Genomic DNA, 72,089 nt, shown 5'->3' on the forward strand with positions numbered 1-72,089 from the left:
AAATCATTCTTTAGGACAAACAATGCAATAAAACGTCTTAAGAACCAACTTCACATTCAGGAGAAGATCAACAACTACATTTGGTTCAGAAACCATCTGTCTCCCCACCCACAATGGGCCTCATTTTATCTGACCAGATTCCAGCATTCCATGGAGTATGAACAACGGCAACACCTATGTATCTAGAAAAGTGAGGCCAGTGTTCAGGCTACTTCATCATTAGTTACACAGTAAAATGACTCTTCTCTCAATGACTAGCAGAGAAGAAGGGGGCAGCACTAGGGGCTGTAGTTAAATACCCTAGCAGCCGACACATGCTAATGACATGGCTGTTTGGGGTCACCGCTATGACCATTGGGTTAGAGGAGGGTCATCACAGGCATCTACACTCCTTGGGGAATGCAGACTGCAGCTGTAACTGCAATGTACACATAAATACTAGAGCTCACCAGAAACCATCACCGAGATTTGAGGAATGGTTACTCAAATGTTTTTTTTTCCCCCCTCTGCGGCAAATTAGAGAGGCTTCAGATGGGTTTTTTTTGCCTTCCTCTGGATCAACTAGCAGTTAGGCAGGTTATATATAGGCATTATGGTTGAACATGATGGACGGACGTCTTTTTTCAACCTAACTTCCTATGTATGATACTATGTAGTGCAGAGCTAATATTTCTAAAGAAATCTATTCAATCTAAGAGATTCCCAAGTCTAACAGTTTCCCACCTCAGTGCCATATTGTTGGCCTAGGTTGGGGGTTATAGGCATAGGCATGCCATAGAAAGCTGTTGGAAAGAATAATGAGCTATATTAGAAAAACCAGGGGTGTCCAGACTTCCATCTTCTTCTTATATGTGTAAATAATGTAGGGCTGGTAGTAGTGCAATATACACCTTGATGAAAGACATTTTATTGCTTGGGTTCACATGAATTGCCCTGCATCAGGGATTCTTTATGTTGATACAGCACAATTTAGAGGAGGGATTTGGATATTTCCACTATAATGTAATGAAATCTCTGATGGGAATGGAGTTGGTCGTGTTGCATGCAAAGTGCCTCACCTTTTCCCTGTCACTGTTAATAATAACCAGGTCGCTGTTCATTGATTTACAATTGCTCTGGGCATCTATCCAGTTCTTCTGAGTGGTAACAATATAGTAACAGCTTCCATCAAATGGTTTCCAGCCAGAATCACACTGGGGTCTCTCTGAAATAGAGGACAAAGGATGTAAAAGTGACCATACAGTAGATGTTCCAGCCGATACCTGTGTCACACTGTGATGTTCCACCATAGTCATTTACAATCCCCTGTACAATTCCATTTGTTTATTGCTGAATAAAAAGATTAAAGCTCATGGTCCACAAGGAGACTAGTCGCTCGCAGTAAATCTCTGCTACCGCAGGCGGCTAATCTCCCTGAAATGCCTTTCCATCGGCAACAAAGTGAATCTCCAGTGGAAAGGTAAATGCAGTGCTTCATTTTCCAAAGTCATGCAAAGTTTCCTCCTGCAGGTATATGAAGTGACATGTAAACAGACTACAGCTCTTCAGTAGGCTGTACCTGCAATTTAAACATAAATATTAGGGCTCACCAGAAACCATCACAGAGATTTGAGGAATGGTTACTCTAACGTTTAGTGCAGAGTTAATATTTCTAAAGAAATCTATTCAATCTAGGAGATTCCTAAGGCTAACAGGTTCCCACTTCAGTGCCATATTGCTGGCCTAGGTTGGGGTCTTCTTCAAAAACTATCAGAGATCATAGGCATGCCATAGAAAGTGGGTATTGAATCTTTGAATTCACAGAATAGTCTGGATGTTGAAAAGAATAATGAGCTATATTAGATAAACCAGGGGTGCCCAGACTTCCATATTGTTCTTATATTTGTAAATAATATAGGGCTGGTAGTAGTGCAATATACACCTTGATGCAATACATTTTATTGTATGGGTTCAAATGTGATTTGTGCATAAATGATAAACTGTATTTACCAAAAAATATGATTGCTCTGTGATGTACCCTGCAAAATTTTTTAATAAACAAAGTAGAAAAATCTTTATAGTGGTCTAAACATAAAATGTTTTACCCAGGAGACAAGCCTAACCAATTACTAGCTAAAAAACTGAAAAAAGAACAGAAATATAGGCAAATCAACACAATCAACACATCCAAAGGCAAAAAATTGACCAATCCAGATCATATAATACAGGAAATTCACAATTTTTATTCTTCCCTTTATACTTCTTCACCTCCAGGTTCCCGTAATAGTAGAGACCGACTTTCAGATACAACATCTGAAATGATCTCAAAATGAAAAAGCTACAAGCTTTATTTTTTTTTTTTTTAAATCTTAGATGCACTCTAGGTAAATGATCAAATCACCCCTACAGAACTCTTTCACTATAATCAAATTTGACATTTATATTCTTCACAAAGTTTAAAAGGACCAACATTAGAAACCTCCACATTCGAATCCTGCTGTAAGTCTCTCACACACCTACATTTTTAAGCAAATGCACCAGTTTTCTTATCCTGCCGACTTCGCCAAAATGTGTTGTTAGTAATACCCTCCTTATTACATCACCCACACTAAGAAATGCAGGGGTGCAGGGAGTTGCAACACAGAATGTTTATTCCAACTTTGTGCATGCATGCAGAACAGGCAAGGCACTTTCTTTACACACAAGCAACAGATGGTAATTCCACCAAGCAGGTTAACCCATCTCCGTACACAGTTAGTCCCAATTAGTCACACACACTGCTCTTCCCTCTGTTTGTTCACACCTCCTACCTTCAGCCTCCAGTATCTTTCCTCAGGGGGACTTCACACCCCCTATCACAGGGCTTAGCCCAATGGTACCAGACTTGACAGGTGTTTTTGGGTCCCTCCAAACAACCTCTTGGGCATCAGCTTGAAGCACATAAGGGTCCTCACTATACCCTGAACTAAACACTTGGGCCCTAACTTATGGGGTACCCGCCAAGCTGCTAACCTCTCCTTTCTCCTTGGTGGGGCATGTGCTGCCTGTACTAGCTGTTCTTGCCTGCCTCACATTCTGTAGGATCAATCCTTTCTAAATAGTTTTGTTCTGGTCTTGTATCAGTAATGGCAGCAGTATTGGTAATAGCAGTGGTATAAGTGCTATCATTATAAAAAGTTCCTTAACACTAAACCCTGAGGTTTAACTCAAACAATAATTGGGGTGTTAAAAGGACATTTATGTTTCATTTTTAGCTCATGGTGCCTTGCCGAACAGATAATTCCAGACTAGGTCAAAACCCACAAAATATCCTAAACTTAGCTATGCTTGTTATCTCCTGTAAAATGTACCACAGCACTGAGGTGCCACTACTTTTTGTCACACAGTTAGTTACCTTTTTGTATTGTCTGTAAGATGTCCTGCTTCATACGGTTTATAGCTTCCGATATACGGGAATCTGAAAAGAGATGTGATTGCTAAAATGATCCATACCTACAGATCTTCATAGTCATCCCCTCACATTTTTTGTACCTTAATATAATATGGCTAATTTATTATAAAATGGTTTGTATCCTTCTGCTCTGTAAATCTCTATGGGAGACAATGACCCTATATAAATAACAGTAATAATGGAGATACATTGCATTGTTTAGAACACCATGCACTAAGCTCTTGATCCCACCTCTACAGAATGCAGCAGTCACATTGACAAAGGAACCCTCTACTTAGTGCCTGCCTTAATCAAACAGAATAGAAGGCAGTTGCTTACCAAGTGTCTGCTTTATGGTTGAGACTTGTGTTAGAAGGTTGGCTTTCTGCTCATCTGCAAATAATAAACAGATATTAGTAGAACTGCCCAAGTCATAACATGTGCATATGTGTGGTTATACGAGTTGTCTTATCTGCTGATCCTTGACTTTTTAGGTGCCCTAGTGGATGGCTTGATTGATAGAGATGTAGCGAACCTCACAAAAAAAGTTTGCGAACCCGTTTGCGAACTTCCGCCAAAAAGTGCGAACTTTTGCGAACTTTGCGAACCCCATAGACTTCAATGGGAAGGCGAACTTTAAAACCTAGAAAAGCCATTTCTGGCCAGAAAACTGATTTTAAAGTTGTTTAAAGGGTGCCATGACCTGGACAGTGGCATGCAGGAGGGGGATCAAGGGCAAAAATTTATCTGAAAATACATTGTTGACACAGCGTTGTGTTTTGTGCTGTAAAGGGCAGAAATCACACTACATTTCTAAACTTGTGTAATAAACTGCTTTAAAACGTCCGGCGTCTACATGCCAATCAAGTCATGTAAAGGTTACAGCCGGTTCACACGCAAAGACAAAACGCCGCAGTAGTGGATACGGAATATATTATTGCTGGTGGAAAAACATCGCTCAGGTGATTTTATTGCAATGCAATGTCACTACTATGTGTAACGTGTTTGGTGCATTACTATGAATAACAGCAAACAGCACTGGACACATTAAAGAACAGTAAGTTAAATAAAAATAAAAAAAAATTAATAAAAAAAAAGTGATCTCTGGTTGGTGCTGGGGGTGAACTACTAGGAGCAGCACACCAGTCCCCAACACAGCTAGACTAATAGCACTCGGCTCTATAAATTACAGTAGCAAAGTAAAAAAACACAAATAAAAAAAATGATGTGAATGTGTGGTTGGTGCTTAGTGCACTACTATGAGCAGCACACCTGTCTCCAACACACACAGACGGAGCTGCAGTACACAATGAAAAGTAACAGTAATCAGAAAATAAAAGCAGTCCTTACAAGTACTATTGGGTTACAGCAGATGAGATCAGCAGGACAGCTGCCCACAGCAGCTACATACAGAGCAGTAGTCAGCAAAGCTACCTAAACTGTCCCTCAAACCCCTGCACAGCTCTCTCCCTATGCTAACTCATCAAGCACACACAGGCAGAATGTAAAATGGCTGCTGGGCTTCGGTTTATATATGGAAGGGAGTGGTCCGGGGGTGGTCCAGGAGGGAGAGCTGCCTGATTGGCTGCCATGTATCTGCTGGCTCTGGGGTGAGAGGTCAAAATTTGGCTCCAGCTAAGGCGAACCCAAAATTGCGAACATCGCTAAAAGTTCGCGAACTTGCGAACACCCGATTTTCGTGCGAATTAGTTCTCCGGTGAACAGTTCGCTACATCTCTATTGATTGACCTGGTGAAGGATATTTTGCATCAGAATGCCATATATTCCTAAAGCAAGTGGGTTTCCTTCATAGTTTGCTCAAAGACTAATGTGTCTTGATATAACTAAGGTAACCCCTTTCTAGCTTAACATAGTTTACATTTACAGAATGTAAATGAATCACCCAGCCTAGGGCATTACAGAAAGGTTTTTGAGATTCGGTGGCATTTTGAGTTAGTGTCTATTTTTCTGATTATGTATCTTTCAGTTCTGAAATGCATTATTCTTAGTTGATTGACTCAGTAGCAGATTGTAGGACCATACCAGACAGTAGGGGGTGTAAGAATGATTGGATAGAACTGCACTAAGCTCTTTGCAAGGGACCCATGGGTGTATTCTATCAGACCCATTACATATTTTGTGAGCAACTTTTGTTGCTCCACTTTATTTTTGTTCTGGTTTTTTGTTTTAATATACTGTACCTTCTTGGTGTGATGCCTATTCTGCGTTTGACAAATAATTAGCTAAGCTGGCTTCTGCTTTACAATAACTCTTATCTATTTCAACTTTATTTAGAGTTTGTAAACATTATTTTCTTCCTTTTTGCTTAATTTCTTGCACTTTTTTTTGTAAAGAAATCTGCTATGCACTGTAATGAATTATAATATAATTATCCAGTAAAATACCTACACTTTGCTAAATGAAGAGATAAAAGGCAATTGCTTACCCAGTGTGTGTTTTATGGTTGTGATTTGTGTTAGAAGGTTGTTTTTCTGCTTATCTGCAAACAATAAACAAAATTAGTAAAACTGTCCAAGAAAGCCAGAAAATGAGTATATGTATGGTTACACACATTGTCTAATCTTTACTGCAGATCATTGACTTTGGGTGCCCTAACTGGATGTCTCAATTGACCTGTGGGTAATGCATGCCATGTATTGTTAAAGCAAGTGGGTTTCCTCCATAGTTCATTCATCACAAGATCAATGTGTCTTGACTACTCTGTGGTACATAGAGCAGCTTTTCTCTGATAGGGGACTGGTGTTTTAATTCGACCATTAAGCCCTAGGGTCAACCGATTAATTTAGCCCAATGTCCCCCACCTTAGGTGGGCATATCGGAAGAAGATCCATTTGTTTGGCAACCTTGCCAAATGAACAGATTGCAACGTGTGATAACTTTTTAGATCTTTTCCTCCCTGATAGGCTCTACATTGGGTCATTCAGTTTCCTGTGTGGCCATATCTTTGATGTTCTGCAATAAATGTATTATATTATTTCTCTTTCAAGTCTGGACCTTTCCTAACTGAAATGGATGCCTTAGTTGCTGGGATCTTTGTTAAGTTATCTGGGCCATGCCATTCAATAGAGGGGGCAAGAAGAAAAAAATAAATTGTTGTGCTCTGTTCTCTGAAGGACTCATGGATGTATTCTGTAAGGCAAGCAGCAGGAACCATGCACACTGACATATGCGGAAAAAGGGTTTTAGACAATCTTTAGGGATATTATGCTTGTTTAAGAACTCATCCAGGCCCCTCTTATAGGCATTAACAGAATTTGCCATCACAACATCACTAGGAAGGGCATTCCCCAACCCCCTACGCTGCTTCAAATGAAAGTTCTATTACTCCAAACTAAAGGGGGGGCCTCCGGTGTGTTGATTGTTTTTATGGGAAAAAAGGACACCCCCTATCTACCTATAATCCCCTCTAATGTACTTGTACAGAGTAATAAGTTCCCCTCGCAAGCACCTTTTTTCCAGAGAGAACAACAAGTTCTAGGGTCACAGGGTCTGTTATTCTGCCCATGGAACTGTTTTAATAAAATACACTAAAAGAAGAGAAATAAGTCAACTGCTTACCAAGCGTTTCTTTCATGGTTGTGATTTGTGCTAGCAGATTGGATTTATCCCCATCTGCAAAGAAAATTTTCATTATTGTGTAGTCATTGCTGGTTTATAGTCTAATAAACATTTAATTTATGTCATTACTTAGTATAGAGTGCCATCAACTGAAACATTTCTATGCTATAATTTGTTTACATGTTAGCTGACACATTGGTTTGTAGTCATGTGATACTTGTGTCGGATGCAAAAATTATTTTTAAAGGCAAACTAAGTGCTGGCAATCTTTCTTTCTCTTTGTGTATAAACAATGGCTTTTTATCGTTTGTAGCAGCTGGGTTAGACCGAGCGCTGGCACAATAGCGCTGGCGATTTCTTTCTGTGTTTTGTATACTTGTGTAGTATGTTTTAGGTTTGCAATTCATTGTCCTCCTTCATTTTAGAACATTTTAAGATGGGTGGGAATTCTGTTCATACTGTCTGGACAGTATGTTTTGGATTGCAATTTCTATGGATTATTTTTGAAATATAATATCTAGAAATTCAGCCCTAAAGTCTCAAGACTGCAGGTACAGGTCAAGTTCTTTTGATGGTAAGAGGTCACTGTATTATTTTACAGACTGCTAAGTAGTAACCTAATCTTGCATAGCAAGGCCAGAGGAGCTGTTGGGCTGCCCATGGAACTGCTCTAGTACACCATCAGAACACAAAAGAAAGAGAAAAATGGAATGGCTTACCAAGTGTTTGGTTTATGGCTGTGATTTGGGTTAGAAGTTTGGCTTTGTCCTCATCTGCAAGAAGTAAAGAGGAATTGCAACTACTAATTGTATTACACTGCCAGAACACTAACGTAAGAGAAAACTGAAATGGCTTACCGAGTATTTTGTTTATGGTTGTGATTTGTGATAGAAGGTTGACTTTCTCCTCATCTGCAAAGAAAAACTTGTACTTATGAGAAATATAATATCTAAAAATTTATCCCTGAAGTCACCAGACTGCAGGTCCAGGTCAGTTTGTTTGGATGGCAAGGGGTCACTGTATTATTTCACAGACTGCTAAGTATTTACCTAACCTTGCATAGCAAGGCCAGGAGAGCTGCTGTGCTGCCCATGGAACTACTCTAATACACCACCAGTACACAAAAGAAAAAGAGAAAGGAAATGGCTTACCAAGTGTTTGGTTTATGGTTTTGATTTGGATTAGAAGGTTGGCTTTCTCCTCATCTGCAAGAGGTAAAGAGGAATTACAATTACTAATAACTTATATAAGTATTTGGGTTATGTGTGTAGATTTATGGAGTGGTTTCCAGTTGATGTTTCTTTATATATAAACAGTAAACAATGACTTTGTTACATTAAAATATGCATTTAGAAATGAATAGAGCACTCCATAATGAATTTATGATCCTTAATGGTGGAGGTGAAGGAGAAGGAGGAGGGCTGATGTGTCCCCTGATGTTGCTCTTCGCACAAAACTCCAGATTGTTGGTCCAGCTCTCGCAGCAGAGAGCTTCAGACCTATGGGCACAAGTGCTTCTAAGATGAGCACTAAGGGGTGCAAATGAGGCCTACAATATCACTAAATTTAATTTTATTACCCTCAGTTGGAGACTGTTAGGTCAGTGAAGGAAGTTGGAGGATTTGTAAGTACAAATATAGCTGTAGCAAGCAATGTCAGTATGTTGAGGACAGGCCACACATGCCAGTGTTTTATAGGTTTTAACCAACATGTTGTGTATGAACTTCAAGGCAGTTTATATAAACTGTATTACAAAATGTTTCTAGTTTCATGCAGGTCCATTACTAAGAGCCTGGGTTACCTACTAGCAGCCCAACTCTCTACTGATCTCTGGGGGCAAATGCTTTTCCGTGAAGCAACAGCAATGGATGCCAACACCCCCAATTATTACAGTATATACAGTATACATTAAAAGCACCATTTGTCAAGGTTAAATAAAGTGAATCTATTTCTTAAGCCTTTCAATTGTAGGTCATTGACATAATTATACTGTCACTTCTTCTTTACTGACTATATTAATAACCCCATATACACTCTTTTCAACACTTTTTACTAATGCAACCATGTGAAATGTGGCACGTTAGGAGATTACAAGCAGCTGCAAAACTGTGAAATACTGAAAGCTGAAGTAGATGAAGCTAACTTTGTGTAGAAAGTAGTTAATAGCGTAATTATAGTTAGGAAATAAATGTTTTATTCAATTAAAGTAACTGCACTGGTTTCTACACAAATTTTCTAGACCAGTTCTAGATTTTTCCCATACTTTTTCCCCATACTCCTCCATGTTCTTCAGAAGATCAGTTAAAATGTATAATGCTGAAAATACAGACACACACTTTATAAATATCACACCAAGCCCTTTACATAAAACTGATGCCATGAGGAGCAAGGTTGGACTGGGCCAGTGGGGCACAAGGATAATTCTGGTGGGCCCTGGCCCTTGTGGGCCCCATAACCCCCGTCAACCCAGGTCAACTCCCTCCACTGGAAACTGTGAGCACTGGGGGTTGACATTAAGTAGGATCTCTCAAATGGGGTGGGGGATCCCAGGAGGCAGCCACAGTGGGCCCTGAACACACCAGTCTGACCCTAATGAGGAGAAGTTCAGAGTTCGTAGAACCACTGCAGCTTTTTAAATGTTATACTAAGGGGTGAGTTTAAGAAATATTGAACTAGGGGAAGTAAGGAATCAAGAAGGGTTCCCAGCAGTTTAACTTCTTTTTTTTGGCAGTGTATCAAAACTTTCCTGACTTATGAATTGATAGATTTACTATGAGAAGTCAAGCCCCATCATCATTATTTTCTGTGGGGGAATGCAAATTGCATTAGCAAATCAGATATTTCTTTTCCAAATTGTTCCAGCATGAAAAAAAATTTAAATCTGATTTTTGAAAAATGACAATGGTTAATAAGAGCAATAAATATCCAGGGATTTGTTTCCTCCTCTCAGAAAAAAATAAAAAAACTATAAATGGGGTTCTCATCTTTTCCTAGATCAGCCAGAAACTAGATTGTAACTATTTTGTCACAATGTTGATAATCGCCTCACTTACTAGCTAACTTGTATTTCTTTGCTTTAGGGTAAACCAAAGCACCAACAAGTGAAATGAGCCCTCCCATTGAATTATATATGTGTGTGTGTTACATATATCCAACCAGCAGTGAGTCTAGTGTATGATTTTTGAAGAATATGTCGTTATATATTAAACAAGTCATTGCCGCTGTGGGTGAAACTCACAGTATATAAACATGAGGCAGGTCAGGATTATCAGGAAAATGAAGACAAGAACCAGCAGGGTCACCAGAACCATCAGGAGTCTCCTCTGTGGCCTTGACAATTCACTTGTGTTCTCAACTGAAAGAGAAATGGACACACAGATACATTACTTATTGCTCTTGCTGGAAGAGGATTAACATTTCTGATGGAAAGTTTTTTGGCCCAAAGTATTAGATATTTGCACAGAGGGAAAAGGATGGAGAACTGTAGGGTAAAAGCCCCACATAAAGGATCCGAGGGATGGAACAAAGGAGGAGGCCAAATACTAAGTACTAAGGGTCTTTGAGCATCTAGTACCAGTGATACTGCATTAATGATGATCTGCAAATCTCCGTGGAATTCAGTGTTTTGGTCCTTTGTTCAAGAAAGATGAGAGCCATACTATAAGGTATTATATTTAGACGCAATGCTGTTTTCTACAGAAATACAAGTGACAGATTACCTTTTGATGAGACTTTTCCTCCTTCAGGTTCTTTATGAATTTCCTTCTTCTTCCTTTTAGACTCAGTTGGTTCCTTCTTGTAAGGGATATTTTCATATACCTCACTATCAAAATGGCTTTGGCATACTCCTGGGTATTAGAAATAAAGAATATATAATGGTCTTAGCAATGTTCAATTGAGAGCATTAATCTTAGTTCTAGATTCAAGACAAGCATAGTTCTGGTTAGATATGAATTTCGGTCCCTCCCCATATCAGAAGCAAGTGTTTTGACAGCGCTAAGGAAAAATTACTCAAAATAATAGAGGATTAATGCTGATATGCTGATTTATTTCTGAGCAAATTACATTATATTAATATTACATGTTGGTTTAAGGCCAAAGGAACTACTTTTTATTTCTAAGGACAGTGCCCCTTTAATAAGGGCTACTGCTCTGATTGTCAGCAGAAGAAGAACATGAGAGTATGTGAACAAAAAAACCAAGTATAACATTCTTTTGCAGGAGGAAGTTGCAAGTCACATGAATGTCAAAAAATGTATTCTGTATTCTGTTCACCAAAAAGCACTTCACTATTTTACAAGTAAGTGTTTTCTTCCACTGTCCGAAGTGGTTGCTAAACATTTCCACTTTCAAAAAAGCTATATTAAATTTGTGCAAAGGCAAATTTGTTTGGACAGGGGCAAACGCTTTCTCATTGTGATTTTTTTTTGCTTTTATTTCATTCTCCTCATTGTGCATTGAGCTACCAAGAAATGCCCCATCCCATTAAACAAACCAGGGACTGGATGTCCATATATTACAATATATATAAGCTGGCCAATTGCGTCAAAGTCAACAGTGGTCTGGCCAGTCCCACACTCACTTTAACCTGCTTCCAGGATTCACTTGGCAGGTTGAGTTAATAGCCATAACAGACCTGTGCCCAACAGTACAAGTGAAAAAGTGAAAACTTAGGTACCACTGACCTAGTAGCAGGGATTGTAGATATACAGTATAAGGGGTCTCACAAGACAAGGCAGGATCTGTATCCTCTGTCTGACAGGCTCAGTAACATTTACTGCACTGCTGCGGGAAAGATATGTGTTTCCTGTATCTGAAATCGGAAACATTAATGTGGCAGACATCACTGAAACAAACAGCCCAGGGCAGGTGTAAGAGGAGAGTGGCCCCCATCACATGGATGTGGCTAATGCAAGGGTATAGGCTCCTCCCTGCTGTGATGTTCTCTCCATAATAATTATACTGTACAGGTTATCCCCATCATTGTTATACCCCTTACCTCTGTCCATCTTGTGCCAATGGATGGGAAAGTCTCTGTGCCCAGCTGAGTGGTTCCTTCTCAGTGTGGTTCTGCTTCCTCCCTGCCAGATACAGTAGGTCCCTGGGTTCCTACTTCTGGTTTATCATCTGTTCTCAAAGGTATAATGACCATAGGAAGTGAATTATCATTAGGGGGGTTGGTTAAAACTAGCTCTCCCTCTTATACAAGCCCAATAAATGGCAGGGAGGGGTTGAACAGGGGTACCCTTTATTTCTGATATGGCCATGTTTTTCTAAACTAGTGATAAGCGGCCATTTAAAGGTGCAGTAAAGCTAAACAAAGAAATACTGTTATACATTATGTATTGAGATTCTGCATTACACTGGGCGCAAAGTGGAGCTAATCCAACTGGAGTTATAATGCTTGTCATTTTGGTTATATACTGTCTTTATTCTTAGTCCAAAATAATACATGATGTGCCATTTTTTTCTCGCAAATTGATTTATTCTGATCACTGCAAACTTTATCATTCCGCTTTTCCTCTTTCCACATGGGGGTCATTTATAAAATTCATGCAGCGCATATTTTTTTCCGCAAATGGTTGGATTACACTTTGCATGAGCCTCCTGTATGAGCAAATATAGCGCCGATTTTCTCTTCTGCAAATTGTGAATTTATATTCGCAATCAGTTTAGTGAATATTTTTTCCATCACCAAAGTTGTGAAGTTATTCGGACGCAGGGTGTGCGCATAAATAAAATTTGCAGTTATGTTTGCACATTAAATGCCCCAGTCTTGTCCAGCTTTATAAATATAAACACGGGCAGGGCAAATACATTCACTGTGCAAATAATTTTGTGCTGCGTTAATTTTATAACTATCCCCCAATCTTCTTTCCCACCTTAATTATTTGGTTCCCTCTTGTACCAAAATCTGAATCTGACTGGATTCTGTTCTCAGGCTAGCCTTGGCTACTACTACCATGGCCTGGAGGGCCGGGATACCTGTTTGGCTGTAAGGGCAGTTCTTTGTTTTTAAGAGATTGTTTTTAAAAGACTCCCATACTGTTCCCATGTAAAAAGGGTATTTAAAAACTCTTTGTTCTGACCCTTGGTTTTCTCAGAATCCACAGAGCCCGTGTCAAATACCTTTGTCTTTCACCTCAATAGGTGAAATTTCCCCAACATATACTGTACAGTAAAGCCCGACATACACACAGAAATAATATTGTATGAAAACTCATTTCCTATGATATTCGGTGCGTGTATGGCAACTCGAAGAGGTGACTGATATTGCAGATATCGGACGACTCTTCGATCGGCCAAGTTAAAGATTTTGGGCGACATTGAAGGCGCCCAAGCAAAATCTACATGCAGGACTGAATCTCCAAGTGGAGGTAGAATTTCTATTGTTTCAACCTCCATATTCGACAATTCAGCCCTGAATGTCAGTGGAGGGTGGGAACGATCTTTCCATTGGTCAAATGAAAGATCGGAATTGCTACGTGTATGGCCACCTTAACTCTCCAGCTTTCAAATATGTCATCAATTGTTTCGGTGCTAGAGGTTTGTGACAAACAGAAATTCTTATTATTGCATACACTGGTATCATGCACCATGATTTGGTTAAAGGGATTTTTAAAAAAAAAGCATCTCCACATCTCCCCAGAATCTGATTTCCTGGGAATGGCAATTGTATTTCTCAAAACAGCAGTTTAGGTGGAACAAATAGAGAATTCACATTGGAATTGCAGGCAGGCACTCCGGATCACCAAAGGAAAAAAAAAATAGCTCAGTTCAGAGTAAGAACATTCTTAGTTTATTATGTCCATACAAAATGCAATAAGCCTTTACGCGTTTCGTACCAAAAGGGGTGCTTAATCATAGGCCCATGTATCTCCACTTCTGCTTTCTTTCATAATTTCTCATTTTTTTATACTTACTCTTGTACAACAAAACCCCTTAAGACAGGGTCAAGTGATTGAGAGCTATCAAACACAATGTTCAGACGTGAGACATGAGATGCTGTGCCTAAATGAGTGATGGAGAGTTTATTTGCATGTTTTCGCATTTTATTTCTAAATGTTGATGCTCCACAATAAATGGCTTTAGTGATGCTCTAGTGAGGGGGGCTCACTATTTCTGCTTTTAATGGGAATCACATTTGGGCTTATACCATTCTAGCAGCAAGTTCAACTTATTATATGGAAAGCCTAGGCAAGGTTTCTTGATTTTTTTATCTTAGGAGTCCAACCTAAACGACTTGTTCAAAAATAATTATTCTTTATTCTAAGTATTACTGTGTTTTGTAGGAATATGTGACACTACATTAAAAGGGATCACGGAGACCCATCCTAAACAAAATAGTGACCTATTTTAGGGTATTGGACTGTAGATTAAAAATCCCTGGTTTATGGCCTACCCACCTGTAGCCTGGAGTAAGTGTATGTATGTATGTATGTATATCTTTATTTATAAAGCGCTACTTATGTACGCAGCGCTGTACAGTAGAATACATTAATACAAACAGGGGGTTATTAAAATAGATAAATACAAAGTATTACAATAAGCACAAATAAATAAAAGATACAATTGTAATAAGATAAGAGTCAAAGACACAAGAGGATGGAGGTCCCTGCCCCGTAGAGCTTACAGTCTAGATGGGAGGGGTAACTAACAGACACAAATAGGCAAATGCAGTATAAGTGCTGTAGGTCACAGTGACATTACAATATAAGTGCTAGTTCCCTGGTCAGGTGCTGGGTGAGTGCTCCAAAAGGGAGTCTTTAAGTTTGGTTTTAAAAAGACTGAGGGAGGATTCTCTCCAGAGGAAATCAGGGAGGGCATTCCCAATGTAAGGGGCAGCAAGGCAGAAAGGTTTAAGGCAGGAAACAAGGGAAGAGATGTAGTGAGGAGCAGAGGAACGGAGGGCTTTGAAAGTTAAGAGAAGGAGTTTGTAAAATATTCTTTGTTTAATAGGAAGCCACGATAAGGCCTTTAGCAGGGGAAGGGCCTGAACTCTCCTGGATGAAAGGAGGAGAATTCTGGCAGCAGTATTTAATATAGACTGTAGTGGGGAGAGATTGGAGTTAGGGAGGCCGGTTAGTAGCAGGTTACAGTAGTCAAGTCGGGATAGGATGAGCGCATGCATGAGCAACCTAGCTGTTACAGTAGAAAGAAAGGGACGGATTTTGGCAATATTGCGCAGGAAAAAGTGACAGGTTTTAAAAAGTGGTGTTAATATGGTCAGAGAAGGAGAGACTGGAGTCAAAGATCACCCCGAACAATGCGCCGAATTGACCGGGTTTATGAGGGTGCCTTCAATAGAGATAGAGAAAGGGGGGGTAGGACCAGGCTTAGGCGGAAAGATCATTAGTTCAGTTTTTGTTAGGTTGAGTTTGAGGTGGCGTTGATTCATCCAATTGGAGATGGCCAGGAGGCAGTTAGAGATTTGAGTCTCAGTTTCAACTGTTAACGAAGGGGTCGAAAAGTAAATTTGGGTATCATCAGCATAAAGGGAGAACAACCATGGCCCAAGTACAGAGCCTTGGGGTACCCCCACACTAAGAGGAACTGGAGATGATGTTTTATTAGCATAGGAGACAGTGAATGAATGGTTAGAGAGGTTAACCGTATCAAATGCAGCTGAAAGATCTAGGAGTATTAGTACGGAAAAGTGACCTTTCGCTTTGGCAACCTGAAGATCATTCGTAATTCTGCACAACGCTGTCTCGGTAGAGTGCGCAGGCCGAAAGCCAGATTGCAGCGGGTCCAATAAATTATGTGCATTAAGAAAGTTAGTTATACGGGAGAAGACAATACGCTCTAAGATTTTGGAGGCACGTGGTAGAAGAGAGACAGGGCGGTAGTTAGAGAGACAGGACGGGTCTAGCGTGGCCTTTTTAAGGATAGGCTTGAAACAGGCAGGCCCGGATTTGTGGCGAGGCCACAAAGGCCCGGGCCTAGGGCGGCATAAACATAGGGGCGGCATGCCGCCCCGCCGCACGCAAATTTTTAAAATTTTGCTCCCATACGGAGCAATGGGGACCTCTCCCCACTGCTCCGTATGGGAGTTTTAACTTTGGCGCATGCGCATGCGCGTTAGCGCGGCGGCAGGGAAGGAGGAGGTGGTTTGCGCATGCGCGCTCGCACGGCGGGTGGGGGCGCCGAATTGGGGCGGCCTCGGGGCGCGTCGTTTAGAAATCCGGCGCTGGAAACAGGCCTGTTTGAAGGAAGAGGGGAAACTTCCAGAAGTCAGAGAAGAGTTGAAGATGTGAGTAAGAGCCGGAGTGAGTTCAGCAGCACAGTGTTTAAGCAGAGAAGAAGGCATAGGGTCAAGAGAGCAAGTGGTGAGCGGAGCAGACAAAATAAGCCGGGAGACTTCTGAGACAGTTACGGGACCAAAAGAGCTAAGACATGCAGAGGGGGGCTGAGGAAGGAGGAGCTGGTTAGTATTAATAGAGGGGGGAATTTGATTGTGGATGGACTCCACTTTGTTCATGAAGAAATCAGCAAAGTCCTGGGGAGAGTGCATAAAGTGAGGTAATGGGGTCTGTGAGGGACGCAGAAGGGTATTGAATATAGAAAACAGGCGTTTCGGGTTGGATTTATTATTGTTTATTAGGGTGTTGTAGTATTCCTGTTTAGCCTTCGACAAGGCAGAGGTAGGAAAAGAGGCGCTGATTACTCTGTACAAGTACATTAGAGGGGATTATAGGCAGATGGGGGATGTTCTTTTTTCCCATAAAAACAATCAGCACACCTGAAGTCACCCCTTTAGATTAGAGGAACAGAGCTTCCATTTGAAGCAGCGTAGGGGGTTCCTCACGGTGAGGGCAGTGAGGTTGGGGAATGCCCTTCCTAGTGATGGGGTAATGGCAGATTCTGTTAATGCCTATAAGAGGGGCCTGGATAAGTTCTTGAACAATCAGAATATCCAAGGCTATTGTGATACTAATATCTACAGTTAGTACTAGTGGTTGTATTTATAGTTTATGTATGTGAGTGTATAGATTGGTAGGTGTGGGTTAGGTGTGCTGGGTTTACTTGGATGGGTTGAACTTGATGGACTCTGGTCTTTTTTCAACCCTACATAACTATGTAACTATGAGTTGAGGCAGGCCAATAGGAATTTGTAATGGATAAAGTCCGCTTGCGTACGGGATTTCCTCCACATACGTTCCGCAGACCTCGCAGACCTCGAGGTCTACAGTGCTACAGACCGACCAGCTAGATAATCAGAAAGCCCCTAAAACCCTGTCTGGTAAGTTCTACAGTGTCTCTGAGTGAGATTAGAGGTCTGTGACCTTAACATACAGAAGTCTATGTGCCTGTACACACCCAGTTGCCCGTTCAGAGGTCTGTCCAATACACAGCACATCAGTTTTTCTCGCAGATCGCTTTATGTTGATGAGTGCAAAAAATATCATTCCACTTTCCATACGACATATGAACGCAGTCTTCTTTCCCATCTGTATTATTTGGCTCCCCTTTTTTCCAAAACCTGCAGATAAATAGCAAACTGACTTAAACTGGAAAATTGTATTTTAGGTGCTTCATTAAGTGCCTGGTTTATAACTGCTCAGGTCTTTGGGCTTGGGCAATGAATAGACCAAGAACAATAAAAAAACATTAAGGGGACATTATATAATATACTATTTAAGTTGTAAATATCTGCAGTTTTTGTTATTTCTTGCAATTAAATAGGTCAAAATGTAAAAATAAAGACACGTTCTATTTCCTGGTCCCAAAGAGTAAAGTCAAAGAAATCAGCAGCCCACTGAGAAGTCTCTATAGAAATTTAAATATATATATTTAGAGAGAGAGAGAACAGAAGGGAGCACACCCGTCACCAAAATATCAGCCCTGGGTGCAGGTGACAAAATACACATACAGAGAAAGAGTATCGTGTACACTCAGGGAAAAAGAAAAAAAGTTTATTGCAGAAACGCCAACATTTCAAGTACAAACAGTACTCTTCTTTAGGGACAACCAACAGACTGAATACCAACACACAATTTAAGTACCCTCCCACAAAAATGGAACCTGTTTCTGCCTGCCAGCTGATAGATATAAATCTGGAATGGGGATCACTCCAAAAGCAGCAGATGATACCTGGGTGCCAGAGCTGAACAATCATACAATATGCAGGAATGATGGCACTCAACGTTTTCGTTCCTTACTGGAACCTTCATCAAGGTCTTTGACGAAGGATCATTTGCATTGTTAAAATGCCTGCTTGTCTCTTCATGAAAACCCTGTGAGTACCGTCATTCCTGTATATTATATATGCATATTATAGTTAGAGTGTTTCTCTTTGCTGTTATGTAGTATTCATTCATTTTAACAAATGTGAAAGGCTGCATTTTTTCATTTTAGACACAGTGATTTCATATACCTGTAGGTATTGCCTCACTTCATGGTTTAGCCCACTGTGCAACTCTTAATTGACTCTCAATAAACCTTTATGGAAACTCGAAGTTTTTAACCAAGGACAGATTCTTCAGCTTACCTCTCTGGTGGATAATAGTATGCTCCATCCACCCATCTCCACTCATTCTTATCCTTATTATCCCTTCTGAGGCCGATCCAAAAATAGGAGTTGTCAGTAAGACCTTCAATGAAGTTCTAGGGAAGCAGAAGACCCATCTCATTACAGGGCAGAGGTAACACACAGATGTGCTACATATTCACATATTCTACAAAGAGCGCATAGACCTACCAGGACACAGTGAGCCAAGTACAATTTCGAGAACATCGACGAGATGCTATAACAATTGCATCTGATTCGCCAAAATGGATTCAACTGCACGTGCATTTCATTGCCAATTGGCTGCAGTTGCACCAAATATTTTTAAAGTGTGCCTGGGCATCATTTCCAGTGTTCAGTGTGCAAGTGATGCGAGTGCCCGATTCTTAACGTATAAATGTGCTGCGCCTATTGATGCAGGGCGTGAAGGGGACCCTTAGCTACAGCATGGTCAGGAGGTGTCAGTAGCTACAAGGTTCCCCTGCGTCAATAGGCGTAGTAGTGCTCCATTCCGAACAGGAAGTGCAAGGAGCGTATTTTGACAAAAGTACTGTGCTCGTGGATATAAATAAGCCCTAAAAACTCCAGCCAATTTGTGCCATTTTGAATGGTAGCAAATAACACAGAACTGGTAATATGATATATTGGTATTAGCTTCATTATTGCCAAGAAATGGTTTTTTTTTTTATTTTGTTGTAGCTGGTTGTAATATTCTTTATTTTGTTTATTCACTTTTGTCTTCACCTGTAGATGGTATTTGAGTACATAAGTCCAGCAAGGAGCACTCCTTTTACCAAATCAAGTATATGGGTGTCGTCCCTACCGAGTGGGCAGTGGTGATATTGCCTTTAACCAGGATCAGGGGAAGTTTGCTTTCAGCCCAGCCTTCCTTTCACAGCCTCTCTAAGTTACTGAACTGCTGCCGCCCACCCAGACTCCCCTTAAGTGCTTCATGTATTAGCCTCAGCCTATCTTGCCCTGGAGATTTAAAGGAGCCAGTGCCTGGGTGCTATATATCTGCCATCAAACAGAAAATTCCCACTGAGACGGCCCTTTTTGTCACAGGTGGAATAAGATACTGAATTAAGTGTTAGGTTTTGGTGGGATCATTCAGATCCAGTTTTTGCACTAAAAAGTAATGTAGTACTTATTAAATGTGTTTCTAAATGCTTAAAGTACCTGTCCAAGCACGTGCCTGGGTACCCTCATGTACACTGCAGGCAGGACAATATCCAGATCTCTTGGGGAATAGGCACAGATCATACAACATATTTATTACTCACTGCACATGGGTAGGACCCAAAAATCTTTTTCCACTTTGTTGCTGATCTTTGGAGGGCTCGTTTGAGGACAGCAATGTGCATATTTTGGACTGAGAAGACAGATGGTTTAAAAGATGCCTGAAGGAGGCCATTTATGCCTCCTGAACAGAGGAGGGGGCCTGCGACACTGCTTGTCAGCAACATACAATGCCATGCCAGTTTCACAACATATTACACTTCCAGTGATGTACAGTGAATGATTAACACTTGGCTCAACTGGAATCATGGTACCATTGTGACTGGGACATACCTTCTTATACCTGTGAGTTTCAGCCAACGCCTAACTGAATAAGTTCAATGGAAACATTGTGATTGGATGCCTGTGACTGTACTACCCTCAGTGGTTTAAATGCCGGGGAATTCCCTACCAGTCATTTGAACTCAAAAAAGCCGCTCGGATGAGTAGTGAAACTTTTCAAGAAAACTCTGAAAGTCCAGTTGCTTTAGAATTAATTCTACTAGATACTGTATATTATGGCCTGGATGAATGAGAATTTTCACTGTAATGTCTATAGTTAATGAAGTTGGTTGTACAGTAAGTAACTCACCTTTTCCCTCTCACTGTTGACAATAACCAGATCACTATTCATTGTTTTACAAATGGCCTGGGCATCCACCCAGTTCTTCTCAGTTGTAACGATATAATAACAGCTTCCATCAAATGCTTTCCAGCCAGAATCACACCGGGGTCTCTCTAAAATGAAGACAAGAGTTGGGTCTGTATAAGTGAACCAGCTGCTCTGTGATGTTCCACCATACTGTATACATTTACAATTCCCTGTTGCAATTATTGTATTACTGAATGACTGAATGTGAAGTTTAAAGGTACGGGCACCTGAAAGAAGGCACCCAAATCAAATTACACAAAATTCTCTCTCTAAACCAGTGCTGTCCAACTTTTGTGGTACCAAGTGCTGGAATTTTTCAGGCCTACATGGTGGAGGGCTGATAATGGAAGCCAGTTTTGACTACTTCCCTTTTTCAAACTGCACCCACTTTAAACCACAACCTCACTGTAGGATATCACACTTCAGTTATAGGTGAAAGAATTATATTATGTCATGTATGGAACACACAGGCAGCATAGGGCAGGCAGAGCATGGCACATACAGGCAGGGTAGGGCTGGCAGAGTATGGCACACACAGGCAGCATAGGACAGGCAGAGCATGGCACACACAGGCAGCATAGGGCAGGCAGAGTATGGCAAAGACAGGCAGCATAGGGCAGGCAGAGTATGGCAAAGACAGGCAGCATAGGTCAGGCAGAGTATGGCACACACAGGCAGCATAGTGGAGGCAGAGCATGGCACACACAGGCAGCATAGGGCAGGCAGAGCATTGCGCACACAGGCAGCATAGGGCAGGCAGAGCATGGCGCACACAGGCAGCATAGGGCAGGCAGAGCATGGCATACACAGGCAGCATAGGGCAGGCAGAGTGTGGCGCACACAGGCAGCATAGGGCAGGCAGAACATGGCACACACAGGCAGCATAAGGCAGAGCATGTTGTTACCTTTTTGTATTGTCTGTAAGAGATCCTGCTTCATACTGTTCTTAGCATCTGATATACGGGAATCTTAAAAGAAGAGATTTGATTGCTAAAACCATCCATTTATAGAATTAAAGATCATCATAGTCATTACCTCACATTTTTTGCACATTTGTAAGGCTCATTCACTATAAAATGGTGGAGGTCCCTCCCACTACTATGCCATATTCAGTTTAATGAGAAAAGCTTATCTGACTGTTTAGCACATGAAAATTCAATCAGCGTTTATGGGAAATTGAATCTCACCATAAATTTTCATGTGATAAACCATAAAATAACTTTTTCAGAATACAGAAAAAGGCAAAAGCAATTGCTTACCCAGTGTCTGTTTCACGGTTGTGATTTGTGTTAGAAGGTTGGCTTTGTCCTCATCTGCAATTACCAGAATTAGTAGAATTCTTCAATAAAGTCATAAAATGTACATATTTACAGTATGGTTAAACATGTTGAGGGTGTAAAAATGGTTGACTAAAATGAAGCTAAGCTCTCTGAATAATAAAACAGTACCTGTACTTGGTCCCAACTAAGATATAATTACCCCTTATTGAGGGCAGAACAGCCCTATTGGGTTTATTTAATGGTTAAATGATTCCCTTTTCTCTGTAATAATAAAACAGTACCTGTACTTGATCCCAACAAAGATATAATTACCCCTTATTGGGGGCAGAACAATCACATTGGGTTTATTTCATGGTTAAATGATTCCCTTTTCTCTGTTATAATAAAACAGTACCTTGTACTTGATCCCAACTAAGATATAATTACCCCTTATTGGAGCAGAACAGCCCTATTGGGTTTATATAATGGTTAAATGATTCCCTTTTCTCTGTAATAATAAAACAGTACCTGTACTTGATCCCAACTAAGATATAATTACCCCTTATTGGAGCAGAACAGCCCTATTGGGTTTATATAATGGTTAAATGATTCCCTTTTCTCTGTAATAATAAAACAGTACCTGTACTTGATCCCAACTAAGATATAATTACCCCTTATTGGGGGCAGAACAATCACATTGGGTTTATTTCATGGTTAAATGATTCCCTTTTCTCTTTAATAATAAAACAGTACCTGTACTTGATCTCAACTAAGATATAATTACCCCTTATTGGGGCAGAACAGCCCTATTGGGTTTATTTAATGGTTAAATGATTCCCTTTTCTCTGTAATAATAAAACAGTACCTGTACTTGATCCCAACAAAGATATAATTACCCCTTATTGGGGGCAGAACAATCACATTGGGTTTATTTCATGGTTAAATGATTCCCTTTTCTCTGTAATAATAAAACAGTACCTGTACTTGATCCCAACTAAGATATAATTACCCCTTATTGGGGGCAGAACAGCCCTATTGGGTTTATTTAATGGTTAAATGATTCCCTTTTCTCTGTAATAATAAAACAGTACCTGTACTTGATCCCAACTAAGATATAATTACCCCTTATTGGGGGCAGAACAGCCCTATTGGGTTTATTTCATGGTTAAATTATTCCCTTTTCTCTGTAATAATAAAACAGTACCTGTACTTGATCCCAACTAAGATATAATTACCCCTTATTGGGGGCAGAACAGCCCTATTGGGTTTATTTAATGGTTAAATGATTCCCTTTTCTCTGTAATAATAAAACAGTACCTGTACTTGATCCCAACTAAGATATAATTACCCCTTATTGGGGGCAGAACAGCCCTATTGGGTTTATTTAATGGTTAAATGATTCCCTTTTCTCTGTAATAATAAAACAGTACCTGTACTTGATCCCAACTAAGATATAATTACCCCTTATTGGGGGCAGAACAGCCCTATTGGGTTTATTTCATGGTTAAATTATTCCCTTTTCTCTGTAATAATAAAACAGTACCTGTACTTGATCCCAACTACAGTATGTACCTTCAAGAACCCAAGGGTTCTATCAGGTCCTCATGCTTTGTCAATAAAATAGTAGAACAAATTCAGTGGCACACGGGGCAAGTGCAGCCGGGAGACCCATTGCAAGTTTATTAGCAGAAAACTGCAATGTTTCAGGGCCATGTCCCTTTGTCAAGCAGAAATGTTGCAGTTTCCTGCTAATAAAACTTGCAAGGGATCTCCCAGCTGCACTTAGTGCTTTGTGCAATTGAATTTGTTCTAGGGGAGAATGCAATACCTCCATCACTGAGCACTAGGCATTCTCAGTTGATGATAAGGTAAGGGTAAGTGACGCCTTTCTTCTGACTCTCAGTAAAATTAAAAAAAAAAAAAGCTAATTTGTTTGTCTACCATATTATTGGTTTGTTTTCTTTTAATACACCTTACCATTTGGATGTGGGTCTATTTTGCTTTAAAAAAATATATCAATTTTCAATGTTAAATAACTATACAGGATCAGAGAACTCTTTCTCCTGTTCTTCCTATGACATCATCCAGGCTGGTTACAGGGAAGGGAACAATCTGATTGGCTAGGAGAAAAACCTGAGGCTTGCTGGGAGCCCGAGAGGACATCTGGGAAAAGAGAAGGACCTAGAAAAAGCCTTGCTTTGGAGCCAAATCCATGGGGATCAGGAGAGGTTATAAAGGAACCCCTGCTGTATCCACCCAGAGAAAGAGTGATAGAGCTGCCCAGGAATACAGAAATCATCTCTGAAATAATATGTGTGTGCTCAATTTAGAGGAGAAGCCTAGAGCTCCAGCTATAGAGGAAGAGCCTGTCCTGCCCCCTGCCCAGTTTTCTGTGGACCCTTTGCAAGCCTTGTAAGTGATCCACCAAAGAAAGCACCATTGTGTGGGGCCTTTGTGAAGACAGGTGTTGTTTGTATACTAACTACATGGGAGATACTGCCTTATCCAAAGGAGATGTACTCAGGGCCAGGTAGTGCTACCTGGGGTATATTAATAGCTCTTGGTGAAGGAACACATTGCCTGGGACTAAACTGTGCATTACACTATCCATCCAGAGTAGAGTGCGGGACTGTGACACTTAAAGGGCTGAGTTAGTGAGTTGGATAGACCCCAAGTGTCCCCAGTGCAGGACTGTTATGTTCTTTATGTATCAGTTGCATTTCTTCACTTCTATATAAAGTTAATTTGTTTCTACAAAACATTGAATAAGGCAGTTGCTCACCCAGTGCCTGTTTTATGGTTGTGATCTGTGTTAGAAGGTTGGCTTTCTCCTCATCTGCAAAGAAAAACATATCCTGTAGTCATTTTTATTGCTTCCCAGTAAGTATTTAAGTTACCACCTAACTCAGTATAGAGTGCCAACAAGTAAAACATTTCTATGCTACAACTTATTGCAATATTAGCCGACACATTGGTTAGGTACTGTAATACTAGAGTAGGATACCATACGTTTGCATTTCATTTCCTCTTCTTTTATTTTAGAAAACCTTAACATAAGGTGGGAATTCTGTTTCAATTTGAAAGAAATATCTTTCAAATTAAATATCTGCAACACATTCAGTTGGCATTTACAATATATTAGTTAGCGGGACAGAATTGCAGCCATAGATTTGTTCTGTTTAGGTTCTGGCAAGTCTTGTAATAATGTGACACTAAAATGTTTGTTTGTTAAAGGTCTGTTTGTATTTCTGTCTTAGGCACGGTACAGTCAAAAGAACATTCTATCACTGGACTTAGTTTGCACTTTAGAATTCAATATTGGGGTGACTATATTTGATCTTTGTATTGGTTAGAAGTGATGAATTGGTTCATAAGTGGATATGAACATACTGGTGATTTGGGACTCTAAATGGCAGATCAGATACAGGGTCAATTTTGGACTTGATAGACGTTAGACCTAAGGTCTTTAGATTGCGCATATCCAGCACTATGTTAATCAGAGCTTGATCCAAGAGGGGCAGCCAGGGGGTGGAACACAGGCGCCCCCCTACATCCACCTAACTTGCGTGTCATTTAGATGTGCAACTTGGGAAGTGCTGGATGCTGCTTTCTGCAATGAGCGATAGATTTTTCATTTGGTACTCGTTACAGAAAGCAACAGACCAGGGGGCAAAAGTGCTTCCTAAATGAGCACTAAGGGGAGCTCTTGTGCCTCTTGCTCCCCTGGCCCTCCCAAATTAGCCCTACATTTAGAAGAAATGCCAGTGGCACACACAGCCATTCCTTCAAATTTTTACCTTTGCCTGTTGGGCTGCCTTGAATGTACTATGCAGTACGGGGTAAGACAACCATACATGATACTATATAATCTAACATAATTATTAGGGTTGGGTAACTCTTCTTGGTACTAGCATTCAATTAGATGAGAAAAGGTTATCTCCTAATTCAATTCAGGATTTTCCCATATAGCCAGAAGAGTTTTCCCTACTGAATCTCATCCACAAGTGATAAATCATAAAATAATGTTTCCTCATGAACTGAATCTGGGTCAATATTCTGATACTAACGCTCCCCTAACATCCCCTTTATGCCTGTGCTCTGTCTTCTTTTAGTTTCTATAAGGGGTCACATTTACATGTTTTTTTATAGGAATTTCCCAGGATGGATAATTATATGGATTGGGCATTTCTACGCATTTTTTTTTGGACAATTTAACTAGAGTATACTGGATATAATATGGACAAACAGTTGCATTCATGGACTAGGGACCATTATGTTATCCTTATGTACATGGATGAGAGGGGGAACTGTGTGGTATATTTAAGCACACTTGGGCATGCCCCTGAAATGCTGTATGATATTGTCATAATAAAAGTTAGAGATTAGTTCCCCTTGGAATGGCTTGGAGAGCCAATAGCCTTTCTTCTATTTTTTATTGCTTGTCTTTTGGTATTATAGTAGCTATAGTATCAAAGTTACTACACAACTTAGCCTAGAATTCTATCATGTGTAAAATATATCTGCTACACTTTGTTTACATGTTAGCTGGCACCGTGCGTGGACAATGGTTAATAGCCAGTCGCCAGTCAGCACAGAATTTCTTATCCGGGCGTCCCGATGCCGCCCCCCCCCCCGAGCATGTGCATTCGCGAACACCCCCATCTGTGTGCATTTAAACTCACATATGGAGCAGTGGGGAGAGGTGCCCATTGCTCCGTATATGAGCAACATTTCGGTGTGGCATGCCACCCCTAAATTTGTGCTGCCCTAGGCCTGGGCCTTTGTGGCCTCACCACAAATCCGGGCCAGTAGCCGGTACCAGCAGAGGCTGAGTTATGTGTGCAGTCCATTCATCTTTTTATTTAAGAAGTTCTTAAGACAGGGGTGGGAATTTTGGTTAAGTTATATCTTCCAAATTACAATGTAACTAAAACTACTGCTTTCCCTTCATTTACCTAAGTTTCTTTATGCAAAGAACTGGAGGCAGAAATATTTTGTAATAAGCCCTACAAACAAGTAATGATGGCAAAGTGTTTTTATACCGCTCGACATTAGCTAGGGGTCCATAGAAGATTGATTTTTCCTGCCTATAAGCCTACGGCCTTTCCACAGACAGAGGTGCCTTCAAGGATAGATGTAACATTGGAGCAATCAAAAGGTACAGGAGTTGTTCCTTATGCCCCTATACTTTTGTGTATACACAACAAGTGTTGTTTTATTCACAACTAATATGAAGACAGTTTCCAGAGAATACTCACGTTCCTGCTGTAGCTGCCGGCTCACTTTAGAATCTGGAAAGAGAAGATCAGTAACAGGTGAGCTAAATACAAGCTTGAAACACTGCCCTGGGTGGTAGGAACATGATCTCCTATATCTATAATAGCACTGATTGTTTCATATAAAATTTAGTACAATGTGGGCAAAATTTCTTTAGTGCATGTTATGTAACTGATCTCAATGGACTAAATGTGAGTGCAATTTGTTTTTGTGATTTTATATATTAAACGGTATTATATTATTTGGGTTTTTATCTTTTTATTGAAATCTGAAGAAAGGGAGAGATCTGCTTAATTTAATCACTACAGGCAACACCTCCAACCATTGGTTTCTACGCAAATTTTCTAGACTTGTTTCAGATTTTTCCCCTCACTCCTCCATGTTCTTCAGAAAGTCAGTTGAAGTGTATACTGGTAAAAATACAGACCCAGCACTGGCACGCACACCAAGTGCCTTTATATAGAAAGTGACACTGTAAGGGGAAGTTGAGGGTTAGTAGAACCACTGCGGTTTTGAAAGTGTTATACCAAGGGGTGGTGGGGAAGTGAAGGAAGGAATCAAGAAGAGTTTGCATCAGAACTTTTCTGATGAACTGACAGAAGGCTATGTCATCATCATTTTCTGTGGAAAATGAAAATCACATTAACAAATCAGATATGAGAGCCACAACCGAAGCTCTCATCTCCTCCTAGATCAGCTAGGAATGAGGTAGGAACTATTTTATCACAATAATGGTCACTTTTCTTCAGCCTCGTCTACCAGCTAACATTAATAGGTCTTCCTTTCAGGGTCAACCAGAACACACCCAAGTGAAATGATCCACCCATGGCATTTTGTGTTACTTCTTTCCAACTAGCACTCAAGTGTACAAGGTATGCTGTTAAAGAATATATAGTTACATATTACAGAATGCCAATATGGGTGAAACTCACAGTATATAAACATGAGGCTGGTCAGGATTATCAGGAACATGAAAACAAGAACCAGCAGGGTCACCAGAACCATCAAGAGTCTCCTCTGTGTCCTCAACGTTTCACTTGCCTTCAGAACTGAAAGGGAAATGGATACACAGATATATTATTTATTGCTTTTTCTGGGAGAGGAATGCTGTGTTTTGGCTATTAAATAACATACAGTATCTTCATTTGGTCCAGATCTTTGCACAGAGAGAGAAAAGGAGAACTGCAGGGTAAAGGCACCATGCACAGCCTCATATGTAGGGATGGGGCAAAGACTGCACCAGGACCTTTTAGTTCCTAACGGTACTACAATGGTGCTGCAAAGCTCCCTGAAATGTAGTGTTTTGGTCCTTTTCTACACAGAGGAGAGCCTGAATATCTTAAGATGCAGTGATATTTCCAATATAATATAAGAAATATAAGTTTCTTTACTAATTTCTAGATGAAGACAATCTTCAAAAAAAGTGTGAGAGTAAAACACAGAACTCTGTCCATTCATTGGCTGATGTGACTAAACATGTAGGCGTATAGGCACCATATCAGTGCATTGTGCCTGAGTCTAAACTTTCAGAAGGAGCCAGCGCTACACATTAGAACTGCTTTCAGCTAACCTATTGTTTCTCCTACTCCCATGTAACTGGAGGAGTCCCAAGCTGGACTTGGATTTCTTACTACTGAGTGCTATTCTGAAACCTACTGGAAGCTGATATTTTACTGATATCACTCTAACTTTCAGCACAGCAGTAAAGTGTGACTGAAGTCTACCAGAGCACAAGTCACATGACTGCAGCACCCTAGGAAATGAAGAATATGCCAAGCCCTATGTGAAATTTCAAAATTAAATGTAAAAAAATCTGTTTGTGCTTTTGAAAAATGGATTTCAGTGCAGGATCCTGCTGGAGAAGTTCTGTTAAGTGATGCATTTTGTAAAAAACTAAATGGAATTTTTTAATTTAAGATTACCCAATGGCACATACTACTAGCAAGGTGTATTTTTATATCATTTATCAAAAATGGTTTATATTACACATGGGCTGTTTTATACAATATAATTTTATAGAGACCTGCAAAGTTAAGAGGTATAATTTCCCTTTGTTTCCCCACACCTTGAAAACCCATAACAGCCAATCAGATGCTTTTTTTTTTTCTAAACAGTTGACCAGCTGCAGATTTGTTGTTACCAAGTTACTAGACAACTAGCAAACTTAAGGCCTTTATTACATTACTTTTTATGTCTTTAAGTTAGAGAATGATACATAATTTGAACATGACACATGTGGCTGAAGTGTTAAACTGAACAGACACTAACACCATGCAAACTGCCCACTGTCCCTATAGCGGTTATTATAGCAGGGAAACCACATACACAGAAATACAGTTACAGGTTACCTTTTGGTGAGAAACTTCCGCCTTTTGGTTCTTGATAAATTTTCATCATCATTCTTGTGGGCTCATTTGGTTCTTCAGTGCCAGTGATATTTTCATATACTTCATTATCAAAATCACTTTGCCATTTTCCTGGGTATTTGAAATAAAATAATATTATTAGCAAAGTTGAATTCAGAGCATTAATTGTAGTACAGGTATGGGACCCGTTATCCAGAATGCTTGGGGCCAAGGGTATTCCGGATAAGGGGTCTTTCCGTAATTTGGATCTCCATACCTTAAGTCTACTAAAAAATCAATAAAACATTAAATAAACTCAATAGGACTGTTCTGCCCCCAATAAGGGGTAATTATATCTTAGTTGGGATCAAGTACAGGTACTGTTTTATTATTACAGAGAAAAGGGAATTATTTAACCATTAAATAAACCCAATAGGGCTGTTCTGCCCCCAATAAGGGGTAATTATATCTTAGTTGGGATCAAGTACAGGTACTGTATTATTATTACAGAGAAAAGGGAATCGTTTTACCATTAAATAAACCCAATAGGGCTGTTCTGCCCCCAATAAGGGGTAATTATATCTTAGTTGGGATCAATTACAAGGTACTGTTTTATTACTGCAGAGAAAAGGGAAATCAGTTTTAGAATTCTGAATTATTTGATTAAAATGGAGTCTATGGGAGAAGGACTTTCCGTAATTCGGAGCTTTCTGGATAACGGGTTTCCGGATAAGGGATCCCATATCTGTATTAGATTAAAGACAAGCCTAGTTCTGGTTCAGATATAAATTTTGGTCCCCCCCCCCATTCTCAGAAGCACTGGTTGATCACTTGCAATCTGATATGGTACTGTGGGGTACAACCCTCACACAGGCCAGCTTTAAGGTGCCAGTGGGCCCAGGACAAAGAACTCATTGGTGGACATCCACAGCTACCCCAAGAAATTTGTAATCAGCTAGCCACAAGCAGCAAGACATAAAAAAGTATATACTAAACTATACTAAGCATCCCGGTATGCACTCAGAAAAGCAATAAAAATAGCTAAGGGACGGTACAGAGAAAAGGTGGAGTCCTGCTATAGCAACTCTAACATCAGGAACACATGGAGTGGACTGAAGACCATCACAGACTACAAGGGAAAGAGCTGCAGAGTGGGGGAAGTAACTGCTTCTCTACCTGATGAGCTGAACACCTTCTATGCACGCTTTGATAAACACCTATCTCAGGAGCTTTTGCTGGAAGAGGAAGGTTGCCCTCTTCAGATATCTCAGGCAGACATGTGTAAATACTTCAGAAAAGTAAACACACGGAAAGCTCCAGCACCAGACATCATCCCAGGTCGTGTTTTCAAAGCATGTGCCCACGAGCTAGCAGATGTCTTCACAGACATTTTTAACTTTTCCCTGCTCCAGTCTGCTGTCCCAACATGTTTTAAGAGGATCACCATCATCCCTGTCCCTAAGAAAAGGAATGTGAGCTGCCTAAATGACTATCGCCCAGTAGCACTCACCTCCATTGCCATGAAGTGCTTTGAGCGTATAGTGAAGGCTCACATCACATCTTTACTCCCTGCTTCACTTGATCCACTCCAGTTTTCCTACAGGTCAAATAGATCTACAGATGATGCAATAGCAATTGCACTTCACACTGCCCTCTCCCACCTGGACCAGAGAAACACATACGTGTGCCACAAAGGCCCGGGCCTAGGGCGGCAGAAGTTTAGGGGCGGCATGCCACCCCGCCGCAAGAAAATGTTTAAATTTGGCTCCCATACGGAGCAGTCGGGACCTCTCCCCACTGCTCCGTATGGGAGTTTAAAGGAGCATTCGTGCATGCGCACTGGAAAGAGGACACGTTCGCGCATTGGGGGGGCGCGCGTTCGCGCATGCGCACGGGGGGGACACCCACAGGGGCAGCCTCGGGGCACCCAGGAGAGAAATCCGGCCCTGCAAACGTGTGGATGCTGTTCATTGACTACAGCTCCGCTTTCAACACCATCATACCATCCAGACTTGTCATGAAACTCCGTGACCTGAACATCGGTTCCTCCCTGTGCAGCTGGATCCTGGACTTCCTGACAAACAGACCTCAGGGGGTTCGGACACTTAGCACGGGTGCCCCCCAGGGATGTGTGCTCAGCCCCCTGCTGTACACCCTGTTCACCCACGACTGTACAGCAACACACAGCTCCAATACTATCATCAAATTTGCAGACGACACCACCATCATCGGCTGCATTTCTGATGGAGATGAGTCGGCATACAGGGCAGAGGTGAGAGCCCTGACATCATGGTGCCGGGACAACAAACTGCTGCTCAACGTCAGCAAAACTAAGGAGCTCATTGTGGATTACAGGAGACTGCAGGGAAGAGGCCATACCCCCATTCACATTGAGGGAGCAGAGGTGGAGAGAGTCAGCTGCCTCAGATTCCTTGGCATCAATATCAGTGAGGATCTGAGTTGGTCTCACCACGTTGGAGTGATCACAAGAGCTGCAAGACAGCGGCTCTTCTTTCTGCGGCGCCTGAGGAGATTCGGCATGGACTCCAGAATACTCACAAACTTCTATCGATGCACCATTGAGAGTATTCTGTCCGGCTGTATCACCACCTGGTATGGCAGCTGTAATGCTTTGGACTGCAAAGCTCTGCAGAGGGTGGTGAGATCAGCAGAGCGCATCACCAGGACTGAACTGCCGGCCATGCAGGACCTGTACAGACAGCGCTGTAGGAGGAAGATGCAGTGGATCCTCTCTGACCCCAGCCACCCCAGCCACAGACTTTTCACACTCCTACCATCAGGCAGGTGGTACAGGAGCATCCAGTCCCACACCAGCAGATACAGAGACAGTTTCTACCCACGAGCCATCAGGCTTCTGAACTGCTGACATTCTGCACAAACCAACACACACTCCCCATAACTAATGGACTCTTCGCAGTGTCACTTTAAGCAAAGCCACTTTAAATCCTCACTGCACAATTTCAAATATTTCATTGCATTTTTTTTTATTGTAAATACTTGTACCTTTATTGCTTACTTTTTAATATTTGTATTTTTTTTTTTGTCTATGTAAAGTTGGGAGGAACACGGGTCAAAAAAATTTCATTACAGTAATGATGCTTCATTGTTATTTGTATATGACAATAAACTTGAAACTTAAAGTAGACGTAAGGTAAGGTGATATCAACACAACAATTCACCTGCTCACTAACAGAAACACATATAAAGGTGGCCATACATAGGCAGATTTAAACTGATAATTCAAGTCCTTTAGACCTATTGAGCAGCTTATCTGCCAGTGTATCGGCCTATTCATTCAAAATCTGGTCAAAAATTGTCCAGGTGTCAATTGGGTAGGTTTAACTTTCAAGTTGGATCGGAGACAACATTGATTGTTTGGCTGTTAGAATTAGCCCCATATCACCTTAGGTGTGCATATTGGGACAAGTTCCCCTCCCGAGCTTCCAAACGAGTGGATCCTACCGTGTATGACCAACTTAAGTCACTGCTTTTCATGTCTAAGAAGTCAGAGTTTAATGATTTAGGATATAAATAAGTGCAGTTCTATGTTATTATGACATATATAAATTTGCTTTCACTGCTATATGATATCTAATGGTTAATTCACCTTCACCTCAGCCATATCACTATCCATACAGATATCTTAAAGGAGAACTAATCCCTAAAGCTGAATATGGCTAGAAATGCCATATTTTATAAACTAAACTGACTGCACTAAGTTAAAGTTTCAGCATCTCTATAGTAGTAATGATATAGGCCTTTACAGTTGTCACAGGAGCTCCCCACCTTGGATTCTGTTAGACCTGCCCTGGACAGTGTACAAGCTCAGTGTGTTCTGAGCAGCTGCTGAGAAGCTAAACATAGGGGTTGTTGCAAAATTGTTGGGCTTTAGTTCTCCTTTACGTGGGGAACATTTATGTTTCATCTTCATTTCTCTCTGTGCTGTTACATACCTCTTGGGTGCTCAGTATAATTATTTTGTGCAGTTTATCCATTTTACCCAGTTTCATTTTTACACTGAATTCCTTTACATCCATAAAACTGTATTATAATAAATATCTGCTGCCATTTGACAAAAAAAAATCTCTTTAACAGATTAACACAATGCCTTTCATGTTCTGTAATTAACAGACCAGTAAATAATAAGAATCACAGAGACGACGCAAGGTTTTGGCTGAAGGAAAGCTGTTTTTTTGCGGCATAGTATCTGTAGCCAGGCAAGCAGTGCGGGAATAGCAAAGTACAGATTCATGCTGCTCTGAAACAATCATATTATGCACATATTTACGCAATAATTAAAAATTTTCATTTCAATTTTTTCATTTTTAAATGAATGTACTGAATATTAACCCAGATATTTGTATGTATTTATATATCCTGATACAGAGGGAGCAGGTATTACTGAAACAAACAGCCCAGTGCAGGTGTAAGAGGAGAGTGGCCCCCATCATATGGGTGTGGCTAATGCAAAGGTATAGGCTCCTCCCTGCTGTGCTGTTCTCTCTCCATATTAATGATACAGACATATTCCCATATAGATCTCTCCCATCCCAGTCCCTTGTTATACCCCTTACCTCTGTCCATCTTGTGCCAATGGATGGGAAAGTCTCTCTGCCCAGCTGAGTGGTTCCTTCTCTCCCATCCCAGCCCCTTGTTATACCCCTTACCTCTGTCCATCTTGTGCCAATGGATGGGAAAGTCTCTGCCCAGCTGAGTGGTTCCTTCTCTCCCATCCCAGCCCCTTGTTATACCCCTTACCTCTGTCCATCTTGTGCCAATGGATGGGAAAGTCTCTCTGCCCAGCTGAGTGGTTCCTTCTCAGTGTGGTTCTGCCGCCTCCCTGCCAGATACAGTAGGTCCCTGGGGCTCCACTTCTGCTTTCTTTCTTCATTTGTCACATTTTTTATTTCCTCTTAACATTGTGCAAAAAGAACTTTAAAACAGGGTCAGGCAGTTGAGTGGTACGTTTATGTGTATATCTCCAATCTGTCTATCCTATATCTAACAATATCTATTTCTCTGTCTCTCTTCAAAATGTGCCAAAACATTATAGAGGTCATTTACTGATACCCAGGGCACAAGTGTGAGAGTGCTAGGGATACAAGAACACATCCCTTAGTGCTCACTTACCAACAATGCTACACTCTTCACAGAGCATTTTATTAAAAATCTGGCATTTGGCGCAGAGAGCAGATTCAGGTAAGTGAGGGCAGTCTTTACGTTTAAATACAGGGCCTGGTGTAGCCTGTGCTGTAAGGGTTCCTGACCGTAAATGTAGTAATCCGTGGGAGACCTCCTGCCAGGACAAAGACGTATACGGGAACAAGAAGGACACAACCAAATGGAAGTTCAAACTTGTTCAGTTTATTATTACGTGATCATCGCTTTTATACCCCTCGTGTACGTGCAGATACAAAGGAATCATTATAAAAAAAAGATGGAGTAGAACCTCATTAGCTTCAAAAAGATGGCCTACTTCATTAGCTTCAGAGATGGCCTTCAAGGATGGCTAATGTGGGACAGGAATTTTAAGGAGGACACAAGGAGTAGAAGATGCGTCAGTGCATAGATAAGATTAACTTGTTTTTAAAGGCATATATTTCGCAAGGTGCAGGCTGTGCAAGGGTACTATATGGGAAAAACAACTATTATTGGATGTTCAAGCCTTGCTGGTTGCTGTTACAAAATGGAGATACATTTCTAAAATGGAGTATGATATGCTAAGCATCAAAGTTATCAAAATACATGCATATATGAATATATGATTATGTCGATATGAAAATATAGGATATTATATCAAACCTCACATGTGCCCTCTGCAGCTCCTTAATTTTCATGTCTGTGCAAGTTAGGGGGCAGTTGTGGCCACCCCTTACCTCCCCTTACTAATACAGCACTGACTAATGTTTAAAGTTGGTGCCTATGACTGGCATACTGCCAGCCAAGACACAGGGTAGGCCTTTGCTATGGGAAATAGGCATGATGACAATGAATGCGTTAAACCACAACAGACTTTATGGTAGGCTTCTCACAGGTGGTACGATCATACCGAACAATCGTAAACGGCACAAAAACTTTTCTGACTTTGAACCTTCAGTGCATGATTTTGGAAGCCTCCCATAGGGCTCAATGGCACTCTGCAGCTCCAACCTGGCCCAAGGAAAGTCTCCCATAGGGCTCAGTGGCACTCTGTAGCTCCAACCCGGCCCAAGGAAAGTCTCCCATAGGGCTCAATGGCACTCTGCAGCTCCAACCCGGCCCAAGGAAAGTCTCCCATAGGGCTCAATGGCACTCTGCAGCTCCAACCCGGCCCAAGGAAAGTCTCCCATAGGGCTCAATGGCACTCTGCAGCTCCAACCCAGCCCAAGGAAAGTCTCCCATAGGGCTCAATGGCACTCTGCAGCTCCAACCCGGCCCAAGGAAAGTCTCCCATAGAGCTCAATGGCACTCTGCAGCTCGAATTTGGACTCAGTCGAACATTGATAAATGGGCCCCTTCGTTTAGTAACTGTGTTTATTATATCATCTGGAACTTTTCTACAGTCTTATTTAAATGCCATGATCGCATTTAAATAAATAAATAAATACATGAAAAGCTTTCGGGCTTCTGAAAAAAATCCACTTGTGGGGAAAAAGAGTGCTTACAAAAGTAATATCATTTCTCCTTCCCACTAAAGATAGTGATACTTTAGTAAAATATAATGTAATTAAACAAATGCACAATAGTTCCATTGGAATTATATTCTTAAAATACACAAGAGCCATGAATATCCTGTAAATTATAGCCTTATAAACAGTCCTTAGTGATGTCAACCTTATTATATTGTTTATTATAATATATAATGTATCCCCTGTTACCAATTATGGTATTAGAAGTCACCTTGAAATACCTTGACCTCTAATATCCTCATAATTTACAACATTACTATATAACAGCTAATTCTTTTGTCAGAGAAGGTTCCAGAATAATAATTTACAACAAATACTTTAGGCCAGAAGGCCTAAGCCAAGGTTTATTTTTTTTCCACAGGGATCTAAATTCAGCCTGGGAGTCAGTGTCAAGGCCTAAGAACTGGTTTAGAATGAATTATTATTCTCTTGATTGAATTAGGAATGCCCATGGTTTCTCAATTCAGCCAAATACTGAATCCTTCACAACAGTTGCAACAATTGCAGTGATTGGCATTCCGTTGTCTAGAGCTTTAAAGTCACACAACTTTAATGTTTTGAATACACTTGGGATTCAGCCGCCTCAGAATCCTGGGAAAAGTGCTTGTGTTGAGCTAAATCCTGAAACAAAGCCTGCTTTTGGTTAAGTGTATTTTCCATAAACTTTCTTTGAGCTTGCAAGCTTTTTTCTCCAGGGGTATTTACATAGGCAGAGGGTGACTTTTTTGTTTGGGGAGGCTAAAGATGAGCCATACATAGACCTAAAGCTAATGTGAGACTTAGTGGATTTGCTGGTGGTGTAAAAAATTAACCTCCCAACTACCTCTTGCGGATCCCACTGACTCCCAGGGATACTGTGCAAAAGTGCAGGCGGGAGAGCTTTTTTTTTTTACCCTAAAATGCTTAGGATGTAAAAGTATTCATACATGCACTTCTGTGAGGGGTTCTCCATCCATTTGAGTTTGGCATCAGTTAGCTTAAATGAGTTTTGGTTAGTTTTATAGAGAGAAAGGCAGCGGGTACTGACACCCCAGGCACATTATATCCAGTCAAATGCAGTCTGTATTTACAAAACCAGCACATTATATGCAGTGAGATGCAGTGGGTACTGATGGTAGATATTCCAGCCCTGGCACTATAACACTGGCATTGATACACAACATTGGCCCCACTGTAACTACCTAGAAATTAACAAAACAATGACAAAAGTAAGTGTAACTCCTATTTGGCTATAAAGTAGTCAAAACCCAGGCTAGTGTAGGTGTTAGAGCATGGGGCATGTGCCACTCTTAGACAGGATGGGCCTTCACTATATGGAAGAGACCTGCAGAGCAAGGATGTAGTGGAACTACAACTCACTGTAGCTGTGTGAAATGCAATTTAGCAAAGATGGACGCCAGAAGGTTCTTTCAGTTGAACTATAGACAGATTTATTGTCAAAGAGAATTGAATAAGCAGGGTTATTGCATAAACTCACATACAGATGGTAATTGATAGTAATACTCTGAAGAGAGGATGCACACTGGTTTATCCCACCTCTTTTGGGAGTCTGGGCAGGGTAAATGCACCCGGTAAGCTTGGCACCCCTTTTGGAAGCAGTCAGGATAGATACCTCAGTCCTCAGGTTGATAACCCCTTGCTTGAGAGTCCTACAGCCGACTGTGGAACAGGGTTGAGATATTGTCTGTCTCCTGTGTCTTAACTGTGGCCCTATGCTGAGGCAACAGTGCCTGTAAGGAAGGTACTTCCAGCTACTTTCCTTGATGGAGCCAAAACTGCTCTTGTTTCCTTCCCTCTCTATCTCACTTTCCTACAAAGTGCTCTACAAGAGTAACTGGTCCTTGTTCACGGGGTCCCTGTCCCCGACTTTTCTAGAGTATAGGATGATAACTCGAGGGCAATAAGGCTTTACTGGGGCCTTGTTCTGCTCCCAGGCTCAATGACCTGTTCCAGAGACACAGAGGCAGCCAAAGAGGAAGCCACACCTCCTTGCTAAACACTATATTGGAGTGCAAGAGGTGTGGTCAACCCAAATAACCAATAAGGCATAGATAAATGCTAAACTGATACATGGGTCTTTGCCCAGTAACAGCAGAAATAAGGAAGTGGTAGGGTTAAAGCCATAGGGGCAGATTAACCCTATGGGTCCCTACATAAGAAAAAGGTAAGTGCAAAATACAACAGCAAATATATAATAGCCCATTTGGCTTTTTCAGGGGGAAAGAGTTAACTTAGGGCTGGAGCAAGGGTGATAGGGATATTATAGATGCCAGGTGGCAAAAAGCTATTTAATTTCAGCTACTGATTCAGCCTTTAGAACATATACAGTATAGCACCTGTGGGAGTGGGATGAAATCTGCAGTAAATGTTCAGAGTTGGTGAGGTTCTCAGGTAAAGTTTACAGCCTGCAGATCCTTCAGTCTTTATTTCTGCACTGCCTTCAGTTTGTAATATCTCCCTAGCCCTGCATATATCTGTGCCCTGATTGGTCAATTTTACTGTCTGTCAAGAGAGCTGTGCTCTGATTAGAGAAGGTACAAGAAGTAAGATCCAATCAGAGTCCAAGTTTATGCGGTATTTATTTCAGAGTGTCAGTATTAAATTATTTTCAAACAAAAGAAAAAGAAAAAAATTGAGTAAACGATAATAATCTAGAGTTAAAAAACTACTTAATTAGTTAACCTGAGTGCCTCAAATGTCGGGGAAATAAAGGGAAAGATCAATTAAGCGTACCAAATACAATAGAGAGACCCGGGTGTGTAAACCCCGGGTCTATCTCACAGTTGATCTAGGTTAGATTCCCAACACCGTCAATTTGGCTCTCAACAATATACAATCCAAAATACCAAAAAAGGGCTCGCTGTTGTCCAAAGGTGGTTCGGGTGCTCAAAGCCCCGAACCCGTAGCTGGGGAAGGCGAAATCACGCATATACAAAAGGGCTCCAAATGCCCCGAACACAACGGCTTGCTTAAAACTCGATTTTTATCGCTCCATTTAAAATCGATACGCGTATCAATTTTAAATGGAGCAATAAAAATCGAGTTTTAAGCAAACCGTTGTGTTCGGTGCATTTGGAGCCCTTTTGTATATCAGTATTAAATTATGACATTGCTGAGCTTCTTTCAGCTGTAGGGACCATATTAGGATATTTCTGGACATCGACCTTCTAATACAGGGCTCATAAAACTGATGTCCATGTCGTATGTCATTACTTCTCACAGAAGGCTTTTTGCAGAAAGGTGCAAACTTTATCATTCCACTTTTTGTCTCTCCACATGTGAACACAGTCTTCATATCCAAATTCATTATTCGGCTCCCCCTCCATCCAGAATCTGCACAAGAATTGCAAACGGGGTTAAACTGGGAATTGTATGTTTAGGTGCCGCACAAAGAATAATGTTATGAGCCATATTGTCCCCATTAAAAGACTGATAGAGAGCAGGCGGATACAGAATAAAGAAATATCCGCTCAAACCAGCACTTTTGAAGCTTTAAGAGACAGGATCAGGCAGAGAGAAAAACATATACTGTACAATAGTGTAGTAGATTCAGTTTTGCATATTATATATATAAAAACACATTGCATGAATAAACCAGAAAGTTTTAGAGAGCACATATAGAGTTACCTATATATATACCTATATAGATGAAGAGCAATAAAAAAAATAAATAAAGGACAAGTAAAGTGATATTCACTGGGGAGAGGGTGGAATATAATAGCTATCCTTAGACCGCTACTTGAACCACCCTGATTTCCCAATAACCCAGAAATACTCCAGGGTCTGGACACTGCGTATGCAAAGTAGACTAAAACTGGTAAGAGGATTGCTGGGGTGCTAGGAAATCATGGCAGTGTGGTACTCTTGCTCTAGTACCCTGGGTAGGTGCACTTTTCATCTGAGTCTAAGTTTAGTAATTACATTCATTCAACACATTGGAACACCTCCAGGTCAAGATCACTCAGGGTCGGACTGGGCCGCCGGGACACCGGGAAAAATCCCGGTGGGCCCCGGCCCTAGTGGGCCCCAGCTGGCCCAGTCCGACCTTTGCCGGCTGCTACTGACTGTTCCTCCCCTGACGCGTTCAATTTATATGCGCTGGGGGTTAGGGGGGCCCCTGGGGGGGGGTTAGGGGACACGACTGGGGCACCTGCAGGGCCCCTGGGGTGGGAGCCCCAGTGGGCCCTGCACCCCCCAGTCCAACCCTGAGATCACTTTACTTGTCCTTTAATGCTTTTTATTGTGCTTGCATAACTAATTGATACAGAGTCATTACCTATAGGTATAATATTATTTCTTGAGTAATTTAGTATACCCTACATGTAACCGACAATCCTATTCATCATTAAATTGTCTCAATAAACCTTTATGGAAAATGAAGGCACTTCAGCTTACCCCGCTGATGGATTTTGGAGTGTTCCATCCACCCATCGCCACTCATCCATACCCTTCTTATCCCTTCGGAGACCAATCCAAAATTCTGACTCAACAGTAAGACTTTCAAGGAATTTCTAGGGAAGCAGAAGACACATCGCATTACAGGGCAGAGGTAACACACAGATGTACTACATATACACATTTTGCGAAGACAAAACCTCCATCGTTGCCATCTGAGAATTTACAAACAAGTGGAGCAACAGTGAATTGTGCATCTGGTACACACCAGGGTCACCTGGTGGGCTGAGAATACGGAAGGTTGACACCAAATTCGCCAAAAAATTATTGAATCTTACACACACAACAATCTTTGGTTGTGTGCCGAATTTTACCGCAGCAAATTTTGTCACCCGATTTGCGAAATAATCTGCCAATGGCGAAATGCAGACGTTCGCTGCAAATCCATGCCTAGCGAAAAATGGTACAGATTAGTTCATCACCAGTGCCGGATTTCTCATCCGGTCGCCCTGAGGCAGACTGGGCCGGCGGCACACTGAGAAAAAACCTGGTGGGCCCCTGCCCTTATGGGTCCTAACAATCCAGACCCGATACTCCTGGGGAATCATTGGTTCTTCCCTACTGACCTCCCCCCCGATCATGGGATCATGGGGAGGTAAGAATGAGTTACGTTTGTGTTTGCGGTTGGGCAGACCCCTACACCCCCACACACCCCAGTCTAACCCTGGAGATGCCTTTATTGGGTACAGTCAGTGCCTTACCTGTTCCCTCTCACTGTTGATAACAACCAGGTCGCTGTTCATTGATTTACAAATGGCCCGGGCCTCTGTCCAATTCTTCATAGTGGTAACAATATAATAACAGTTTCCATCAAATTTTTTCCAGCCAGAATCACACTGACGTATCTCTGAAAGAGAAGACAGAGTTTGGGTCTGTACAAGTGAACGTAGATGATCCCCCTGATGCCTGTGCTGCACTGTTGTGTAAAGTCATATTGAAGTCATCGCCAAAGTAATAGTGACATTTTTTTTACTACTTAATGTAGAGATTGAAGCATAAAAAATGGCGCCAAGTCCTCACCAGAAGTGCCTGTAAGGTCACAAAGCTCTAAATAGCAGAGCCAGTGGGGACACTGGATTATAATAGCACCAGTGAGGACAGTGACGCCCTGAAGAAACACGTATAAGAATACTGAAATTTATGGGGTAATGTAATAAATGGTCTTACATTTGCTACTTGTCTAGTAAACTATAGCAGCCAATCAGTAGATAGCAGGTCAGGACCTAGAGTCCATAATGAAGTAAGCATCTGATTGGTTGCTATAGATTTGTGGTAAACATAAGACTTTTTATTACATTACTGTGATACATTTGTTTCGAGAAATAATTTGATGATAGATATCTAGTATAAATAAATTTAAAGCAACTGGACTTGTTAAGTAATCATTGATCATTCAATGATTACTTAACAAGTCCGGTTGCTTTAGATTTATTTATACTAGATATACCATGACCTGGATGAATGAAAATCTTCATAGTCAATTTGATGATAGCAAAATACGGAGTTTCGTCACAAATCAATGTCTGCTGAAAAAAGTTTGCGTTAGAAGGAAAATAGAGAGGTGTTCTGATGTTGCTCTGCTCAAGTGATCTTCTTCTGATCTCTTTCCTGAGTAGAGCAACATCAGAACCCTTCTCTCATTTCCTTTTGAAGGTATATCTCTCTTACTGTACAGTTATGGGAACTGACCAGCAGGTGGCAACGTTGTTACAAAATTCATTATATTGAAAAAATAACACAAATACAAAGACAGTGCCTACATACTGTACATTTCTGTAAGACTTCCAAATAAAAATATGTTTGTGTTTGTGTAGGGTTATTCTTATAAATGTAGTACAGGTATGGGATCATTATCTTTATCCAGAAAGCTCCAAATTACGGAAAGCCTGTCTCCCATAGACTCCATTTTAATCAAATAATTCAGGTTTTTAAAATGCATTTTCTTTTTATCTGTAATAATAAAACAGAACCGTGTACTTGATACCAACTAAGAACAGCCCTATTGGGTTTATTTAATGGTTAAATGATTCCCTTTTCTCTGTAATAATAAAACAGTACCTGTACTTGATCCCAACTAAGATATAATTACCCCTTATTGGGGGCAGAACAGCCCTATTGGGTTTATTTAATGGTTAAATGATTCCCTTTTCTCTGTAATAATAAAACAGTACCTGTACTTGATCCCAAATAAGATATAATTACCCCTTATTGGGGGCAGAACAGCCCTATTGGGTTTATTTAATGGTTAAATGATTCCCTTTTCTCTGTAATAATAAAACAGTACCTGTACTTGATCCCAACTAAGATATAATTACCCCTTATTGGGGGCAGAACAGCCCTATTGGGTTTATTTAATGGTTAAATGATTCCCTTTTCTCTGTAATAATAAAACAGTACCTGTACTTGATCCCAACTAAGATATAATTACCCCTTATTGGGGGCAGAACAGCCCTACTGGGTTTATTTAATGGTTAAATGATTCCCTTTTCTCTGTAATAATAAAACAGTACCTGTACTTGATCCCAACTAAGATATAATTACCCCTTATTGGGGCAGAACAGCCCTATTGGGTTTATTTAATGGTTAAATGATTCCCTTTTCTCTGTAATAATAAAACAGTACCTGTACTTGATCCCAACTAAGATATAATTACCCCTTATTGGGGCAGAACAATCCTATTGGGTTTAATTAATGTTTTATTGTTTTTTAGTAGACTTAAGGTATGGATATCCAAATTAAGATAAGACCCCTTATACGGAATTCCCTTGGTCCCGAGCATTCTGGATAATGGGTTCCATACCTGTAGTAGCACAGTAATAACAGGTGTATTATTTTTATTATTTCCAAACCCCAAGGGCCAACTCATCCAATAATAGGGGGAGTAAGCACAAGAATTGTCACTCGATTGTATAGGGCACAATAACATAAGGCTATCGCATTTACACAGAGATACCTCTGATGATGCCCTAATATATTCCCAATGAATAGATTTGGATTTAAAATCCACACAATATCCAGAACCTATGGGTGTTTATCCCTTTGATGAACACCTAGCGGCACCGAGAAGCCATTACTGTACATGACACAGTTAGTTACCTTTTGGTATGTCCTGCTTAATACTGAGCGTAGCCTCTGTTATACGGGAATCTGAAAAGAAAAGACGTCAAATGTTTTTACTACGTTTTTTTTTTCTTCATCTTTCATTTTTTGTAATACTGTATCTTTTAAGCTTGTATTTTTGGCTAATAATTTAACATTTTCAGTGATAGCTACACTGCCTGTATATTTCATAGTGTGATTATTCTGCCAACCTTATTTATAGGCCATGAATTACATTTTTCTCCCCTTTATCTCTTTCCTTTTCTCCTAAAAGAACCTGCTGAGCGCAGTCAGTTTAGTTTATATTTTATTAAAGGGGAACTCTGCCCAAACACAACTTAAGCTTTATGAAAAGTAAACAATTTCAAGCAACTTTGCCATACACATCATTTAAAAACTATGCAGCCTTTTTATGATTATTAATGGAATAATATGGTTTGTAACAGTTCCGTAAGCCCCGCCCCCTGTTCCCCTGCTGATCTGGCTGGCTACTTTGAGAAATGAAACAGTAGTTTTCATTGTGGGTTATGTAGTTCCTGCATGCTGTCTGTAAGCTGTGGAGAAGTTGCTACAATTTGTAACATCAGTGTTTTAGTCCCTCCTCCCATGCCAGGATTTTAAATGATGCAGAAAGAGAAGAACTGTGACAAAAAGTCACGTGATTTTTAGGATTCGGTACGGCCAGGACAAAGGATTCAGCTGAATCTGAATCCCCCTGAAAAAGGCTGAATCTTGGCTAAATACCGAACCGAATCCTGGATTCGGTGTATCCCTAATTTTTCAGATGTTTGGGTGTAGAACTACATTTGTTCATATAAATATGCCCATACACAGACGCAGGGAGACGTCCTGTTGGAGTAAGGAAGGGCATTTGTCTTATTGTCAGACAAATGTAAAAAAAAGCCATAGATGTTTTTGTTATCATTTTCTTCTATAACATCTAGGAACTGGGTGGGAAGTATATGAGCAGAAGGTTGATCATGTGTCTTCTTTCAGCCTCATAGTCTAAGTAGCCCATACTTCATCCCTTATGAGAGGGCCAAAACACGCAAGTGAAACAAGCCCACGTATGTAATTGTCAAGTGTAAGATTCCAAGCAGTTGTTATATATTACACAATTCATTGCTGCTGGGGGGTTTGCTTGAGGGTTGGGTGAAACTCACAGTATAGATGCACAAGGCCGATAAGGATTATCAGGAACATGAAGACAAGAACCAGCAGGGTCACCAGAACCATCAGGAGTTTCCTCTGTGTCCTCTGACTCCTCTTTCCTTCTTTAAGTTCTTCATGAACCGTCCTCATCCTCATTACAAGCTCAGTTGGGTTCTCCTCGCAGGGGATATTATCATATCCTTCAGAATCAAGATGGCTTTTTCCTGGGTATTGCAGATATAATATCATATTCTTATCAAAGTTGAATAAAGAGCATGTTCATTTCTAACAGACTCACTGCAAGCCTAGTACTGGTTCAGATATTAATACCTGCGCCTCCCATACACAAAAGCACTAGCTAATTGCTCCCATACAGATACAGTACTGTAGTGTGCGACTCCCAAACCCCCACAGTTTGCCTTATCATACACACTCCCTGCCATCACGTGCTGCCTGCCAGTTAGTGAGCTTCTTAGTTCAGTCACGTTGGGGTTTAAACTCATAATGCAGAAAGACAAACGTCTGTGGGAACATTGATCTTGCATATCTTAAGAATGAATAGCAACATGCTTTCCTCTCCATTTCACCCCCACAGTCTGTGCAAGATTCGTGCCGAGTGATAGCCTCACTACAAACAGTTCCCAGTCTGCTGTGGTTAAAGTGACAGAATGTTTTATTGGCAGCGGTGGGGAATTAGCAGCAGCACCACTGAGCAGGGTCGGGAATAGGCAGCGTCCACTGAGAATAAAATGATATAGCCATGGGAGATGTTATACTATAGGTAGATAGATAGGTAGGTAGCTATATTGATATAAATAAATACATATGGTTTACAGTTATCCAACCTTTTTTTAAACAATTTTTATTGATTAATTTTGTTTTCTCCATTCAGAAGTACATGAAATGCAGTACAGGTATAGGAACCCTTATTCGGAAACCTGTTTTCCAGAAAGCTCCGAATTATGGAACGCCCATCTCCCATAAACTCCATTTTAATCAAATTCAGAATTGTTCAGAAATGATTTCCTTTTTCTCTGCAATAATAAAACAGTACCTGTACTTGATCCCAACTAAGATATAATTACCCCTTATTGGGGCAGAACAGTCCTATTGGGTTTATTTAATGGTTAAATGATTTCCTTTTCTCTGTAATAATAAAACAGTACCTGTACTTGATCCCAACTAAGATATAATTACCCCTTATTGGGGGCAGAACAGCCCTATTGGGTTTATTTAATGGTTAAATGATTCCCTTTTCTCTGTAATAATAAAACAGTCCCTGTACTTGATCCCAACTAAGATATAATTACCCCTTATTGGGGGCAGAACAGCCCTATTGGGTTTATTTAATGGTTAAATGATTCCCTTTTCTCTGTAATAATAATAAAACAGCACCTGCACTTGATCCCAACTAAGATATAATTACCCCTTATTGGGGGCAGAACAGCCCTATTGGGTTTATTTAATGGTTAAATGATTCCCTTTTCTCTGTAATAATAATAAAACAGCACCTGTACTTGATCCCAACTAAGATATAATTAATCCTTATTGGAGGCAAAACAATCCCATTGGGTTTAATTACTGTTTAAATAATATTTTCAACAGACTTTAGGTAGGAGATCCGAATTACAGAAAGACCCCTTATCTGGAAAACCCCATGTCCTGAGAATTCTGGATAATGGGTCCCATACCTGTAGTTATATATGAATATTAATATTAAACAAATATTTCTGGTTTGCTAAAGGTTAAATAAATAATGGGAAGAAACCCCTGTGGGCTGTACCAACATGCTTACCGGAATAGTAACATGTAAGTGTGTTATTGTTTATTAGGACCAAACCAAGTTATAAAAGTTTTCTGACAGAAAAAGTGTCAAACTCTGTTCTAAGGGCTCATTTCTCCTCTGCAGTAGGTTGTGTATCCCCTGCTATACCCATTGTGTGCTGTGCAGCAACTTTACTGAGACTGCATTGCAGGATAGTTCCAGCCTATAGTGAAGCCCTACAGGGCACATGGTACAGCCCAACATGGCTGGTTACAGTTAAGCCACAGCCTCTGTGTCAGGCTCAGTAACATTTACTGCACAGCTGCATGAAACAGGTCTCCTATATTTAAAATGTAAGTCCTTAACGAGGCAAACATGAATTCAGCCTATTAAAACAAGTAAAAAAAATGAAAGATTTATTATAATAGATAATTACAATCATGTGACAAAAATATACCTGTAATAGATTGTGGGAACTGGCGGTCTTGGCTGAAGGAATATTTTCCCCATCCCAGTCCCTTGTTATATCCCTTACCTCTGTCCATCTTGTGCCAATGGATGGGAAAGTCTCTCTGCCCAGCTGAGTGGTTCCTTCTCTCCCATCCCAGCCCCTTGTTATACCCCTTACCTCTGTCCATCTTGTGCCAATGGATGGGAAAGTCTCTCTGCCCAGCTGAGTGGTTCCTTCTCAGTGTGGTTCTGCCGCCTCCCTGCCAGATATAGTAGGTCCCTGGGTCTCCACCTCTGCTTACTTTCATCATTTCTTACAAATTTCCTTTTAAAATTACATAGAAGTCTCTCAGCCCACACCTCAAACACACGTCCGCAGCACTTCACACAGATTACACATCATTTACTGCCTATGACATACACAACTTTATCAACTGAACATACAAACTCTGTACAAATGGTTGGAATCCAATGCAGGGCCCCAACACTGCAAGGCAGAAGCACTACCCACTGAGCCACCGTACTGCAGCTGAAGGATCTGTTATCCAAAAACCTGCTATCCTAAAACACCAAAACATTTAATGCCATATCCCAAAGCGCCCTTCTGTATATAACCCATTGCCTGCCAAGCACTTAGATTCTTTGTGCTTATAGGCAAAGGCTCGACATGTCAGCAATGTAGAATGTATATTTCCTAGTACAGGTATGGGGACCTGTTATCCAGTATGCTTGGGACCTGGAGTTTTCCGGATAAGGTGTCTTCCTGTAATTTGAATCTCCATACCTTAAGTCTACTAAAAAATCATTTAAACAACAGTTAAACCCAATAGGATTGATTTGTCCCCAGTAGTGAACTATATCTTAGTTGGGATCAAGTACAAGGTACAGTTCTATTATTACAGTGAAAAATAAGATGGCCTTTCCATAATTCGAAGCTTTCTGGATGACAGGTTTCTGGATAATGGATCCTATACCTGTAGAATCAGTTAACATGTGCTTACACAGTGAAAATAGCTTCTTGCAGCCCCAGGTGCACGCTGTACCCACTGCCCGAGCAGATAAATACAAAAATAAAGAAAACAGCAGCACTCCGGTTGTTTTGAAAAATGTGAATCTTTACTCAAGTGCCAAAGGCAACGTTTCGGGCTTCACTCCAGCCCTTTATCAAGGCTTAGTACAAATACAAACAAGTGTTTAAATACCCACAGGAAGACGAGGATCAGTCCATATTCACCTCCATTTAACCCATAATATTTTGTGAATATATTTAGTGCACACAATGAAATGCAAACATACTGTATATAACAAATTAAACAGATCTTAAAATGGACAGCATCCCACTGCAGTGTATTTCATCCCTCAAATATCTCTGGCTCCAATGCCGAATCAAGGGGACAATTAACCCCATATTCACCTCCATTTAACCCATAATATTCCGTAATTTATTTTTGGATCCTATACCTGTACTTCCTTCAATGAACTTCTGTTATGACATTCACTTATGACGGGTAAGTTCTGTATAAAGGGACACATAAAATCCCCCAGTGTCCCCTATAAAGAAAACCCAAGGTGATAAGATTTATGTTATGTGTCTTTGTTGTTCTAATATGTTGTTTTTGTGTGTTTGTCTTATAGTAATACCATTTTCTTTCTATTATATACTTGTGACTACTGCCTAGTATACAAAATGTTCCATCTGTTTAAATCTAAACCCTCACCAGTTATGCTAGAAGAATTGTGCAGTCGACCCCCCTTAAATCCCTCAGGTCTTAAAAAATATCATAAGACATGGGTAAAATGGGGTAAAGAGAAAAAAGCTGCCTTTTCCTGGACAGAAAGTGCCAGTATTGATTCTCAAGACCTTGATAGTTTATTAAAACAGATTAAAGATAAGTGTAAAGGGAAAGATCTTGACTTGCATGTTGTATATTATAATATTTGGCAAAATTATGCCAATTGTAAAGTGATTACTTACACTCATAGGGGCTGATTTACTAACCCACGAATCCGACCCGAATTGGAAAAGTTCCGACTTGAAAACGAATATTTTGCGACTTTTTCGTATGTTTTGCGATTTTTTCGGATTCTGTACGAATTTTTCGGATCCAATACGATTTTTGCGTAAAAACGCGAGTTTTTCGTATCCATTACGAAAGTTGCGTAAAAAGTTGCGCATTTTTCGTAGCGTTAAAACGTACGCGAAAAGTTGCGCATTTTTCGCGTATGTTTTAACGCTACGCAAAATGCGCAACTTTTTACGCAACTTTCGTAATGGATAGGAAAACTCGCGTTTTTACGCAAAAATCGTATTGGATCCGAAAAATTCGTAAAGAATCCGAAAAAACCGCAAAACATACGAAAAAATCGCAAAGTACCGATCATTACGAAAAAAACGCAATCGGACTCCATTCGACCCGTTCGTGGGTAAGTAAATCAGCCCCATAGTTTATACCTACTAGCTGACTCCAATTCAGCTCCTGCTTTAAAGGAACAGTAACACCAATATATGAAAACTTTTTAAAGTAAATTAAATATAATGTATTGTTGCCCTGCACTGTGTTTGCTACAGAAACCCTACTATAGTTTATATAAATACCCCGCTGTGTAGCCCCGGGGGCAGCCATTCCTGCACTGGTACAGCTGGGGTGTTTGCTACAGAAACCCTACTATAGTTTATATAAATACCCCGCTGTGTAGCCCCGGGGGCAGCCAGTCCTGCACTGGTACAGCTGGGGTGTTTACTACAGAAACCCTACTATAGTTTATATAAATACCCTGCTGTGTAGCCCCGGGGGCAGCCATTCCTGCACCGGTACAGCTGGGGTGTTTGCTACAGAAACCCTACTATAGTTTATATAAATACCCCGCTGTGTAGCCCCGGGGGCAGCCAGTCCTGCACTGGTACAGCTAGGGTGTTTGCTACAGAAACCCTACTATAGTTTATATAAATACCCCGCTGTGTAGCCCCGGGGGCAGCCATTCCTGCACTGGTACAGCTGGGGTGTTTGCTACAGAAACCCTACTATAGTTTATATAAATACCCTGCTGTGTAGCCCCGGGGGCAGCCATTCCAGCACTGGTACAGCTGGGGTGTTTGCTACAGAAACCCTACTATAGTTTATATAAATACCCCGCTGTGTAGCCCCGGGGGCAGCCATTCCTGCACTGGTACAGCTGGGGTGTTTGCTACAGAAACCCTACTATAGTTTATATAAATACCCTGCTGTGTAGCCCCGGGGGCAGCCATTCCTGCACTGGTACAGCTGGGGTGTTTGCTACAGAAACCCTACTATAGTTTATATAAATACCCTGCTGTGTAGCCCCGGGGGCAGCCATTCCTGCACTGGTACAGCTGGGGTGTTTGCTACAGAAACCCTACTATAGTTTATATAAATACCCCGCTGTGTAGCCCCGGGGGCAGCCATTCCTGCACCGGTACAGCTGGGGTGTTTGCTACAGAAACCCTACTATAGTTTATATAAATACCCCGCTGTGTAGCCCCGGGGGCAGCCATTCCTGCACTGGTACAGCTGGGGTGTTTGCTACAGAAACCCTACTATAGTTTATATAAATACCCTGCTGTGTAGCCCCGGGGGCAGCCATTCCTGCACTGGTACAGCTGGGGTGTTTGCTACAGAAACCCTACTATAGTTTATATAAATACCCTGCTGTGTAGCCCCGGGGGCAGCCATTCCTGCACTGGTACAGCTGGGGTGTTTGCTACAGAAACCCTACTATAGTTTATATAAATACCCTGCTGTGTAGCCCCGGGGGCAGCCATTCCTGCACTGGTACAGCTGGGGTGTTTGCTACAGAAACCCTACTATAGTTTATATAAATACCCTGCTGTGTAGCCCCGGGGGCAGCCATTCCTGCACTGGTACAGCTGGGGTGTTTGCTACAGAAACTCTACTATAGTTTATATAAATACCCTGCTGTGTAGCCCCGGGGGCAGCCATTCCTGCACTGGTATAGCTGGGGTGTTTGCTACAGAAACCCTACTATAGTTTATATAAATACCCTGCTGTGTAGCCCCGGGGGCAGCCATTCCTGCACTGGTACAGCTGGGGTGTTTGCTACAGAAACTCTACTATAGTTTATATAAATACCCTGCTGTGTAGCCCCGGGGGCAGCCATTCCTGCACTGGTATAGCTGGGGTGTTTGCTACAGAAACCCTACTATAGTTTATATAAATACCCTGCTGTGTAGCCCCGGGGGCAGCCATTCCTGCACTGGTACAGCTGGGGTGTTTGCTACAGAAACCCTACTATAGTTTATATAAATACCCTGCTGTGTAGCCCCGGGGGCAGCCATTCCTGCACTGGTACAGCTGGGGTGTTTGCTACAGAAACCCTACTATAGTTTATATAAATACCCTGCTGTGTAGCCCCGGGGGCAGCCATTCCTGCACTGGTACAACTGGGGTGTTTGCTACAGAACCCTACTATAGTTTATAAAAACAACCCCGCTGTGTAGCCCCGGGGCAGCCATTCAAGCTGGAAAAAAGGAGAAAAGGCACAGGTTACATAGCAGATACTGTAACTGATAAACTGCAGAATACAATGGCGTTTTATCTGTTATCTGCTACGTAACCTGTACCTTTTCTCCTTTGAATGGCTGCCCACATGGCTACACAGCAGCTTTGTGTATGTAAACTATAGTAGTGTTTCTGAGGCACACACACCAGTTGTACCACTGCAGGGCAACAGTATATTATATTGGAATTTCTTTTATACACTTGAATTTTTTGGTGTTACTGTTCCTTTAAGTAAGCTATATTCTGTCCTTAATATGATTTATAATTAAATCAGGCCCTGAGCACCCCAGTACAAGACCAAATGGAGTCTCCTGGTTATAAAATCCCAGAACTTTTTGTTCTACAAGAGATACAAGGTTCCTCCACCCTATGGGGTGCAGAAGCACCGGGGCTCCCCACTTCACAGGGAGTGGAGACTTAAACTTAATTTCACACTTACAAATCCCAATCCACATTGCCCTTCTAATGAAGGCTTTTGGGCAGATTTATCAGGCAGCTTTAAGATTACCAAATCTTTTCCCAATTTCTTTGTTACAAATGCTCAGACCAGGTATAATATCCCTCATAGAGGGAACCCTGGTAATTCTCAGAACAGTAACAGGAGAAATGTGGTTGCTGGAATTGCAATAAGCCTGATCACTTTCTGTATGGGTGTCGCAAAAACTATATGTCTGACATATTGCACACTCCACATCTTCATCTCCCTAACAAATGTGAATATATTGAATTATATGTCTTTTCCAATGAGTACTGCTAGACTGCAGTTGCAACCCAACAAGTGGGACATTTCTCTAGTACTTTTTCACCCCTTGAGCAAACTTTCCCTCTGCAACATAAGTGCCTGTGCTACAGCCATAGAGAATTTGTATGTTCATGTTACTGTCCCTAGTGTCATCATATACACCTCACATAATGTGCCAGCACTATTAAATAGCAACACATTACATTTTGTGTCTGTGTGTGTAGGGCAATACACAGCTGTGCTAAGTCACATTTTTTTTTTTCAAAGGTATGACACCTTCTAATCCCTTTGCCATCATAAAAGATTTACTATTATTCTTACCTGAGAACCATGGCTGTTTACTAAATGAGCCACTAGAAGAACATCCCTTCAAGAGAATAATTCCTGTTACTGATTTACCATATGTAATAATCTTTATGGTTCCTAAACAGAAATGCATTCTGGTTTTGCTTTTTGTAAACACTAACAGTCCCACTGGTACATTGAAAAGATTCAGGTAGCCCACCAACCAATGAAGATTAATCTCTTTAAGACACCTGTAACTTTATATTACAGGTTGATGATCTGATCCATAAATGAAACTTTACCCACAGTTGGAATCTTCCAATGAATGTTGGTCCTTTCCACACTAAACAAACTTTCACCTACTACTACTCTATTAAAAGGACATTCACATGGGTGCAACCGGAAGACTGTTTACAATCTTTACACGTGGCTTCTTTACTTTTTGCCCAATCCCGACAACAGCATTGTGGGCTAGCTATGAACTCTTACATCTACATAAACCTACAGCAATAGCTGGGACTGTGGAGACTTATTCCCTCCCTACCAAAATTGTCCCCATGAATGTAACGCCTAGACAAGAAAAACACGATGACACCATAGCTTTTGTGGGTGGAGTTCGGCCACAGCTTTATTACAGAAATCCAACATCAGAGAAAATAGTCCTTGCCATGTAATACAAACTTTACCAAACATCGCAACAACATTTTTTTTATAACTGTTTATAACGAATGCCGGCCACTGCAAACGCAGTGGGCATGTGAAAACCATCAAACACCACCAGAGATTAAATGGCCAAGGACTATCCCCCGCCATTTGCTGTGACAAACCGAAATGTAAAATATATATATATATAAGACTTTGAAAAACTTTTTTTTTTTTTTTGCGTAAAGAGAGCCTGTAAGGAAAATATATAAAACATGCAATTGGGAGAACTTACCGCCCTATGGGTACTGGCTATTTGCTCTCAAACAGGGAGGGGGGGGAGGGAGATGCTGCTCCATGCCTGCCAAGTGACACTGCAGAGAAGAGCTGACAGGCAAAAAAGGGGAGGGGGTGAGTATAGCTGCTTTTTCTTCAAGCCCAAAGCTAAGCTCATTTTTAACTCTTTTCTTGCTGGAGGGAATTAAGTACCGACCGGCTCCCCAGTCCCTCAGCGCTTTCTTTAGGCATTTCAGCGCCCTCCAGAATCAAAGTGACTGTTGGGGATGTTTCTGTATCTCAATTCATAGTCTTTGTACTTTGTATAATCTATTCAGATGGTTGGGAAATGGGGAGTAATTTCCTTGGAAATCAGTACTATTGTTTGTTGCTTTTGTTATTGGCATATACCTACTCAAAAGAATTTTATTTTGTATTATAAATCACTGTACCTCCTCCCATAGTTAAGAAATAATTTGAGTTTTATAACATAGTTGAAGGGAGGAATGTAGAACTGTCTTATATGATTGAAATTATACCTATATGAAGTCTAAGTAACAGAGAATTTATAACTTCTGTGGAACTCTGTGGATAAGCCAATAAAAAGGTATCGAGGCAGGACTTAAGACTCTAGTGTTGCTGCCCCTATTTTAATATAGCAAGTCATCATTGTGAGAATGTCCTTACCCTGACATCTAACTTTGGGTTGCTTATGTTTTATTGCTATACCACACCTAATTTCTATATGCTTCTCTGTCTCCGGGGGAGACTGTTTCACGGCTTAAAGGAACAGTAACACCAAAAACTGAAAAAAGTGTATAAAAGTAACTAAAATATAATGAGCTTGAATGGCTGCCCCATGGCTACACAGCAGCTTATTATATAAATTATAGTAGTGTTACTGTAGCAAACACACCAGTTTTACCAGTGCAGGGCAACAGTACATTATATTTTTATTACTTTAAAGCTCTTTCATTTTTTGGTGTTACTGTTCCTTTAAGAGGGGATGTTGAGACACTCACTTATGACGGGTAAGTTCTGTATAAAGGGACACATAAAATCCCCCAGTGTCCCCTATAAAGACAACCCAAGGCAGGTGAGGTAGGAGATACATGTATATAAATATACTATATATGCAAGGTATAAAATAGAATATAAAAGCCTAGTATACCATCTTATAAAATCACAAGGGCCAGACATGATAGTGCTGACTAGCTAAGCCCCTACATGCACTTTGTTATTTGCAAAACTGTAACCACAGAACACACAGAAAGTTGCAAAAGGGGCATCATATACTTTTTACATAAGGTATGTCATCCTCTATAAAAGACTGAAACCTTCAGGGTCTCATTGGAAGCTGTTAGTGACACATTTCAGTTGCTGTTCTGTGTTGCTGATAGCTTCCACAAGACTCTGTGTTTGTTTGATTAATAAATAAATCATTTCATATACTGAGAACCTTGTCTCAGGGTCTTGTTGTGTAATAAGGTTCTGGTCGGTCAAAATTACCAACACTTCTTGTGCAGCTGTAGCCACTAAAGCGCACTGTATTGCTGCACAGACCTCCAGAGAACAATAAAACGGACTATGCAATCAGTCTGGGACCCGAATATTCCAGGAATGATGCCAAACTGCAGATACATGAAAACAATGGGGTCATTTCATTTACAGAATGCAAAGTGCAAAAAAAAAGTTACATCTGGCCATTTTTGCAGTTTATACACTGCGTTTTGCTGTTCCTGCACTGATGTAAACAACCTTAGATTAATAATCCCTGGTTTAGCCCTTCCCACCCCAGAAAGCAGAGATATCTGTTGACAACATCACTTTGTACTGATCAGAGAGACTCAAGGATTTCATTGCAGCAATTTATTGAAAAGCACATTCATATTTAATTACCTGTTATCCAAAATGCTTAGGGCCTGTGACTTTCCGGATAAGAGGTACCTCCATACCTTAAGTCTACTAAAAAAATAATTTAAACATTAAATGATATTTTGCCTCCGGTTAGGATTTAACTCTTTTACTGCCAAGCACGTATGGCATACGTGCTGGCAGTAAAAGGGCTTAAACGCCAACGACGTGTCTCATACGTCGTTGGCGTTTAAGCGCTGCCCTCTGCAGCGGCGGCATGTGCCGCCGCTGCAGAGGGCTTCTAACAATGACAGCCCCCCTGGGCAATGTGCCAGGGGGGCTGTCATCAGGGTCCTGCGAGCCGATCGCTCGCAGGACCCTCCAGGAAGCAGCAGATGCGATCGCATCGCATCTGCTGCTTCCTGCTTCCTCCCTCTCCCCCAGCGCCGGCCCAAATGACGAAGGAGGCGATCGGTCTTCAGGAACAGGTAAGGACTTTTTTTTTTTATTGCATTTACACACTTTTACACACTTATACACACATTTACATACATTTATACACACTTACATACATTTACACACACTTACAGCACACATTTTAGCATTTTTTTTTTTTTTTTTTTTTTTTTTCATTTTTCACACTTTTATACACTTATTTACACTCATATACACACTTACACACTATCACACAACTTTTACACATGTACACACATGTATACACAAACACTTTGGTTTTTTTTGTTTTGCTTTTTTTTTTTTTTTTTTTCATATTACCACTTTGTTTTTATTTTCTTTTACCTAAAAACTGTTTATTTTGACAGCGTAACTATTGGATCAGATATTCTGGCCACTAATTACACTGTCATGTAACTTATTTTGTTGTTTCACTGATTTGCACAATTTTTGTGGTTTTATCACATTTTATCCCTATATAAGTGTTCCTGATCTGTTTTTAGCGTAGCTTTGCCAGGTGTAACTTTGGTGTACAAAAATAACTTTACCTATTTTGAATTCATCAGAATGTGTACTTTCCAAAAATATATGGTTTTCTGGGGGTCACTGTATAGTTAGGGGGGGGTTACTGCACATAATACACTGACAGGGGGCTCTGTGTGCAAAAGCTGAGCTGGCAGGCGAGAAATCCTTATGCGCTATTTTCATTTTGGGTTCAGTACATACCGCAGACTTTGGTATATCTATGCATATTGGGCATCAAACTGTTCAGTAGGCCTCTGGTGTTCCTATTGGGGGTGACTTGCCTTTGTACGCAAGAAATTGTGTGAGATAAATGCGGCAAATTGCAACATTTTTAGGCGATTTTCTGAAATCTCATAAAAAACCGATAACTTTAGGAAAGCTTTGCGGCTTGGTACTTTGGTGTAGAAAGGACTCTTTACCCTTGTTGGATTTGTCAGAATGTGTACTTTCCAAAAATATATGGTTTTGTGGGGGTCTCTGTATAGTTAGGGGAAGTTTTGGCACATAATACACTGACAGGGGGCTCTGTGTGCAAAAGCTGAGCTGGCAGGCGAGAAATCCTTATGCGCTATTTTCATTTAGGGTTCAGTACATACTGCAGACTTTGGTATATCTATGCATATTGGGCATCAAACTGTTCAGTAGGCCTCTGGTGTTCCTATTTGGGGTGACTTGCCTTTGTACGCAAGAAATTGTGTGAGATAAATGCGACAAATTGCAACATTTTTAGGCAATTTTCTGAAATGTCATAAAAACCAATAACTTTAGGAAAGCTCTGCAGATTGGTACTTTGGTGTAGAAAGGACTCTTTACCCTTGTTGGATTTGTCAGAATGTGTACTTTCCAAAAATATATGGTTTTGTGGGGGATCTGTATAGTTAGGGGAAGTTTTGGCACATAATACACTGACAGGGGGCTCTGTGTGCAAAAGCTGAGCTGGCAGGCGAGAAATCCTTATGCGCTATTTTCATTTAGGGTTCAGTACATACCGCAGACTTTGGTATATCTATGCATATTGGGCATCAAACTGTTCAGTAGGCCTCTGGTGTTCCTATTTGGGGTGACTTGCCTTTGTACGCAAGAAATTGTGTGAAATAAATGCGGCAAATTGCAACATTTTTAGGCGATTTTCTGAAATGTCATAAAAACCGATAACTTTAGGAAAGCTTTGCGGCTTGGTACTTTGGTGTAGAAAGGACTCTTTACCTTTGTTGGATTTGTCAGAATGTGTACTTTCCAAAAATATATGGTTTTGTGGGGGTCACTGTATAGTTAGGGGAAGTTTTGGCACATAATACACTGACAGGGGGCTCTGTGTGCAAAAGCTGAGCTGGCAGGCGAGAAATCCTTATGCGCTATTTTCATTTAGGGTTCAGTACATACTGCAGACTTTGGTATATCTATGCATATTGGGCATCAAACTGTTCAGTAGGCCTCTGGTGTTCCTATTTGGGGTGACTTGCCTTTGTACGCAAGAAATTGTGTGAGATAAATGCGACAAATTGCAACATTTTTAGGCGATTTTCTGAAATGTCATAAAAACCAATAACTTTAGGAAAGCTCTGCAGATTGGTACTTTGGTGTAGAAAGGACTCTTTACCCTTGTTGGATTTGTCAGAATGTGTACTTTCCAAAAATATATGGTTTTGTGGGGGATCTGTATAGTTAGGGGAAGTTTTGGCACATAATACACTGACAGGGGGCTCTGTGTGCAAAAGCTGAGCTGGCAGGCGAGAAATCCTTATGCGCTATTTTCATTTAGGGTTCAGTACATACCGCAGACTTTGGTATATCTATGCATATTGGGCATCAAACTGTTCAGTAGGCCTCTGGTGTTCCTATTTGGGGTGACTTGCCTTTGTACGCAAGAAATTGTGTGAGATAAATGCGACAAATTGCAACATTTTTAGGCGATTTTCTGAAATGTCATAAAAACCAATAACTTTAGGAAAGCTCTGCAGATTGGTACTTTGGTGTAGAAAGGACTCTTTACCCTTGTTGGATTTGTCAGAATGTGTACTTTCCAAAAATATATGGTTTTGTGGGGGTCACTGTATGGTTAGGGGAAGTTTTGGCACATAATACACTGACAGGGGGCTCTGTGTGCAAAAGCTGAGCTGGCAGGCGAGAAATCCTTATGCGCTATTTTCATTTTGGGTTCAGTACATACCGCAGACTTTGGTATATCTATGCATATTGGGCATCAAACTGTTCAGTAGACCTCCGGTGTTCCTTTTTGGGGTGATTTGTCTTTATCTGATCTTTATCAAGAAATTGTGAGAGATAAATGCGGCAAATTGCAACATTTTTATGCGATTTTCGAAAATGTCATATAAATCTGCAAACTTAGGAAAGCTTTACAGCTTGGTACTTTGTAGCAATAAGAAATATTTACCCATTATAGATTCGGGGGGATGTGTATTTTCCAAAAATATATGGCTTTCTGGGGTGAATGTACTTTTTTTGTAGCATTATCCCACATAAAGGATGTAAATGTGTTGATTTTGCAGGAGCTGAAATGATAGATCATATGGGGGTATGTTCCCATTGGGGCCCCTACATGCCACATACTTAGGTAAACCTATACATATTGGGCATCAAACTGTTCAGTGGACCCCTGGCGTTCAAATTTAGGGTGTTTTATCTTGGTACCTAACACTATGTGGGAGATAAGATGCTGCAAAGTGGAAGCTTTGAGGGGATTTTTGGAAATGTCATCAAAATTGCTAACTTTAGAAAAGCTGTGCGGCTTGGTACTTTGGAGTAGAAAGACATGGGTACCCATTTTAGATTCGGGGGAATGTGTACTTTCCAAAAATATATGACTTTCTGGGGTGAGCGTACTTTTTTGTAGCTTTATCCCACATATAATGATGTAAATGTGTTGATTTTGCATGAGCTGAAATGACAGAAATGACAGTATATATGGGGGTATGTTCACATTGGGGCCCCTACATGCCACATACTTAGGTAAACCTATACATATTGGGCATCAAACTGTTCAGTGGACCCCTAGCGTTCAAATTCAGGGTGTTTTATCTTGGTACCTAATGCTATGTGGGAGATAAGATGCTTCAAAATGGAAGCTTTGAGGGGATTTTTGGAAATGTCATCAAAATTGCTAACTTTAGAAAAGCTGTGCGGCTTGGTACTTTGGAGTAGAAAGACATGGGTACCCATTTTAGATTTGGGGGTGTGCGTACTTTTTTGTAGCTTTATCTCACATATAATGATGTAAATGTGTTGATTTTGCAGGAGCTGAAATGACAGAAATGACAGTATATATGGGGGTATGTTCACATTCGGGCCCCTACATGCCACATACTTGGGTAAACCTATACATATTGGGCATCAAACTGTTCAGTGGACCCCTGGTGTTCAAATTCAGGGTGTTTTATCTTGGTACCTAATGCTATGTGGGAGATAAGATGCTGCAAAGTGGAAGCTTTGAGGGGATTTTTGGAAATGTCATCAAAATTGCTAACTTTAGAAAAGCTGTGCGGCTTGGTACTTTGGAGTAGAAAGACATGGGTACCCATTTTAGATTCGGGGGAATGTGTACTTTCCAAAAATATATGACTTTCTGGGGTGAGCGTACTTTTTTGTAGCTTTATCCCACATATAATGATGTAAATGTGTTGATTTTGCAGGAGCTGAAATGACAGAAATGACAGTATATATGGGGGTATGTTCACATTGGGGCCCCTACATGCCACATACTTAGGTAAACCTATACATATTGGGCATCAAACTGTTCAGTGGACCCCTGGCGTTCAAATTCAGGGTGTTTTATCTTGGTACCTAATGCTATGTGGGAGATAAGATGCTTCAAAATGGAAGCTTTGAGGGGATTTTTGGAAATGTCATCAAAATTGCTAACTTTAGAAAAGCTGTGCGGCTTGGTACTTTGGAGTAGAAAGACATGGGTACCCATTTTAGATTCGGGGGAATGTGTACTTTCCAAAAATATATGGCTTTCTGGGGTGAGCGTACTTTTTTGTAGCTTTATCTCACATATAATGATGTAAATGTGTTGATTTTGCAGGAGCTGAAATGACAGAAATGACAGTATATATGGGGGTATGTTCACATTCGGGCCCCTACATGCCACATACTTGGGTAAACCTATACATATTGGGCATCAAACTGTTCAGTGGACCCCTGGTGTTCAAATTCAGGGTGTTTTATCTTGGTACCTAATGCTATGTGGGAGATAAGATGCTTCAAAGTGGAAGCTTTGAGGGGATTTTTGGAAATGTCATCAAAATTGCTAACTTTAGAAAAGCTGTGCGGCTTGGTACTTTGGAGTAGAAAGACATGGGTACCCATTTTAGATTCGGGGGAATGTGTACTTTCCAAAAATATATGACTTTCTGGGGTGAGCGTACTTTTTTGTAGCTTTATCCCACATATAATAATGTAAATGTGTTGATTTTGCAGGAGCTGAAATGACAGAAATGACAGTTCATATGGGGGTATGTTCACATTGGGGCCCCTACATGCCACATACTTAGGTAAACCTATACATATTGGGCATCAAACTGTTTAGTGGACCCCTGGTGTTCAAATTCAGGGTGTTTTATCTTGGTACCTAATGCTATGTGGGAGATAAGATGCTTCAAAGTGGAAGCTTTGAGGGGATTTTTGGAAATGTCATCAAAATTGCTAACTTTAGAAAAGCTGTGCGGCTTGGTACTTTGGAGTAGAAAGACATAGGTACCCATTTTAGATTCGGGGGAATGTGTACTTTCCAAAAATATATGACTTTCTGGGGTGAGCATACTTTTTACTAGCTTTATCCCACATATAATGATGTAAATGTGTTGATTTTGCAGAAGCTGAAATGACAGTATATATGGGGGTATGTTCACATTCGGGCCCCTACATGCCACATACTTGGGTAAACCTATACATATTGGGCATCAAACTGTTCAGTGGACCCCTGGTGTTCAAATTCAGGGTGTTTTATCTTGGTACCTAATGCTATGTGGGAGATAAGATGCTTCAAATTGGAAGCTTTGAGGGGATTTTTGGAAATGTCATCAAAATTGCTAACTTTAGAAAAGCTGTGCGGCTTGGTACTTTGGAGTAGAAAGACATGGGTACCCATTTTAGATTCGGGGGAATGTGTACTTTCCAAAAATATATGACTTTCTGGGGTGAGCGTACTTTTTTGTAGCTTTATCCCACATATAATAATGTAAATGTGTTGATTTTGCAGGAGCTGAAATGACAGAAATGACAGTTCATATGGGGGTATGTTCACATTGGGGCCCCTACATGCCACATACTTAGGTAAACCTATACATATTGGGCATCAAACTGTTCAGTGGACCCCTGGCGTTCAAATTCAGGGTGTTTTATCTTGGTACCTAATGCTATGTGGGAGATAAGATGCTTCAAAGTGGAAGCTTTGAGGGGATTTTTGGAAATGTCATCAAAATTGCTAACTTTAGAAAAGCTGTGCGGCTTGGTACTTTGGAGTAGAAAGACATGGGTACCCATTTTAGATTCGGGGGAATGTGTACTTTCCAAAAATATATGACTTTCTGGGGTGAGCGTACTTTTTACTAGCTTCATCCCACATATAATGATGTAAATGTGTTGATTTTGCAGGAGCTGAAATGACAGAAATGACAGTTCATATGGGGTATGTTCACATTGGGGCCCCTACATGCCACATACTTAGGTAAACCTATACATATTGGGCATCAAACTGTTCAGTGGACCCCAGGCATTCATATTTAGGGTGTTTTATTTGGTTACTTTATGACCTGTAGGAGATAAGATACTATAGACTAGAAGCTTTGAAGCGATTTTTAAAAAAAATCACAAATTTTGATAAAAACCAATAACTTTAGGAAAGCATTGCGACTTGATAGTTTGGAGTAGACAGACAGTTGTGCCTATTCTGTATTCCCCAGAATCTGTTCTTTCCAAAAATGTACAATTTTCTGGGATAAACCTTCTGTTAGTGGAATTTTGGCCTTGAAATCCAAAGTATGCAGTTTTTTTGGAGCAGTGCTTTGGGAATTTGGTAGTGTACTGCTGGGAGTTTTTGACCTATACAAGTGAGAAATCTCCATAAAACTATATATATTTGGTATTGGCACGTTCAGGAGACTTGGGACTTTCCAAATCAGTTGTATATTCGTGCATAAAATAATTTTTGTTTCTAGTATGTGTGATTATATTATGGAAAATTTGATTTTTTTTGCATTTTTAGACATTTAGAAGCCTATATCTTGTTACAGAATTGGAATTACACAAAAATTCTACCATATTTTGAAAGCTTAGGTTGTTCTGAAAAAAACGATATATTGTTTTCCTTGGTAAACTAAAAGTTCCCCCGAGGAAAGGCCCCTAAAGTGAAACAGTGCAAAATGTTCAAAAACTGTCTGGCAATACAAGTTCCGCTTTGACCAAAATGGCTGGCAGTAAAAGGGTTAATAGACCTTAGCTGGACTCAAGTACACAGAACTGTTATATTTATGAAGAAATAGGAAATATGCATTTAAATTTTGATATACTGTATTTTATTAAAATGGAGTATATGGAGGATGACCTTTCCGTAATTCAGAACTTTCTGGATAATGTGTTTCCGGATAACAGATCCTTGATCTTTTCTGCCCCACCCCAGATAATATAGCAGTATATACATTACTCATGGTACACTAGATGTAAAGTGGAGATATAATGCTCATATCATCCACATTGGAATGGATATATTTTCGCTGTCATCGTTTTTAGAAGATTTTCATTTTCTTTCAAAAAAATGAAGAGCACAGTTGGTGCTCGAAACGTTGGACCTTTTTTCCTAATAAACTTATTGCTATATATATATATATATATATATATATATATATATATATATAACGAAATGGTATGAGCAAATCAGAGAAGATTGGAGTGCATATATAAAATTAATCTAAATATATAGATCAAGAACAATAAACAGCCTAAATAGGAAATACATTAAATTATAAGTTCATTAGAACAGTAGAAATCAATACAATCAAACCCCATATATTAATTAGTTCAATGTTATAAAGTGATACAGATATGTAAAGGAAAAGGAAAGGTAAAAACTAAGTAATCTTTGTCAGTAACATCTATGTAAATACAGCCATAAACACTTTCAGAACTGCTATGCTGAGCCCTCAGTGAAAAGAAACACTGCATTTCTTCCTTCTATTCTGTACACATGATGTTCTGAGACAGACTTCCTTCTCTCAGAAAATGTCTTCAGGGCATGGCATGAGCCTGCTTATCTTGCTCCTCTCTCCCCTTCCCCTCTCTGCTGTAATCTGAGCCCAGAGTACAGAGACGTAGGCAAGGAAGTGAGGTCAGACCAAGCTGCTATCTTAAACAAACAGAGGGAGCTTCTATGGCTGTTTACTCAGGTATGGTAAAGCATTCCACAGAATAAATCTAGCTTGCACTATTGTAACTAATCTCCAACCCCCGCTCCCACCTGTCACACAATCTGCTTTCCTTCATTCTTGCCTTCCACTGGTGTGTGTAATGGGGGGCCAAGAGCGTGGATCTTAGGAGGGCAGTGTGTATTGGTGACTGAGCCACTGGGTGTGGGTCCTGGGGGCAGATTTCCTTGGTTAAATTACTGCCATCATTCCCTTTCCTTTGCTGTCTCCCTGTTCCCATCCACTTATCCCCTCCTTTTTGTTTCTGTTCCCTTCCATTTACATCCACTCCCCTCCCATTTCCATTCCCTTTTGCCCCACCCACCTGTCACATCTCTATTCCCATCCACCTCCTTTCTCTCCTCTCGCCTGTCTCTATCCCAATCCTTTTCTCGCCTCCTTATCTCCCCTTTTTCTGCAGTCAGTGTGGAAGTAAGTCATTGGGTGATGTGGCAGCCAGAAGATCGGTAGCTGAGTGGTTGCTGCTGGCAAGTATGAAGGAAAATGCACAAGGTTGAAGATTTGGGAAGATACACTGTGCCTGCCCTCATTTATAAGCCCTTTATAATGATATAATCTACAGTTTGGGAAATGGCCAGTCACCTCAACTGTCTTCTTTTTTCTCCCCTTCTGTCTCCATTTACTTGCCCTCCTGGTGCCCATTTCTTTGCACTTATCTGTCCCTGTTTTCTTCCCCACCTGCCCCTGTCTGCTTGCCCTCCTCTGTGTTCATTTCTCTGGTCTGTTTGCTTGTCCTCCCTTTTTTTCTGCACGTTGTCTGTCTGCTCCCCCACCCCTTCCTTCTGGTTTCTCTGACTTCCATTGGTTATTGCTTCAGTTTTTCCCTTTCTTTTGTTGCCATTTGCTGCTGCCAATAGGGGTGCGGTAAGTGGCAGCTGAGAACAGTGGGGCAGGGTGGAGGGGGCAAGCATTGGCTTTAGAATAGTTGAGGGTTTTGAAGCTTTTTGCTGAGAGCCAGGGAAAGATTTTTACCTTTGTGAAAAATTATGGAGTGTTCCATCCACCCATCTCCACGCATTTTTATCATTTTTATCCCTTTCAAGGCCAATCCAAAAATATGTGTCGTCAGTAATACCTTCCAGGAATTTCTAGGGAAGCAGAAGACAAGATTCAGATATACTGGATATTAACATATTCCACAAAAACTCCTGTCAGTTTGGTAATAGGATCAGAATTGGTGTCAGAATTGGTAATAGGATATATTAGTGAATGAGACTATTACAAGGCCACAGGTAAATGAATTACAGAGCAGAGCAACTGGCAACTGGAGTATTTACAAACTAGTGGAACCCCATTCCCATGTGACTGTGGTGGACCAAGTGCAGAAATCATGGTGACTCCATTACACTAGTATAGGTGGCATTCTGCAAAAAGGATTGGTTAACATTATGCTAGATAAGGAAGATGAGGAAATTGTGAGGAGATATTGGCCTTTGTGTATAACGTTGAGAAAACAATGAAAAGTCAATATAAGGAACACATACAGAGGGATATTTCCCCATGTAGATGATATCCTTGTATTATTGAATGAGATGGTTCAAGCTGCTAATACCCCACCACACCCCACCAACAGATTTGCCACAGAAATCAGAATGAATTTTTGAACTGACAAAACAACATTTAACATGCTGCAAGCCTTCATTCCGCTAGCTTCCAATTGTGCAAATAAAGAGCTTTGTAAACTTTCCCCATATCCTTCAGAGTTTTGCTACAAAAAGGGAGCAGTTTGAGAGACATCTTGTGTCTGTCAGAGATCAAACCACCTAGGATAGGGGAACAAAGATTTCTAGAGAAACCATGATTGGGTACATTCCCATCCAATGGCCATCCATTATTAAGGGTGATACAAAATACTCCTTTACAGGGCACACCGGTATATCTAAGGAGCTACTGTATGCCACTTGTGATACCTGGAACGTTTACCTGCTGAAGTGCTTTGTTCAGACCTCTAGGCAAGTTAAAACACAGATAAAAGAAATGCAGTAGAATCAGAAATTTGAAAAGAGACTCTTATGTAGATACTTCTATTTCAAGATATTCCCAGGCCATGTGACCTGTGCTCTGATAAACTTCAGTCACACTTTACTGCTGAGCTACAAGTTGGAGTGATATCCCCCCACTCCCAGCAGCCGATAAGCAGAACAATGGGAAGGGAGCAAGATAGCAGCTCCCAGTATGTATCAGAATAGCACTCAATAGTAAGAAATCCAAGTCCGGCTTGGGACTCCTCCAGTTACATGGGAGTAGGAGAAACAATAGGTTACCTGAAAGCAGTTCTAATGTGTAGCGCTGGCTCCTTCTGAAAGCTCAGACTCAGGCACAATGCACTGAGATGGCTTAGTGAATTATTTGCTATGGAAACAGTATAATTTAAACAGAATCCCTTTAATGAATAGTTTGCCATTTTTGCATTAAAATAAAAAGCCAACTTCAGCGTTGGGCAGAGCACATTTTTGCATTTTGCTATTATAAATCGGTTACCCATAATAATCCTATAATATGGAGTATTTGGTGGGATTTTTGAGTGATTTGGAGGAAGAGGAGGAGCAGCAACAACCCCAGCCTCCCTGTGTAATGCGGCCGTGGCTCTTCCATGAGAGGGCCACGTTGGAGTGCTTAGGCAAGGATGAAGTGGTCAGGCGGTACAGGCTCAATAGGGCAGCCATAGCTGGTCTGTATGAGCTGCTCGAGCCTTCCCTTGAACCACTGATTCGCTGAAGCCGTGCTGTTCCTGGAATGGTAAAGCTCCTGTGCTCCCTGCACTTTTTGGCCACTGGAAGTTTCCAGAGGGTCGGGGGGGTTTACGGGGGGTGTCACAGCCCACCTTTTCACGGTGCCTTGGCCAGGCCCTGGACGCCATCCGCTCGGTGTCCAGGAATTTTATCTTTTTCGACAACATCGGAACGAGTTGAACGCCGTGAAGAGGGATTTTTTTGGGGTAAGTGGCATCCCCAATGTGTTGGGTGCAATTGATTGCACCCATATGGCGTTCAATCCCCCCCCCAAGACAGGGAGCACATTTTCAGGAACAGAAAGGGCTACCATTCCCTCAATATTCAGGTGGTATGTGACGGCTGTATGAATATCCTGAGCATCGTGTCTGGGTTCCCCGGCTCCTCTCATGATGCATACATCCTCAGGCAGTCCGCACTTTACCAATCTTTTGAGACAGGACAAATGCCGCACGGGTGGCTGTTAGGTAAGTATTTGTGTCACCTATGTAGCACAACTTGCCCACATTTGCTTTGTGTGTCCCACTGTTCAGTCCCTGCCTGCCATAAGCTTGTTTTGCAATTTGTAAAGGGCCCTCTTTTGCCACTGGGAGAGGCAAAGCAGCTACTTGTAGTGTCACCTATCAGTCTCACACTGTCACATCTGTTGCAAAAGGGCTGTGTTTTGACACAGGGAGACTGGAAGCAGCTTATTTGTTTGCAGCATCTTATTTTATTTCAGGAGATGCTGGCTACCCGTGCACTCGGTGGCTCATAACACCGATTCACAGGCTGCGTTCACGGGCCGAGTGTGCTATTAATCAAGCACACGTGAGAGTGCGGTCTGTGATTGAGTGGACATTTGGGGTCCTGAAAAGCCGGTTCCGCTGCCTCGATAAGTCAGGAGGCAGCTTGATGTACAGCCCCACCAAAGTTTCCAACATCGTCGGTGCGTGTGCTGTACTTCACAATCTTGCGAACCGGCATGGATTACCAGGTCATGTGGCAGATGACCTGGAGGACCCCATCCATCCACCAGATCCTGTCCAACGAGTGGATGCCCAAGGGAGTCAAGTCCAGGGACAAATCGTTACAAAATACTTTTCCTGTAAGTACCTACAATCTTTACTCCCATACACAAGAACTACCAAACTTTTCCAAAAAATAAAGGTTTATTGTCAGGGAACACTTCCCAAATAATTTTTTGTAACCAGGTTTAACACCTGCAAACAAACAAACCAAAAAAAAAAAAAAACCAAAAACAAAATCCCTCATCTGCACAATTTATTTTCTTTTACGAAGCTGCCTTGCTGAACCTGCAGGAGCGGGAGCTGCGCTCTCACCAGCAGCTCCCCTAGTAGAGCTTGCTGGCTCTGTTGGCTTTTGGCCCTGTTGCTGGAGGGCAGCAATTTGTTGTTTTAGTAGTGAATTTTGTTCAGCCAACAGAGCCACTTTTTGCCTTTTGAGCTCTACCCGCTCCTCTTGCAGGCTTAACATGGCAGCCTCATGTTGCGCCTTCCTTTCATGTCTGGCCTCCCTGTCCTGATGGAGGCTTAGCATCTCAGCCTCATGTTGTGCCCTACGTGCCTCGCTATCCTGATAGAGGCTTAGCATTGCCGACTCGTGTGCGGCTTGGTGTGCCTGACCTGCATTGAAGGCATTAGTGGCCACACACAAGTCGACATGCATTTGGTCCATTTTGCGCATCAGCACTTTGTGGTGCCTGATTAGGGATTTGTGGAACTGATTTTTCTCCCGTTCCTTTGGGGCCACCTTGTCACCTGTGGGCTGGGTTGGGAGCTGCTGCTGCTGGGGAATGTTGGCCTGCTCCTCATCTGAGAATAAAGCCACATCGCTGCCACCTCCATGTGACCCTCTCTCACTTTCCTCCCCACTAAATGTTTCTCCTTCAGTTGCAGGATGGTGCCGTGGGGAGTGGAACCGACATGACCATCCACCTTGGTGCAAAAAAGAAAACAATTTATTTATTTTTTTGTTCTAGGCCAAAGTCCATGGACAATGATTGTGATTTTTCAAAAAAAATGAAAAATTTTATTTTGACAAAAATATTTGTGGACATTGATTCATTCCAAATGAGGTAAAAATGTAAAATCAAGTTGAAAAGATTGACTGTCCAAAAGTACAAGATGAACTGACTGCACCTAACCCAGCAAGACACACTTGTCAAATAACACACGTATCTTATTAGCAATACACTGCACTCCTGGAAATGAAACAGCTGCAATATACACAGACACAATTCATTATTATGCCACTGCACAAACCTAACATGAAACACAGGTCTGACCAAATTTGTTAAGAAAAATACCTGGAATGGGAGCAGATGACGTTTGTCTGCGTCTGCTCGGCCCAGGTGGAGTTAAAGATGAATCTGTTGGAGAAAGAGATTGTTTACCATTAATCTTAAGCTTCTCTGCAAGAGTAAATACACTTGTATTACTGTCATTACACCTACCTTGGCCAACATTCCTGTCCGAATCAAAGGTGCCAGACACACCTCGCACGCTCTCCCTGTGGAGAAAAGGCAGCAGCAGCTCCTCAAATCTGGTAAAATGGACCCACTTTGCAGGGCCACCTCCAGTTCTGGATCTAAAGCAAATATACAAATGTATGTATGTATGTATGTATAATTTTATTTATAAAGCGCTACTTATGTACGCAGCGCTGTACAGTAGAATACATTAATACAAACAGGGGGTTAATAAGATAAAAGATAAATACAAAGTATAATAATAAATACAAATAAATACAAGATACAGTTACAGTTGCAATAAGTTAAGAGTCAAAGACACAAGAGGATGGAGGTCCCTGCCCCGTAGAGCTTACAATCTATATGGGAGGGTAACTAACAGACACAAATAGGCAAATATAAGTGCTGTAGGTCACAGTGGGTGACACTACAATATAAGTGCTATTTCCCAGATCAGGTGCTGGGCGAGTGCTCCAAAAGTCTTTTAGTTTGGTTTTAAAAAGACTGGGGGAGGATTCTCTCCGGAGGAAATCAGGGAGGGCATTCCCAATGTAAGGGGCAGCAAGGCAGAAAGGTTTAAGGCGGGAAACAGCAGTAGTAGTGGGGGGCGCAACCAAACGGTTGCTCTGCGAGGAACGAAGGAGTTGGCCAGGAACGTACGGAGACACAAGGGAAGAGATGTAGTGGGGAGCAGAGGAATGGAGGGCTTTGAAGGTTAAGAGAAGAAGTTTGTAGGATATTCTTTGTTTAATAGGAAGCCACGATAAGGACTTTAGCAGGGGAAGGGCCTGAACTCTCCTGGATGAGAGGAGGAGAATTCTGGCAGCAGTATTTAATATAGACTGTAGGGGGGAAAGATGGGAGTTAGGGAGGCCGGTTAATAGCAGGTTGCAGTAGTCAAGTCGGGATAGGATGAGAGCATGCATGAGCAGCCTGGCTGTTGCAGTAGAGAGACAGGGACGGATTTTAGCAATATTGCGTAAGAAAAAGTGACAGGTTTTGACAGTGGAGTTAATGTGAGGTGGCGTTGGTTCATCCAATTGGAGATAGCCAGGAGGCAGTTAGAGATTTGAGTCTCAGTTTCAACTGTTAATGAAGGGGTTGACAAATAAATTTGGGTATCATCAGCATACAGATGGTATTTAAAGCCAAATGAACGGATAAGATCTCCCAAGGACAGCGTGTAAAGGGAGAACAACAACGGCCCAAGTACAGAGCCTTGGGGTACCCCCACATTAAGAGGAACTGGAGACGAGGTTTTATTAGCATAGGAGACAGTGAATGAACGGTTAGAGAGGTAAGAAGAGATCCAGGATGCAGCCTGACTACGGAGACCAATCAAATGCAGAATTTGCATCAGGAGGGAGTGGTCAACCGTATCAAACGCAGCCGATAGATCTAGGAGGATTAGTATGGAAAAGTGACCTTTGGCTTTGGCAACCTGAAGATCGTTTGTAACTCTGCACAACGCTGTCTCAGTAGAGTGCGCAGGCCGAAAACCAGATTGCAGCGGGTCTAATAAATTATGGGCATTAAGAAAGTTAGTTATACGGGAGAAGACAATACGTTCTAAGATTTTGGAGGCAAGCGGTAGGAGCGAGACAGGACGGTAGTTAGAGAGACAGGACTGGTCCAGAGTGGCCTTTTTTAGGATAGGCTTGACACAGGCCTGTTTGAAGGAAGAGGGGACCCTTCCAGAGGTCAGAGAAGAGTTGAAGATATGAGTAAGAGCCGGAGTGAGTTCAGCAGCACAGTGTTTAAGCAGAGAAGAAGGCATAGGGTCAAGAGAGCAAGTGGTGAGAGGAGCAGACAAAAGAAGCCGGGAGACTTCGGAGACAGTTACGGGACCAAAAGAGTTAAGACATGCAGAGGGGGGCTGAGGGAGTAGGAGCTGGTTCGTATTAGTAGAGGGGGGAATCTGATTGCGAATGGACTCCACTTTGTTCATGAAGAAATCAGCAAAGTCCTGGGGAGAGTGCATAGGGTGAGGTAATGGGGTCTGTGAGGGACGCAGAAGGGTATTAAATATGGAAAACAGGCGTCGTGGGTTGGATTTATTGTTATTTATAAGTGTGTTGTAGTATTCCTGTTTAGCCTTCAACAGGGCAGAATTGAGGCAGGCCAATAGGAATTTATAATGGATAAAGTCTGCTTGCGTACGGGATTTCCTCCACATACGTTCCGCAGACCTCGCACAGGAGCGTAGGAATTTGGTTTGCCCATTCAGCCAGGGGCGTGGGTTTTGGACCTGAGTACGCTTAGGCTGAAGGGGTGCAAATAAGTCAATTTTGGAGGCTAGAATGCTGTTGTACTCGCTAACCAGGGTATCAGGGTCAGACATCTCGTCAAAGGAGGAGAGACTGGACCTGAAAGAGCGAGCTAAGGCCGGGAGATCTACATCACGTGTATTTCTAATCCGTACAGTGGGGGAAGGAGCAGGTTGGGAGGGAGAGTGAGAGACAGAAAATGTAACCAGGTGATGGTCAGAGAAGGGGAAGGGGACACTGTTAAAATCAGAAAGGGATAGGTTTTTAGTGAAGACTAAGTCCAGAAAGTGGCCATCCTTATGAGTAGGAGCATTTGTCCACTGCTGGAGTTCAAAAGAGGAGGTTAGGCGGAGAAGACGTGAGGGCCAGGGTTGCGAGGGATCATCAATGTGGGAGTTGAAATCCCCAAGGATGATTGCAGGGCCGTCAGTAGAGAGGAAAAAGGAGAGCCAGGTTTCAAAATCAGAGAGGAAGGTAGCAGGGGAGGAGGCTGACGGGGGCCTGTAAATGACAGCCACTCGTACAGAGAGAGGATGGAACATTTGAAGTGCATGCACCTCAAATGAGTTAAAGGAAAAAGCTGGGGGAATAGGAATAGGTGCGAACCGGCAACGGGAGGAGAGGAGAATTCCAACTCCCCCACCGCGTCCAGTGGCCCGGGGGGTGTGTGAGAAAGACAGACCGCCATGAGAGAGCGCTGCTTCAGTGACGGTGTCATTCTGCAACAGCCAGGTTTCTGTTAGTGCGAGAAGATTAAATGATTTAGAGCAGAACAGATCGTGGATTAGTGTAGCTTTGTTAGTTAAGGAACGGACATTAAGAAGGGCACAGGAAAACGGAAGGCAGGAGGAGGGAAGAGTGGGAACCTGAATAAGATTAGAAACAGTGGAGGAGCGAAAGGCTTTAAGTAGGGGGGCAGAAGGACGAGGGCGGATATAAGAAGGT

At 41.2% G+C, this 72,089-nt stretch overlaps 2 protein-coding genes and 1 non-coding gene across 3 annotated transcripts; all 3 read right to left on the reverse strand.

Annotated features, from left to right (window-relative positions):
• Window positions 1–966: 966 nt before the first annotated feature.
• LOC101730852 lies at window positions 967–8,217 on the reverse strand. Its single transcript, XR_004222079.1, has 3 exons — window positions 8,140–8,217; window positions 3,374–3,436; window positions 967–1,204 (listed from the first exon to the last, which is right to left on the reverse strand). It is a non-coding gene; the product is annotated as an uncharacterized LOC101730852 (transcript).
• An 8,872-nt stretch (window positions 8,218–17,089) lies between these two features.
• On the reverse strand, window positions 17,090–29,466 carry LOC100489411 (hepatic lectin). Its single transcript, XM_018092526.2, has 9 exons — window positions 29,312–29,466; window positions 27,896–28,012; window positions 26,945–26,977; window positions 24,469–24,522; window positions 21,687–21,740; window positions 21,333–21,395; window positions 20,368–20,513; window positions 18,480–18,595; window positions 17,090–17,471 (listed from the first exon to the last, which is right to left on the reverse strand). The coding sequence occupies exons 1-9, from the start codon at window positions 29,361–29,363 to the stop codon at window positions 17,348–17,350; spliced, it is 759 nt and encodes a 252-aa protein (XP_017948015.2). The 5' UTR covers window positions 29,364–29,466; the 3' UTR covers window positions 17,090–17,347.
• Window positions 29,467–39,015: 9,549 nt separating this feature from the next.
• LOC116409798 (hepatic lectin-like) lies at window positions 39,016–45,218 on the reverse strand. The gene is made up of 6 exons (XM_031899344.1): window positions 45,137–45,218; window positions 44,715–44,927; window positions 43,549–43,599; window positions 41,154–41,299; window positions 40,393–40,508; window positions 39,016–39,330 (listed from the first exon to the last, which is right to left on the reverse strand). Exons 1-6 carry the CDS (start codon window positions 45,204–45,206, stop codon window positions 39,207–39,209), a joined length of 720 nt encoding a protein of 239 aa, XP_031755204.1. The 5' UTR covers window positions 45,207–45,218; the 3' UTR covers window positions 39,016–39,206.
• Between the last annotated feature and the right edge of the window lie 26,871 nt (window positions 45,219–72,089).

This window comes from Xenopus tropicalis, chromosome 3, assembly GCF_000004195.4.
Source record: "Xenopus tropicalis strain Nigerian chromosome 3, UCB_Xtro_10.0, whole genome shotgun sequence".
NCBI lineage: Eukaryota > Metazoa > Chordata > Amphibia > Anura > Pipidae > Xenopus > Xenopus tropicalis.

Coding starts and splice junctions, on each gene's coding strand:
- LOC116409798 (XM_031899344.1), bottom strand. CDS start 45,206: ATGAGTTTAAACCCCAACGTGACTGAACTAAGAAGCTCACTAACTGGC. Junction 41,300..43,548: donor TAAGCAGGACATACCAAAAG/GTAACTAACTGT, acceptor CTTCTCTTTCAG/AGATACGTCAGTGTGATTCT. Junction 40,509..41,153: donor TCAACAGTGAGAGGGAACAG/GTAAGGCACTGA, acceptor CTGCTTCCCTAG/AAATTCCTTGAAAGTCTTAC.
- LOC100489411 (XM_018092526.2), bottom strand. CDS start 29,363: ATGATGATGAAAATTTATCAAGAACCAAAAGGCGGAAGTTTCTCACCA. Junction 21,396..21,686: donor AACCGTGAAACAGACACTGG/GTAAGCAATTGC, acceptor TCTTCTTTTAAG/ATTCCCGTATATCAGATGCT. Junction 17,472..18,479: donor TACTATTATCCACCAGAGAG/GTAAGCTGAAGA, acceptor ATTTATCTGCAG/GTTTTGGAAAAAAGGGGAGC.